At 36.1% G+C, this 72,089-nt stretch overlaps 1 protein-coding gene across 2 annotated transcripts; it reads right to left on the reverse strand.

Moving 5' to 3' along the window:
• Positions 1–22,843: 22,843 nt before the first annotated feature.
• Positions 22,844–44,735, reverse strand: ZC3H15 (zinc finger CCCH-type containing 15). Of its 2 annotated transcripts, none has more exons than XM_057746234.1 (10): positions 44,523–44,735; positions 35,787–35,888; positions 31,430–31,541; positions 30,625–30,777; positions 30,077–30,168; positions 28,604–28,786; positions 26,571–26,657; positions 26,308–26,409; positions 25,449–25,572; positions 22,844–23,661 (listed from the first exon to the last, which is right to left on the reverse strand). In XM_057746234.1, exons 1-10 carry the CDS (start codon positions 44,595–44,597, stop codon positions 23,471–23,473), a joined length of 1,221 nt encoding a protein of 406 aa, XP_057602217.1. In that variant the 5' UTR covers positions 44,598–44,735; the 3' UTR covers positions 22,844–23,470. The 2 variants fall into 2 exon arrangements, with proteins under 2 accessions (XP_057602217.1, XP_057602216.1); XM_057746233.1 differs by having other exon boundaries at positions 26,571–26,717.
• Positions 44,736–72,089: the final 27,354 nt, after the last annotated feature.

Raw genomic sequence — 72,089 nt, forward strand, 5'->3', positions numbered from 1 at the left:
ATAAATAAATCTTAAAAAAAATATTTTGGCTGCGCTGGGTTTTAGTTGAGGCATGCAGGCTTCTTAGCTGCATCATGTGGACTTCTTAGCTGCAGCATGTTGACTCTTAGTTGCAGCATGCATCTGGGATCTAGTTCCCTGACCAAGGATCAAACCTGGGCCCCCTGCATTGGAAGCACAGAGTCTTACCCACTGGACAACCAGGGAAATTCCAAATTTTTTACATTTTGTATGGCAAATTCATATTCCTTTGCCCTTAAAGCCATATGAAAGTATTTCAAATGCAAAACTATTTAACTGTCTAGAAAGTTGAAATTAAACAGCAGGAATACTGGCATGCTTTTTAAGCTTGTCTCCTTTAAAAAAAAACCTTTGATGTTTCAATAAGTATCAATAATATACATAATTTACTACAAGTCTAACTGAAAACAGTGACTTTGCAATTATTTAACTATCTTTTCTCTCATTTAACAAAATTCATTTTTTGGAGGAAGAACAGTTTTAAAGTAGACCACATATTTATCCATATATCTAAAAACAAATGGTACAGTGCACCAGAGTCATTAAATTTGTGGAGGAGAAAATAGAGCAGGGTAATGAATTTTTCAAGCAATTTCAAAACATTTCAAACCTCCAACTGTCAAAAAGACATAGTGCAGCAACTCTGCTATGATTCTCTGAAAAGCAGACAATGTGTTTTTAATACCTGCTTGGAAGAGTAACATATATGTATCCAGTTAAAAATTCAGGTTCTTTGCCAATATTGTGAAATGAATTCAGGCAGTATGGGAATCTGAAATATGCAGTTTATTACTCATCAATGCAACCAATTTTTCCAGGTTGGCACTGGGCCTTTCAAATGTCAAACTGATCATTTTTAATATGATCACCATGAGAAGCTTGTTCCTGATGGTAAAGCACATTCAGTAACAAAGTCACTAAATGAGTGGCTAGAGTTTCTCTAGACAATACGCTGTCTGACATTACTAATGGTTTCATCTTTGTTTTTTTGAAAATGGACTGCAATATTCATGTCATCAAAAAAATTCAATGACCTGTTTTTGGCAATATGTTTAGTAAACAGCCTGTGCAGATACTGAGCATCCCAGAATGATTACACACCTAAATAATTATGTGGATGATATGTTCAGAGGTTGAGGCAAAATAAACTGTTATCTTCTTATGTTCCCTGAATTTCCAGAGTTTGTCTTACAGTTGAGATCTTGAACAGGTTATTACCACTTCAAATGTTTTCCCCATTTTTAGGGTGCTGTTAATTTGTCTTCATCATCAATATATGGGCAAGTAAATGAACCAAGAAAACAAAAGTGGTCAAATGTGTCCAAATACTTCTTGAATCAAAAGATCCAATTTAAAGCAATAGCTTTTAATTTAAACATATGGAAATAAAAACAAAACAAAGATATATTTGTATCTTCTCTAAGGTCATCCACTAAATATTCTAGCTTCTATAAAGTCCTATAGTTATTGTGGATTTTACATAAAAAGCCTTGAGAAAAAGAGAGCAGTAATTTGGGGCAATCTTCTTTGTTTCATAGAATCACTTTAAATACAGATGCATCTCTTCAACAGTGAATTCAAAGAACTACGTAAAAGATCATTTTCTCAGACACTTAATAGACTCCTGAGGTTCTTTCCTTTGAAGTTCTTGACATTTATTTATTATTACACCTGAGTTGTTTTCATGAGATTTCAATACTTTATACTATATTCACATATAGAGAATTTCTACTCCATTAAAAAAGAATCTTAAGGGAAAATCAGATTTTTTTTGAATATGAACATTCTTAATATTAGCAAAACTATTTCTATCACATAGATTTTTATGAGTAATACTGACTAAACACATAAGCTACCCAGGTAAACAGGAAATGTGGTGAAGAATTAACTAGGGGTTTGGTACTTCATGAACAGCCTCATTCTCACCAGATTTTGTAGAGAAAATTAATCAGGCTTCATTCAAATATTTCCTGTATCAAAGAAGTAGTGCAAATCTAAATTTAGATTTTACTTCAACTCCTGGCCAAGGTGACACAATAAATCAGATTTATCTCCTGCTTGAAACAATTAAAAAATCAGATGTAATACATAAACAATGGTTTTCAAGTTATAAATATCAGACAATAGGCAATGATTTCTAAGAGATGGGAAACAAAAGTGACCCCCATGGTTTCTCCAAGCTTTACTGCCTGGAGTTTCTAGCCACAGGATAGGAAGGGGGAACCCAGGAGGAGATGGAGTCTGGAGAAGCCAAGGTAGCTAATATTTGCAAGGCAAAGTGACAGAGATGAGAGCCACACACAAAGAGAACTCTGGAGACACACAAAGGGTCCCTCTTGTGTCTTCAACTGAGTACTACCGACTAGCCCATGCATGTTAGGAAACTACCTAAGGCTGGAGAAGAAAATCACTTGACAGTTTTATTAGAGAGAATAATGCCTGAAGCTCACACAGCCCAGAATAATTCCTATTCTCACCTATCAGAGAGAAAAATCTCATGATTCATGGGACATCTAGCACGGTACTCAGAAAGGTTTTGCCTCACTTGTGAGGAAAATTAGACCTGGGCTAAATGTTCCCAAGTAACTTAACTGCATACAAAATAAAGCTTAAGAATATTTACAATGGGGGAAAAAGATGGCGGTGGAGTAGACAGACATGGAATGCATCTCTCTCCACAGATGCATCAGGAATACATCAAAAGATGCAATAATTCCCACAGAAAACCAGCTGAACACTAGCAGAAGACCCTGGACACCAGAAAGGACTGCAAAGATTCCAACATAACTGGGTAGCATAGTGGGGAAAAAAAAAAAGGAGAAAGAGGAGGAGAAGAAAGAAAAGGGATGGGTCTTACACTCTAAGGCAGGGGGAGCTGAAACAGAGGAGATATTGCTGAATTTGGGGAAACCTCCCTTATCTGATGGGGAAACCCCCTCTCCAATGGGGAATTTGATTGGGTCAGAAGGGAGGCATTTGGGACTGTCCAAAGAGGGTGAAGTGGCAGATCTGTGGCAGATGGGAAAGAGAGATTGAGAAACACCGAGGGTCTGTACCATGGCTCCGCATGCCCCGTACCACGGCTCTGCATTCACAGCTGTACAGGGGGTCTGGGAGCTGGAAGGTGGGAACCGGAGAACTGGTTCAGGGTGAGAAACATCATTGGCTGTGGGGAGACAGACTGAGGGGACAGGAGGCAAGAAATCCACAGCGGAGAATGCCTACCAGGGAAAGCTGGGTAGCCATGGTGGCGGGGCGCTACTGCTGACTCACAAGCAGCAGGGAGGAGCCACTGTTGTAGCCTCTCTTTCAGTGCCTGCGCTAAACAAAGGGAGGCCCCCTCTGGGCCTGGCTGTTGCAGTCGACAAGGGATAGAAAAAGCTCCCTCACGGAGCTGGCCTTGTGTGCCTGCGGCCAAGAGCCAGAAGAAGTCCGCAGAGTGGCCCAGCTCTGGAGACATTCTGCTTACACCTGAGCCTGCTGGCTTCCCTCTGCAATAGGTGCCACCGCCATTGCCAGGGCTCCTGCAACCCAGGCAGGGCGCTACTGCTGACTCACACATAGGGAAAGGAGCCACTATTATACCCTCTCTCTCCCCACACACTGGCATCTACAGACCAACAATAAAGGAAGTTCTGCGGGTCGCAGAGTAATACAAAAAGCCCCCGAGGGCTGCCCATCAGTCTTGTGCTGGGCACCAGGAAAGAACCACACTAAGGCCAGATTTCCTATACCCACGGCCACCAACATCCCTGTGCATTTGGTGTCAACCCCGGGGTTCCCAGGATTCAAGCAAGACGCTACGGTTGAGTCACACACAGGGAGAGGAGCCACTATCAAAGCCTCTCTCTCCCCACACACCTACATCTGCAGATGAACACTAAAGGAAACCCTCACTGAGGCAGACCCAAAGAGCTCCAAGGCAGCCTCAGGACCAGACTGTGGCAGTTGGCCCATATGCAGAAGCAGGGACAAAACCAAAGCTGAACACCAGGGACAGGGGGACTAAGGAAGAGGTTCTAAAATGTTTCCATCAGATATACACACTGCAGACTAAATCCCTGTGACTAGCTAGGTAGATGCTATGTCTTTGGAATATCTGAGTAAACAATGAATGTTCCCAAAAATGAAAAAGGTCTAACTCTGGCAGCTGTGGACTGTGGGAGCAAGCACACACAGGAATTGGGCCAGATCAGAGCCTAAGTGGACCCCATAGGACCCAGAGCAGATCCAGAGGCAGAAGAGTGCCTCTTGGGGAGGCGAAGGTGGCCTAAGGCCCAAGGTGTGTACAAGGACACTTACAGCTAAGACCCCCAAGGAAACAATTATTATTAATTCTATTGATCTGAACCATTTTGTGGTCAGTTCTAGCATTTTTTTTTTTCTAATTACGATCTTAGTCCTAAGGGATCTTCAAGTTTCATAACATATGTTTTATTCTATTCTTTACTTCCATGTTTTTTAGCCTTTTTATATATTTCTATTTCTAGCTAGCTTTTTTGTAGTGCTGTTTATCTCCCCTATGTTTTCTTCATCTTTAATACATTTCAATTTTTTTCTTTTTAAATTTCTAATCATACAACGCTCTTCTGTTGCTCTGTGTTCTATTCCTTTTTATGTTACTTTATCTTATTTTACTTTTAATCAATATTATTGGTCTGCTCTGTTTCCTTGCTTTATTCTTCAGATGACACACTACTTTGGTTTTTATTAGGTTTTGCCTCTATCTTAGTCCTAATTAAAATTGTTTGATTTCGTTTTGGGGATCTTCAGTCTGTCTGGTTATTCTCTTGATCTTTGTTATATTTCGTCCTCATTTTTGCAATTTTCCTGGTTTTGTGGTTTGGTTTTTTGTTTTTTGGTTTTTTCGGTTTTTAATTTTTGTTGGTTTTCTCTTTGATCGTCCGATTGCCTTCTGGGGTTCTTCTGTCAAGTTGTTCTAGTGCTTTATGTTCCATTGGGTTCGGTTTTTGTGTTTCTTGTGCATGTAGGTGTTTCCCTGATTTAGTATTTGATTGACTTAACCTTTTGTCATTAGTCTGGGGATTGGATAGTCTTTTTTAAATCCCCTTTATTGCTGGGACAAGTGACCACTGGAGTCTGGATTCCTCGACCAGAAGTCAACGGAGGCTCTAGGGAGGGAGCACTGAGTCCAGAACACTAGACCACTAGAGAGTCCTCAGCCACAGGGAAGATTAGCCACAGAGAATTCTCATGGAGGCCTCTATCAGTCTAAGAACCGGCTTTGCCTGACTGTCTGCAACTGCCAGTGCTGGATACATCACACCAGCCCACAAACAAGACAGGAACACAAACCCAACCATCAGCACACAGACTACCTAAAGGCATATTAAGTTCACAGATACCCTAAAACATACCACCTGACATGGCCCTGCTCATCAGAGGGGAAAGACACAGAGCCACACACCGGAAAGCAGACATCAGATCCCCCAACCAGGAAGCCTACTCAAGACACTGCACCAACCCCACGACAGGAGGCAGAGAGCAGAAACAAGAGGCATTACTACTAGGCAGCATAGGGAAAGGAGACAGTGAATCCTAGAAATTAGACAAAATAAGAAAACCAAGAAACACCTTGAAGGCAAAGGAGCAAGATAAAAACCCAAAAGACCAAATAAATGAAGAGGAAACAGGCAAATTGCCTGAAAAAGAATTCAGAGTAATGATAGTAAAGATGATCCAAAATCTCAATAACAAAATACAGAAAATTAAAGAAACAGTTAAGAAGGACTCAGAAGAACTAAAGAGCAAACAAACAGTAATGGACAACAAAATAACTGAAATTAAAAATATTCTAGATGGTATAAACAGCAAAAACACGGAGGCAAAAGAACGAATAAGTGAGTTGGAAGATAGAATGGGGGAAATAACTGCCACAGAGCAAGAAAGAGAAAAAAGAATAAAAAGAAGAGTAGACAGTCTCAGAGACCTTGGTGACAACATTAAGCACACCAACATTTGAATCACAGGCATCCCAGAAGAAGAAGTAAAAAAGAAAGGGTCTGAGAAAATATTTGAAGAGATTATAGTGGAAAATTTCCCCAACATGGGAAAGGAAATAATTAATCAAGTCCAAGAAGCACAGAGTCCCATACAGAATAAACCCAAGGAGAAACATACCGAGGCACATATTAATCAAACTAACAAAAATTAAACACAAAGAAAAAATATTAAAAGCAGCAAGAGAAAAGCAACAAATAACATATAAGGGAAAACTCATAAGGATAACAGCTGATCTTTCTGCAGAAACTCTGCAGGCTAGAAAGGAGTGGCAAGATATACTTAAAGTCTTGAAAGAGAAAAACCTACATCCAAGAATACTCTACCCAACAAGAATCTCATTCAGATTTGACGGAGAAATCAAAAAACTTTACAGACAAGCAAAAGTTAAGAGAATTCAGCACCACAAAACCAGCCTTACAACAACTGCTAAAGGAACTTTTCCAGGCAGGAAACACAAGAGAAGGAAAAGACCTACAAAAACAAACCCAAAACAATTAAGAAAATGGTAATAGGAACATACATGTCAATAGTTATCTTAAATGTAAATGGATTAAATGCTCCAACCAAAAGACACAGACTGGCTGAATGGATACAAAAACAAGACCCTTATACATGTTGTCTGCAAGAAACCCACTTTAGACCTAGGGACACATGTAGACTGAAAGTAAAGGGATGGAAAAAGATATTCCATGCAAATGGAAGTCAAAAGAAAGCTGGAATAGCAATACTCATATCAGACAAATTAGACTTTAAAGACCATTACAAGAGACAAGGAAGGACACTACATAATGATCAAGGGATCCATTCAAGAAGAACATTTAACAATTGTAAATATCTATGCACACAACACAGGAGCAACTCAATATATAAGGCAAATGTAACAGCCATAAAAGAGGAAATCAACAGTAACATAATAATAGTAGGAGACTTTAACACCCCACTTACAGCAATGGACAGATCATCCAAACAGAAAATAAAGAAGGACAAACAAGCTTTAAATAACACATTAGACCATCTCGACTTAATTGATATATAGGACATTCCATCCAAAAACTACAGAATATACTTTCTTCTCAAGTGCACACGAAACACTCTCCAGGATAGATCACATCTTGGGTCACAGATCAAGCCTTGGTAAATTCAAGAAAATTGAAATCGTAGCAAGCATCTTCTCTGACCACAAGGCCATGAGACTAGATATCAATTACAGGGGAAAAAAAAATGTAAAAACACAAACACACAGAGGCTAAACAATACGTTATTAAACAATTGAGAGATCACTGCAGAAATCAAAGAGGAAATCAAAAAACACCTAGAAACAAATGACAAAGAAAACACAATGACCCAAAACCTATGGGATGCAGCAAAAGCAGTTCTAAGAGGAAACTTTATAGCAATGCAGTCCTACCTCAAGAAACAAGAAAAATCTCAAATAAACAACCTAACATTATACCTAAAACAATTAGAGAAAGAAGAACCAAAAAACCCCACAGCAAGCAGAAGGAAAGAAATCATAAAGATCAGATCAGAAATAAATAAAAAAGAAATGAAGGAAACAATAGCAAAGATAATTGAAACTAAAAGCTGGTTCTTTGAGAAGATAAACAAAATTGATAAACCATTAGCCAGACTCATGAGGGAAAAAAAGGAAGATGCATATCAACAGAATTAGAAATGAAAAAGAAGTAACAATGGACACCACAGAAATACAAAAGATCATGAGAGCTACTATATGCCAAGAAACAGGATAACCTGGAATAAATGGATAAATTCTTAGAAAAGTATAACCTTGCAAGTCTGAACCAGGAAGAAACAGAAAATATGAACAGACCAATCACAAGTACAGAAATTGAGACTGTGATTAAAAATCTCCCAACAAACAAAAACCCAGGGCCAGATGGCTTTACAGGTGAATTCTATCAAACATTTAGAGAAGAGCTAACATCTATCCTTCTCAAACTCTTCCAAGATATAGCAAAAGGAGGAACACTCCCAAACTCATTCTATGAGGACACCATCACTCTGATACCAAAACCAGGCAAAGATGTCACAAAAAAAGAAAATAACAGGCCAATATCATGGATGAATAAAGATGCAAAAATCCTCAACAACATACTAGCTAACAGAATCCAACAGCACATTAAAAAGATCATACACCATGATTGAGTGGGGTTTATCCCTGGGATGCAAGGATTCTTCAATATATGCAAATGAACCAATGCGATACACCATATTGACAAAGTGAAGGATAAAAACCATACGATCATCTCAATAGATGCAGAAGAAGCTTTTGACAAAATTCAACATCCATTTATGATAAAAACTCTCCAGAAAGTGGGCGTAGAAGAAAATTGCCTCAACATAATAAAAGCCATATACGAGAAACCAAGAGCCAACATCATTCTAAATGGTGAAAAACTGAAAGCATTCCCTCTAAGAACAGGAACAAGACAAGGGTGTCCACTATCACCATTATTATTCAACATAGTTTTGGAACTTTTAGCAATAACAATCAGAGAAGAAAATGAAATAAAAGGAATCCAAATTGGAAAAGAAGTAAAATTGTCGCTCTTGATGACATGATATTATACATAGAAAACCCTAAAGACTCTACCAGAAAGCTACTAGCACTAATCATTGAATTTAGTAAAGTAGCAGGATACAAAATTAATGCACAGAAATCTCTTGCATTCCTATACACTAACAATGAAAGAGCAGAAAGACAAATTAAGGAAACTCTCCCATTTACCATTGCAACCAAAAGAATAAAATACCTAGGAATAAACCTGCCTAAGGAGGCAAAAGACCTGTATGCAGAAAACTATAAGACACTGATGAAAGAAATCAAAGATGACACAAACAGATGGAGGGACATAAATGTTCTTGGATTGGAAGAATCAACATTGTGAAAATGACTGTACTACCCAAAGCAATTTACAGGTTCAATGCAGTCCCTATCAAATTACCAATGGCATTTTTCACAGAACTAGAAGAAGAAATTTTGCAATTCGTATGGAAACACAAAGGACCCAGAATAGCCAAAGCAATCTTGAGAAGGAAAGATGGAGTTGGTGGAATTAGGCTTCCTGACTTCAAACTATACTACAAAGCTACAGTGATCAAAACAGTATGGTATTGGCACAAAAATAGAAATACAGATCAATGGAACAGAATAGAGAGCACAGAGATAAATGCACACACATATGGGCACCTTGTCTTTGACAAAGGAGGCCAGAATATACAATGGAAAAAAGACAGCCTCTTCAATAAGTGGTGCTGGGAACATTGGACAGCTACATGCAAAAGAATGAAATTAGAACATTTCCTAACACCATACACAAAAATAAACTCAAAATGGATTAAAGACCTAAATATAAGGCCAGACACTATAAAACTCTTAGGGGAAAACATAGGCAGAACACTCTGACATAAATCAAAGCAAGATCCTTTTTGACCCACCTCCTAGAATCATGGAAATAAAATCAAGAATAAACAAATGGGACCTCATGAAACTTAAAAGCTTTCGCACAGCGAGAAACCATAAACAAGACAAGAAGACAACCCTCAGAATGGGAGAAAATATTTGCCAATGAACCAATGGACAAAGGATTAATCTCTAAAATACACAAGCAGCTCATGCAGCTTAATACCAAAAAAACAATCCAATGCAAAAATGGGTGGAAGATCTAATTAGACATTTTTCCAAAGAAGACATGCAGATGGCTAACAAACACATGAAAAGATGCTCAACATCACTAATCATTAGAGAAATGGAAGTTAAAGCCACAACGAGGTATTACCTCACACTGCTCAGAATGGCCATCATCAAAACATCTAGAAACAATAAATGCTGGAGAAGGTGTGGAGAAAAGCGAATCCTCCTGCACTGATGGTGGGAATGTAAATTGGTACAGCCACTATGGAAAACAGTATGGAGGTTTCTTAAAAAACTAAAAATCGAACTACCATATGACCCAGCAATCCCAGTACTGGGGAAACACCCAGAGAAAACCATAATCCAAAAAGAAACATGTACCATAATGTTCACTGCAGCACTATTTACAATAGCCAGGACATGGAAGCAACCTAAATGCCCATCAACAGATGAATGGATAAAGATCTGGCACATATATACAATGGAATATTACTCAGCCATAAGAAGGAATAAAATTGAGTTATTTGTAGTGAGCTGGATGAACCTAGAGACTGTCATACAGAGTAAAGGAAGCCAGAAAGAGAAAAACAAATAGTGTATGCTACCTCATATATATGTAATCTAAAAAAATGGTACTGATGAACCCAGTGACAGGGCAAGAATAAAGATGCAGATGTAGAGAATGGATTTGAGGACACTGGGTGGGAGGGTGGGGGGGCAAAGGGGAAGCTGGGATGAAGTGAGAGAGTAGCACTGACATATACACACTACCAATTGTAAAATAAACAGCTAGTGGGAAGCTGCTGCATAACACAGGGAGATCAACTCGATGATGAGTGATGACACAGAAGGCTGGGATAGGGAGGGAGGGAGTCGTGGATGGGAGGGTATATGGGGATATATGTATAAATACAGATGATTCACTTTGTTGTACAGCAAAAACTGGCACAACAGTGTAAAGCAATTACATTCCAATAAAGAGCTTAAAAAAAATAGGTGATGCCAAAAGGACTAGAGTGTTCACACCTTAACTATTCAGTTACTTTCCCAAATTATCGCTACTAAAATTAAATGTTTTCTTGATATTTTTCTGGCCATTTTTCCTATTTGGGAAATATTTTGATCCTTTCTATATGCCAGTTTTGATGATGTACATTTTTTTTTTTGTAGAGCTCTTTAAATTTTATATTATTTTATATCATTTTCTTCTGGTGCCTGTTCCACGTTCTTCTGAATGTTATACATTTTCAAAAAAAAAAAAAAGAATATGTATCGCAATACAAAAATATCCAGCACTCCACATTAGTAAAGTTCAAAATATCTATTATCCAACCAAAAATTATCAGCCAAAAGAAGCATGAAAATACAATCCATAATGAGGAAAAAGCTCAACCGAAACTGATGCAGATTATGGCTAATAAGTGAAAGGAAATAAAGTGAAATCATACAACATATTCAACCTCCCTAAAAGGTAGTAAATACTAAAAAGGAACACAAAGAAGAAATGGAATAAATAGAAAACAACAGCAAGATGGTAGACCTGAAACCACTCATGTGAATCCCATTACATGTAAATGGTCTAAGCACTCCAATTAAAAGGCAGAGAGATTATTAGATTGTATAAAAAAGCAAGACCCAACTATATGCTGCCTAAAAGAAACCCTTTAAACATAAAGGCACAAATAGTTTAAATGTAAAAGGTGAAAAATATATGTCATGCTAGCAATTATCAAAAGGATACAGAAGGACTGGAAAATACTATTTATCAACATGACCTAATAAACATGTATAGAACATACAAACTAACAGCAGAAATGTACACAGGGCATTAACCAAGATGAACTATACTCTAAGCCAGAGGTCCCCACCCCCTGGGCCATGGACCAGTACTGGTCTTCGGCCTGTTAGAAACTGGGTTGCAGAGCAGGAGTTGAGCAGGCAGGCAAGCAAGTGAAGCTTCATCTGCTGCTCCCTATTGCTCCCCATCACTCACATTACCGCCTGAAGCATCCACCCCAGAACTTGCATTACCACCTGAACCACCCCCCACCATTGCATTACTGCCTGAACCATCCCCCCCACTCCGCCCCCCACCCCCCAATCTGTGGAAAAATTGTCTTCCATGAAACTGGTCCCTGGTGCCAAAAAGGTTGGGGACCACTGCTCTAAACCATAAAACAAGTCTTTCAATAATTTAAAAAGAATCCAAGTCATAGAAGTTATGTTCTCTGACCACATACAATTAGGAATCAATAACAGAAAAATCCTGGAAATTTTCCAAATATTTGTGAAATAACAGTTCAGTTCTAAAAACCCACTGGTCAAAGGGATATTATAAAGTACTTTGATCTGAAAAAAATTAAAATTTATAGGATATAACATATAAAAACATGAGATGTAGCTAAACCAGTAATTAGACAAAAGTTTATAGCACTCAATGCCTAGATTTAAAAAGTATAAAATCTGGGAGTTTGCTGGTGGCCTAGTGGTTAGGATTCCACTGCCGTGGCCCAGGTTCATCAGGGAACTGAAATCTCACAAGCTGTGTGGTACAGCCAAAAAAAAAAAAAAAGTATCAAATAAATAACCTGTTGCCATGGTAAGAAACTAAAAGATTGCAAATTAAACCCTAAGATCAATGAAACACAAAACAGAAGAATTACAGAGAAAAATCAATGAGATCAAAAGCTGGTTCTCTGAGACAATCAGACGTTGATAAGCCTCTAGCAAGGCTTACCAGGAAAAAGAGAAGACACAAAATATTAATATCAGGAACGACAGAGTTAACACTGCTTCATATTCTACAGTAGCATACTAAAAGGATAATAAAGGAAAATTATGAAAAAACTTTATGTTAATACATTCAAAACATGAAATGGACAAATCCTTTGAAGTACATAAACTAACAAAGCTCATACAAGAAGAAATAATCTGAACAGCCCTATATCTATTAAATATATTGAATTTGTAATGAAAAATCTTCCCACAAAGGTAACTACAGGTCCAGATGGCTTCCCTGGTGAATTCTACCAAATATTTCAGCAAGATATAATATTGTACACAACACCTTCCAGAAAATTGAAGAGAAGGAAATACTTCCCAACTCATTCTATGAGGACATATTACCCTGATCCAAAACTCAGACATTATAAGAAAACTAAAGACCAATTCATCAATTATGAACATAGACATAAGTACTTTAAATAAAATTTTATCAAAATTCATAATCAAGTAGGGTTTTTCCTAGGAGTTCAAAGCTGGTTTCACCATATCAACACATTAAAAAAATTAAAAGCCATATGGTCACTTCAATAGATATAGAAAAACACTTGACACAGTCCAACATCCAATGTTGATTAAAACAAAACAAACAACACCCCCACCCCTACCCCCTGGCAACTAGGAATAGAAGGGAACTAGCTCAATCTTACGTATTATATGAAAAACCTATAGCTAACATCATTACTTAATAGTTAAAGACTGAATGCTTTTATCTAATACCATGAAAAGTCAAGAATGTTTGCTCTTACCATTTCTATTTAATACCTTAAATAAAGGTCCTAGTCAATGCAGTGTTTGATTTAAATTTTCTTTTTTCTTTTTTTTTGGTACAGAAAACAGATGGTAAGTCAGGCTTTATGAGGTCATCTGGTCTTTATGGCCACTACTTAACCTGCCATTGTAGCATGAAAGCAGGCAAGATAATTCATAAACGAATGTGTATGAATAAAACTTTATTTACAAAAACAGGTTTGTTAACTCACCCACTAATGCAAAAAAAGAAAAAAAAAAGAAAAGAAAAAAAAAAGAAAACGAAAAAAAGAAAAGAAAAAAGAAAATGTATCCAGATTGGAAAAGGACAAAACTATCTTTAGTCACAGACAGTTATTAAATGATCGACTATGCAGAAGACTATGAAATCTTACAAAAAAGCTAGCTGAATAAGTGAGTTCAGCAAGCTTGTAAAGTAAAATAAAAAATGCAAAAATCAATTGCATTTCTATATACTAGTGATAAACAATTGTAAATTGAAATTTTAAAAAACACCATTTACAACAGCATCAAAAAATAAGAAATACTTAAAGATAAATATGACTAAAGATGTCTAAGACCTGTATATTGAAAACTATAAACCTGCTGAAACTCAAAAAGACCTAAATAAATGAAGAGACATACCATATTCCTGGATCAGAAGGCTTAATACTGATATATACATTCTTTGCAAATATGACCTACAGATTTTTTCTGGCCACACTGTGCAGCTTGTGGGATCTCAGTTCTCAGGGACTGAACCTGGGCCACAGCAGTGAAAGTCTGGAATCCTAACCACTAGGCCACCAGGGAACTCCCTGATCTACAGATTTAACGCAAGCCCAATCAAAATTCCAGCATTATTTTGGGCAAAATTGATACTCATTCTAAAATGTACATGAAAGTGCAAAGAATCTAGAATAGCCAAAGCAACTTTGTAAATGATTAACAAAGTTGGAGAATTTATTCTACCTAATTTCAAGCTCTATTAGTATAAAGCTACAGTCATCAACAAAGTATGGTAATGATATCAAGACAGACAAAGAGATAATGAATCAGAAGAGGGTATTTTTTTTTTTAAAGTTGAATTGATTGCCGGTCAGTTGATTTTCAACAAAGGTGCAAAGGCAATTCAGTGTAGGATAATCCTTCCAATAAGTGGTGCTAGAACGATTACACTGTAAACCATGTGCAAAAAAAAAAAAAAGAACTTTTATCCATACTTTGGACTATATAAAAACATTAACCCAAAATGAATGAGACAAATTAAAACTGATCACATCTAGTGTTAGTAAGAATGTGGAACAAGCAGAACTCATAAACTGCTGGTGGGAATGTAAAATGATGCAATTACTTTGGAAAACATTGTGAAAATTTCCTAAGAAGTTAAACATATGAACCAAACATTCTAGTTTTGTGTATTTACCCAAAATAAATGAATCACATGTTCATACAAAGACTTGGATGTGAAAGTTCACAGTAACTTTGCTTTCTTTTGGCCTCACCACGTGGCATGTGGGATCTTAGTTCCCTGAGCAGGGATTGAACCTGTGCCCTCTGCATTGGAAAGCAGAGTCTTAGGATCTTAGTTCCCTGAGCAGGGATTGAACCTGTGCCCTCTGCATTGGAAAGCAGAGTCTTAACCATTGGACCACAGGGGAAGTCCTGTAGCTGTTTTTTTTTTTTTATAATAGTCCCAAACTGGAAGTAACCTCAAAGTCCATCAACAGGTGAATGGATAAACTATGTTACAGTCATACAAAGGACTGCCACTTAACAACAGAAAAGAATGCATGACTGATACCTGCAACATGGATAAATCTCCAAATAATTATGCTGCATGAAAGCAAAGGGAAAAAACAAAGTACATAGAGTACATATTGTATATTGTATGATTCCATTTACATAAAATCCTAAAAAATGTAAACTAATCTATAGTGATGAGATAGTCTTTGCTTGGGGAGGGAAGGATTACAATGAGGCATGAGGAAACTTTTGGTGGAGATGAATATGCATATTACATCTTGATTGTGATTATGGTTTCACAGGTATATACATTTGTCAAACATCAAATTGTACACTTTAAATATGTGCAATTTATTGTATTAATACCTCCTCAATAAAGCTGTTTAAAAAGTTCAGTAATGATTCATGAAAAGCCATTTCGTTTCAACAGAGGAATTAATTCAGACATTTCTATCAATTTACCTCTGAAATTTGGCTTATTTTACACCCTTAAATATTAACTCACTAAATAAGCTCATGTTTTGAAAAATAAAATAGTTCATTTAAAACTCTGGCAAAACTCTCCACATGAAAGCCATTGCACAACAAACTAATTCTTCTATTGTCCAAAATATTGCTCTATTTCTCACAGAAGGGCTCATTCTCAGTTCTACAGGCAGTATGATGACTCATTTACGTATGCATGTAAATAAGATGTAAAAATGTTAAGTTTAGGAATAAACCTGTTAGCAGCCTGAGTTTGTTTTACACAAAACCTCTGACATCCTACAGGCTGACTTTAACTTTTTCCTATGCTTTTACTGTTTGCTTCTGCACAAGTTCTGAAAGTCAATTTTACATTTGGTTTTCTGATCTTCAACTAAAAAGGAAGACAAGATGAAAAAGACGAACAGGCTTTTGAAAACTGTTAGCAGCATGCAATTCTGTTGAGGAAGAACAAGCAATGATTCCTCACATTATGCACTTACAAATTTTATTAACCATCCCCCCTCCCCAAAATCTACTTACTTTCATTTGACTTCAAATAAACTGGTAGAGTTCTAGGCAACATATAAAGCTCTTACTAAATCTGAATAGGTGTTATTTCTAACAGAAAATTATGCAAAGGTACATAAAATAGAGTTAATGAAGCTTAAGATGACTGGCTTTATTGTACTAATTATACCTCAACTTAAAAATGCTAACTGGCCAAATCCAATCAGGAAAACCTAAAATTCCAATTTTGCTACTTCTACTCCCAGAATGGCATTTGGTGGGGGGAAGGGGCAAGGGTGGTGGTGGTATTTACCATTGTTTCTATCTCCTTCTCATACTAACTAGTTTCTTTTCATTAAAATTTCCAGAAATGATCTGGAAATCATCTTTTGGAGATTTAAATACTCAGCAAACATTTAAAAAATACTGATTTGAAGAAAAGGTAGATGTTTCTCTGAACATAATAAAAAAAGATATATGTATATATGTACATACACACACACACACACACACGAGGGTGAGTCAAAAATTATCCACACTGGTTATTATTAAAACTTCTGTTGGCTGCAGTGTCTTATCAGCACTTTCCATTCAAGGCTCCTGTCTTCCCCATCACTGCTGTGCAAGGGTGAACATGTTACATCAGTTCATTTGTAACTGTGGTGTGGGCAAAAATAGATGACCCACTTGTTATTTGCATGAAAGAGCAGCATGCAGTGATTCGTTTTTTGTGGTCTGAGGGTGTGCAGACATGTCTGCACACCTCTGTCCACACGCTGCAGAAACTTCATTTTGAGGTGTTGAAGCATCCTCCCTATTAGTCCTGATCTTGCTCCATTGGACTTGCACCTGTTTGGTCCTCTGAAAGCAGCCCTACGAGGATGAAGATTCACTTCTCATGAAGAAGTGAAGACAGCAGTGCATTTGTGGCTTGCAGCTCAGCCTAAAACATTTTTTAATGAGGGAATATAAAAGCTTGTTGACAGGTGGACAAAGTGTATTGAAAAGCAAGGAGATTATGTCAAAAAATGATGTATTTATCTTTTCTAAAAGTTAATTAAAATAAATTCTACAGCTGGAGCACAGTTAATTTTTGACTCACCCTCGTGTATGTGTCTATAGTGCACTTTCATAGCAGTCAGTTTTCCATGAAAAATTTCAGAGTATGTGCTAAAAACTACAAAACATTTCAGTATAGCACTCTATCCTGAAATTAATTTCTTTGAAAATTCAGTCATTTCCAAACAGCAAAGTACTATCCAGTATTCTCTTTTCAACAAATGTTCATCTTATTTCATCTTGTATTTCTCTGAATAGTTGTGCCTACATAATCAAACTGTGTGTGGTGGGTAGTGGTGGTAGGGGGACAAAGACGTTTTTGAACAAGGTATACTTGGTTCTTTCAATGTTGAGAATTTTCCTTATCATAGGCTATGCCTCAGAAGAGATAGCTGATTGAAATTAATTGCTAGGGCTTCCTAGGTGGCACAGTGATTAAGAATCCGCCTGCCAATGCAGGGGACACAGGTTCGATCCCTGCCCCAGGAAGATGCCACATGCCGTGAAGCAGCTAGGCCCATGCGCCACAACTACTGACCCTGTGTTCTAGAGCCCATGAGCCACAATTATTGAGCCCATGTGCTGCAATTACTGAAGCCCACACACCTAAAGCCCATGCTCCGCAACAAAAGAAGCCACCGCAATGAGAAGCCCGCGCACCGCAACGAAGAGTAGTTCCCATTTGACACAACTAGAGAAAGCCCATGTGCAGCAACAAAGACCCAATGCACCCAATAAATAAATACATAAATAAATTATAAAAAAAAAAGGAAATTGCCAAATGTCTCTAGTGACACTTCTAAAACTTGAAAATGGAGGACAGGGAAATGTGCCTTCTTTTTAAAGTGTTAATGGTTTGCATTAATGCATGTAATTTAAAACAAATTAGATGTAATTCAACATGTTCACTCTTATTAATCACCTAAAACTTCATTATTCATATGCAGTTTCAGAACTCTTCTTCAAAAGAGACTTCTTCCTTTCTTCCTTTTATATGTACATTACACTTACATGTAAAGAGTGAAAAGTATGTTTCTGTTCTTGCCAAGATGAAATCTTTTTATTTTGTGCAAAGGAATTATTAAGATAATTGATCCTAAATCATTTCACTTGTCCTTGCATTCCTATATTTTTAAAGAGCATTATTCTTGTACAGCAGCATGCTGTATATGGATATAGATGTCTATGATTAGCATGTTATAGGACCTCTGTTCCTGTGAACATCTTCCCAGCCTTCTAAACATTGTCTGATAGACAACTCACCTGTGCTGACACTTCTGTCACTTCTAATAATAATTCTGTTTCTCTTAAAAATAAGGGTATCAACTTTCATCCTTCATACAAGTTTTCATTTTTATAGATACCATCAATCAGAAACCACTTGTATGATAAACCTACAAATTAAGTAATCTTTTTAGTTACTTCCAATGTTGAAGGATCAATAATTTAAAAGAATTCTTTACTGCCAAAAATCTTTCTGGGAAGAACAGGAGTGAGGTGGGTGTCAAAGGATGAAAGGGGTCTCCTGTATACAAGCCATTCCAAACATCTAATGGTTCTTGAAGGCTACATATTAGCTGAGAATTTACCCTTCTTACTAGAAGACTGCTCTGGAAAAAAAAAAAAAACAATCAAGTAATTTTAAAGCTGCAGATTAGCTCAAACTAAATGTAATTCTTTTTAGTCCTACTTTTAAATTGAAGATAAACAGGCTAAAGCTATTAGTGATCCCCCCTCCCCCCCCAGGGCTGAAAGATAGGTCTGGAGTATAAAAGAAGTTAAATATTTACTTTTCCTTTTATGATGGATAATCAGTGCAAGAGGTATAGGAATAGCATATTAGAAGAATATGGTCCATGGAGTGAACCACCAATGTGGTTAATCAACTTGTATACAGCTGAATGAGTGACAACTGGTTTAGTTATAAATATCTCCACAAATTAACTGGCTTCTCAATCACATGTTAATTTGAAAAGTTATCAAAAGGATTTAGTTACTAAAGTTTTTCCTTTTATTATCTATTCAATACTGAGTAAAAATTCAAGGATGAACATTCCTACTAAGGCAGTGTATTCTACTTCATGGACACTGAACTTTCCTAATTTTAAATGAAATATACACAATATATGCAATAATGCACAATCATGAAGTGATCCACACAACTACTGTATTATTATACACTATATTTCTATTTTGAGAAGTTTCAGTTACTCAAATACTTTCAATTATACATTCTTTGATACATTTCTATACACGCTGTAAAGTTGTAAACAAAATTACTCAAAGTAAATAACTACCAATTAAATATGGTAACATCGTCACAAAATTCTTAAAACATGTACAGTGGTAAAAGTAGTACTGATGATCTTTGTCACTGAAATACACAGTTTAAAGGATCCATAAGTAAAAACAGACACAGGCGCACATGCAGAACGAAACTGATATATACGGTCCTTTGAACACACTGGTATACCTCTCTTCTTAAGATTAACTGCCAAAAAAGTGGTTAGGTATTCATGGTCTTCTGAATTACAGCATAAAGCTAACTAGACAGGGCTAATGAAACTAAGTCCTAGTGCTTAAGTCTGTAAGGACCAGTTAATTTTACATACATCTGTTTCAAAACCAGATCAGCTACCACAGAAATATATGTCTCTGGGGACCAAGCATAAAAAACCACCTGTGCCTGAAAAATGTCCATCATGTTACCTTCACAAAGGACATTTTAAAATATTTAAAAAAAACCCAAAAAACCAAAACCAATGAAATTTAAATACAAAATGGCTGAAAAGTTTGCATATAGTCTGATAGAAAAGCCACTCCTATTAACAGTTAGGTATTTGCTATTTCATATTTCATAGCCTTACACAGCTGTGACATCCCCCTCCTAAAATGTATACTCAAATCAGGCACAGACCAAGTCTTAACCTAAGTCACAAAGTTCATGCTATCTACAGTGCCTAATAGAAGTGTCCTATTTGTGAAAAGGCACAAAAATAGCTGTTAATTGAATGAATAAAAGCTAATTCTTTCTTCTTTGCCTGTCAACAGAAAGCAATGAACAGTAGAAGGGTAAACACACAACATTAAAATGGGGGCGGGGGGGTGAAGTATTTGGAAATGCATTTTGTACTGTCATTCAGGTTTATTTCTGAAGATGTTATGAAATTCTGTGGATGTTGCTAAATTTTAGTTTAAAGTTAAAATGCTGTGGACTTCTAATTTCTGTCTTTGTAGTTTTTATTAATCAAGAAACAAGGTATTATCTTTATTAAGAAAACACTGCTATTACCAATGGGATATACACCTGAAAAAAGACAAAAACTCAAAACACAAGATTTTGGTAGTCCACCTACCTATCATATGGTATTCCTTGTGATACATTCATTGCAACATGTATATGAGTTCATACAGTAGGAACAACGTGTTCAGTACCTGAAAGCTTTAACATAATAGTATATGTATCAGAACTACAGACCTGAACTTAATATATATAATATATAAAGGAGTAGTCTGCAGTAGTCTGTGATCCTGAAAGTTCCTTATACAAAGTTCACTACCCAGAATATGGATAGAACTCATACAATAATACTATTAATTATCTGTATTAAACTTATGTCACAAACTCCCTCTGTGCACTTTGTTAAAACCTGAGGATGGATGCAATGCTTTCTTAATGAGCTGCTACACCTAAATGTGTGATCCTGAAGCTTCATTTTTATCACATTCTAAATCACTTAACGGTTAGAATGGACTAATTCAAATATTAAAAATATATGGTACAACAATTACACAATTTTGTATCAGTCCATCCATGGTGGGCCTACAGTATTATGTAAATCATTTGTGCAAAAAATAAGTTAAAATTCATAATTTAACTATTTTGCATTAGAAAGATTTTAGCAAACCTGGGATCATTATAGGTTGTAACCATTACAGAGTATAGGATAAAAACAGTGTAGGCTGATGTAATCTCCTAGATGTTAAGAAGAAAATAAAAAGTTCTAATGTTTAGGAAAATGATCTCATTTACAAACTGTAAGGAAATAAGTGCAAAGCCATATTTCTCCTCCTGCAGAAGGCAACAGCGTGCAATATTACATCTAAAAAACCAAACATTAAAAAAACAGCATTAATTTAAAAATAACACTTGGAAAAATGGCACTGATAGACTTGCTTGATGCAGGGATGCCACAGATCTTCAATTTGTTAAAAGTGCAATATCTGCATTTTATCGTACTTCACTAAGCAAGTCTATCAGCCCCATTTCTCCAACAGCATTTGCTCGCTTTGTGTGTCTGTGTCACACTTTGGTAATTCTTTCAACATTGCAAACTTTTTCATTATTACAATATTTGTTTCAGTGATCTGTGATAAGCAATCTTTGATATTAATACAATGACTTTCTAAAAGCTGCGATGTTAGCATTTTTTAGCTATATCTTTAAATTAAGGAATGTATATTGTTTTTTAGACATAATGCTATTGCACACTTAACAGACTTCAGTAGTGTAAATATAACTTCTATGCACCAGGAAGCCAAAAAAATTCGTGTACTTGCTTTATTGCAATATTTCCCTGTACTGCAGTGGTCTGAACCAAACCCTCAATATCTCTGAGGTATGCCTGTATATGTTACTTTAGAAGCAAATTTAATTTTGCATTTTGATTTTTTCAGATTGAAATGTTTTGCATTCTCTGAGCATATATTGTTTCTCTAATGGAAGACACTTACAGGCAAGACAGATGAAGGCTGTCCTAAATTTAAAGAATTGTGGGTACTGAAAAGTACCTCCACAATGTAGCATTTTCCTTTTAACTCACTGATTAAAGAAAACTTGGTTTTCAAAATCACACGCTTGCTGTAAAGTAGTAATACTTTAAAATGAAAATGTTTCACTATTAAATAAAGCATAAGTAACATTTAAAACTTTTTAATAGAAAGAATGAAACAAATCTTTCATAGAAAGTATTTAAGCACACTCTTCCACTGTAGATGGGAAATTTGGCTCATGACATTCTACATTTTTAAAATGTCAATTATGGTACTAGTAGTGAATACCCTGGAACTCAGTTTCTTTACCAACTTTGATGTTATCAATTAACAAGATCTACAATCATATTTTCTTAGCTTTTACAATTCAGAAGCACTTTAACTTCTCTATGGAGACGAAGAAACTAAGGTTCAGAGATTTAAAAATCATATAATTTATCTGAGGCAGAAGTTAATTAGGGCCCAGATCAACTGACCTTTTAGTACTATTATCTTAGTTGCCTTAAAATCCATTTACATTTGCAAATAACAAAAGAAACACTGTATTAATATTTGAAAATATACTTACATAAAAATGATAGAAAGGTATAACTAGTATTAAATATGTTACTGGCAAGTTATGTGCATTTTAAATGCATTACCCTAATAATTCAGGGTATCTCAACATCAAAGGCCCCCCATTTTCTGGTGGATTTGTTTACCCTCTCTCAGAGTAAACTTTATCATGTACTATTATAATACCATGGATCTCCACAATGATGCTTAAGTAGTATTTGATTCAACTGTAGGTGATATTTAATTAGGTTGATGAGCTATCAATTCAGTAATTACCCTTTCATATAACATCACCTATGGTCTCTTTTTGAGGCTAAGTACTTGGTGTTACTAAACTCATAGTAGTGCTATCAGCACTCTACACAGTCCTGTAATCAGTATTAAGAGAACCCTTTAAGTTGTCTGTGCCTTCTGTGATAGTTAACAGATATTTAGTTAAAATTCTCAAGCTAGAAATAAGAAAACTTTCATAGAAAAAAAACCTTAAAAAAAAAAAAAAAGCCCGTACTTGGATTTTAATTTATCATGGTCTTTATTTACAACTTTATTGGCAAAAAAGAAAAGGGAATAGTTCAAAACAGTTTAACACAGGGCACTGCAGCTGAACCTGTCAGATTAATGAAGTTTCATTTTAAATGTCCATCTAATTGTCCCAAGATATACAATACTGAATCTGCATATGCAGTTTCTTTTATGAAGTACAGGCTCATATCTTAGGCAGTCTTTTAAACATATAAATACAAAGGAAATAAAATCACTCATTAAAAACTGCATTAAATGAGGGGTAGTTTAAATTTATGTTGTCCTTGTAATAACACATGCCCAATGAAAATCAAAAGCTGGAAAAGCAGTTACACTTCCTATTTGAGTGGACAGTTACAACAATCATTTTCTGCAATGACCATTATATTTTTAATTTATCATGAACTACTCTGAACTTACTATGAGATGTAGCCAAAGTCAGAAGACAAGACGTAGGAAGAATATTCCTTTTTTGGAGGAGAGTAAGCTCTCCAGAATCAGCATGGGAAACAAACATCCTGTTGAAGAATTCTAGGTGGAAAAAAGTTAATGTAGTCAATTTTCAACTCATGCTGAGCTGGCTTAATTTTTTCATTGACTTGTTTGGTGTCATTCTTCTAGATCAAGTGTGTTTAATTCTTCTTCTAGTTCATCCAAATCTTCCCCAGTAAAAAGATTTTCATCAACAGGAACAGCATCGATGGCTCCATTTTCCTGTCCCTCCCCTTCGTTGTCCTCTTCCAAATCACTTCTTTCACCATTTTCAGCCCTACCTCCGGAAGCTTCACTTAATTTGTTTTCTAAAAATAAAAATTGAAATCAATAAGGCCTAGAAAAAGAAAACACTAGTCCATTAGCAACAGACAGTCACACTGATATATTTCCTTTCCTTTTTCCATGAAAGCCTTCCCTAAAATTACTCTAATAAGAACTGATATTTCTTTTTCTGAGCTTATTTGTATCAATTACCTACACCTATAAAACATGTCTTTCATAGACATTTGACTGCTTAATGGTTCATACATTTGAGGACAAGATTTATCTTATATCAGTTTGTGTTCTCTACAAGACCCAACAATTACATTTTTAAAGTCAACTTCCACATATTTTGTTTGAATAAATGATCATGAATCAAAAAGTTGTTCATGATATAAGCAGCTAGTTAGCTTTTGGTTTTACAAATAGTAATTAAGTCACACTAGTTGCAATGCTGTAAATGAGTGTGAATGCAGGAACATTTCATCTTGTCATCAAATTGTGAAAAAAAAAAACAAAAACAAAAACAAAACCCCAAACCCTGGGGCTATGCAGCTACTTTTCCTTTCAGGTTATAGTTATATGACTGAGAAAACAAAAATGCTGCCTCTTTTGTTCAATGACACCAATACTGAACACACAGAATTTTTAATAGCCTAATTTGAAGTTATTTCAAACATCTCTGATGATAATTCTTGGGAATTATAACCTCTGAGGTACTTGCAATGGTGCCCATTATCAACAAAACCCTACTTCTCAAAGAAGCAAAACAGTCTACAGGTTGTCATTAAGACAACAGTCTCACAGCATTCTCAAATCTCAGGAGAACAGGCCAGTTTTTCAAGTTATAACTTGTATTCCTTTACTGTAAAGATAAGGTTTAGCTTTTTTTCTCTCAACTTTTGCCTTGATAAGTAGTCTACCTTTTTCTCTCACAGCAACGTGCCACTTTTACTTTTTTCTTCAAATCCTCACTCAAGGCACAATTACATATAAATTGTATCAGCAATCCTTATTTCCAAATACACCTAGCTAGCCTGCCCTCCATTCTTACTCTTAACTGAACTCATTACTCATACTTCCAGATCTTGCTTCTATACCTAATATTGTTTCATCTTTAATTTTTCATTTTTTCCCAGATCCTGTTTCTCTGGCCAACAGATATATTTTTAGATTTCCCATATCCTAAAAGGCCCTTCTCGTGACCATGTCTCCCCATCGAAGTTCTTAAGAGTGAGTGCTCTGTACTTATTTTTTCTCCTCATTCCTACATTGCAGTGCCAATGAAAACTGTGTACCCTATTCCTTCACTAATCACAATTAAATAAATATTTCTACTTCTCATCCTACTTAATCTTCCTGAAACTCTTTAATTTTTATCTGTCCTTGTCAGTCTTTCCCAAGCTCTTTCTCTTTTGACTACTCTAAAACATTGATGTTTTCTGCAGTCTGCTCTAGGCTGTTCTCATCCTATATATTGTGTCTGGGTGAGTTCATTCACTCTTAGCTACCAATGCAGATGACTTTCAAACCTTTTCCTCCTGGTAATGTCTACACAGTATCCTAGACAATGCCACTTTTGATAATCAAAATATCTCATACTCATGAGGTCCTGAACTGAACTCATTAGCTACACTCCAAACTCATTTTTGTCGCCTTCTAATTTCAGTTAATGGCTTCAATATCCAACCAGCCACCCATTTCCACAGCCTACACTATTTACCCCTCTTATATACAGCCACATCACATCATCTAAGTTTGCCAAGCCTGGCCTAACCCCCTTTAGACAGCTTCCTAGTTGTTAGAATCACACAAAAGTTAGCATACTTACCATCCTTTTCTGAAGTATATGTGCTGAATCTTTCAAGACTGGCTACAGTAATACCTGTCTCATCTACATCTCGTGGGACGTACAGGCTTAAATCTATGTCATTTACGCTCACTGAATCATCAACCTTTAAAAACACATGGAAAAGAAAGTGTTACTAATAAGAATAGTTTTCATAAATTACTTGCCCTTTACCTCTGACATTTATCTTAATGAAACAAAATTATTAATAATGCCAAGTGAAAACAAATGACTACTGCCAAAATTCACTTTTTCTAAACTTCTTGAAAAAATAGCAATGCCATACTTGAAGCTTCTTCCTCTGACATATTTTTACATATAGAGTATATTTTAATCTTTCAACTCAAAGGCAGAAGTCAGAATTTTATAACCATATGAAAAATGAAAAGCTATTTGCTAATACTAAGTCTCTCTATCACCAAATAATTCTGCTGCTGTCTCCAGCTCCCTTCTTTGTACCTTTTAGTGTCTCTGTCTCATGACTTTTTTTTAGTATAAAATATTAAACAAAAACCTTTTTTCTTTTAGGGGGAGTATAAAACATTTTACAGCTAATATACATAAGCATTTAACTATATATTAGGCATTGTTCTATAAAGAACTATAAATAAATATAAACTTTTTAACTCATTTATATTCACAACACTGTGAGGTAGGGGTTATCATTATGTCTGTATTACACATGAGGGTGGTGGCCTAGAGTGTAGCTAATTTCCCAAGTTAGGGTCAGGATTTGAACCAAGGCCCCAAAGTTGGTACTCTTAACTATACTGCTCTATGTCACTCTCTATTGTTTCTCTCAATCAACATGAGAAAATGAAGCGACAAAGCTTCCTCTTACCTCATCACCACCTGTCCCCTGGGTGTAACGGGTATCATCTGCTTCCTCATCATCATCATCAACAAGTTCAGGACGAAATTCAAACACCTCACGACCACTGATCTATTCAAATACACACGTATATCAACTCAGGACAAAATTCAAACATTTCTTGGTCACTGATTTTAGACATACACATAATTAAATAAGGACAAAATCTTGCATAATACAGAAATTATAAAATGAAAGATTAGAGAATCTATTTGGGTGAGTTTGAGACATACCACTAATGCTTTCCCTGCTTTGAAGTCTGCTTTCCTTCTTTCTATATCTTGTTCAAGTTTATCAATCTTTTCTTGTCTTTTTCTTTTCTTCCATGCAAGAAAAGATTCTAGAGTGATTTTGGTAACATTTGGACCTAGGGCAGAACGCTGCAAAGATAAAAAGGTTAATTTTCTCCCCCTAAAGTCATCTATGATAGTATCTAACAGTTTTCTCTTAGTTCAATTAAGTCCTTGCCTATAACTGTTAAGAAGACATTAAATTCAGAACAAACTGATTTATTTTCACTTTACATGGCAATACACAAAATGAGTGTCCACAGATACAAACATTTCTAAACATTATAAGATACAGTACCCTCAGCTAGATGTCTTTTCAAAATTGAAGGTGAGTAAAACTTGTCACGAGAAAGTTTTAACATAAGTCAATTGCTAAAAACAATAAATACAAAAAGCACTGTGATGATATCCAAGTTTCATTTGTGATCCTCAAGAGATAAGAAAAAAACTAAGCAAAAGGCACCATCTGCTCTCCTCAGGGCCAATAATCAAGTAATAAATACACAGAAAAATAATACTTGCTGAACATCTGCCAGGTATTCAATGCTAAATACTTTATACACATATGCTAACACATCCATCTCCACAATTAAGTAAACGGAGGGTGGTGGAAAATTTACCAAAGGTTATTAGCTAATATGTGGTAGAACTGGGATACAAACAGTAATCCCAAATATATCTGATTCCGAAGTCTACATTTTCTATCACAGTATATTGCCTCCTACGTGAGACACCAAATATGTCCTTTTAAGAACAAATGCATACAATCCCAACATTAGACATATATACAACATACTTAGATTACCCAAGACAAGACAAAATGGATACAGTCTGAAGTGTGCAACCCTAAATCTTGAACTTCCAATAATTTCAACTTTTTTCATGTCAATGCCAGGAGCCTTATCTGCTAACTCAGTAACCCCATCTGCTAGCTCAAAGAATAAAACTCTTGTGCTGAACCACAAATGAGCAGATGAAGAGTCTTTGTCTTTGCGTCTAGAAATGATGATAAAATATATAGTTGAAAAAATAAACATACCAAGAAAAATATCTAAAAGGTCAAGTTCAATCATTCTGAATATTGACTAAGCATTTTCATAAATTGATATACCAGTGTATCAATCTTATGGAAACAATTTATTTGATAAGCCAGTGGCTAGTACTTAAAAAATTGTTTTATAATCCTAAAATTAGTGTCATACTGAGGTGGATAGAACTACAATCTGTCATACAGAGTGAAGTAAGTCAGAAAGAGAAGGACAAATATTGTATGCTAACTCACATATACGGAATCTAAAAATGGTACTGATGAACTCAGTGACAAGAACAAGGACGCAGATACAGAGAATGGACTGGAGAACTTGAGGTATGGGAGGGGGCGGGGGGTGAAGGGGAAACTGAGACGAAGCGAGAGAGTAGCACAGACATATATATACTACCAACTGTAAAACAGATAGTCAGTGGGAAGTTGTTGTATAACAAAGGGAGTCCAACTCGAGGATGGAAGATGCCTTAGAGGACTGGGGCGGGGAGGGTGGGGGGGGACTCGAGGGGGGGAGTCAAGGAAGGGAGGGAATACGGGGATATGTGTATAAAAACAGATGACTGAACCTGGTGTACCCCCCCCCCCCCAAAAAAAAAAAAAAAAAAAAAAAAGAATTCTCAGAAGAAACCACCAAAATCATTTGATGAACTGGAGACTTAGGTTTACCTAAATAAAGATAATTTGTTTAAAAAATAAATAAATAAATAAATAAATAAATAAATAAATAAAATTAGTGTCATAATTGGCTAATGATTATGGCTAGGTTTATATTTTAAACATATAATAATAATCAAATAAAAAGGCAGCGGTGAGGAAAATTCATAATATTTTTTCCCTTTCATAACAACATGCTATTGCCCCCAAGTGGTAAATAGTAGAATTTCACAAATACTGCTTTAGTGTTTTATAGTAGGAAAAAGATACTAGTTACCTCTTTTTCAATTAGATCTTCTAAGGAAATTTCATCTTCTTTCTCTTCTTTCTTTTTATCTTTTTTCAAGACAAACCCAGGAGGAAGTGCATGACGATACATGCAAATATCACCCCCTCCAGGGCATACCCAAAACCAGCCATATTTGTTGTTTTCAATAGCTTCAAGGAAATGCTTGCACACCTACAGAGACAGTATCATTCACAATCAGTGGCTCAGTGTGGTCTATTTCCAAAGTAAATGCTGAGGAATATGGAACAAGTACATTCAACTCATCTTTTTTAGGCTAACCACTTACATAAGGAGCACCTTGTGTGCAGAAATGTAAATATAAATTAATCTTAAAAATATGTAATACAATGGTAAATTCCTTTAGAGAGGATCTGCATAAAATTTCTATTTTTGACCCTGTTCTAAACTGAATTATATATAAAGGATTTGCTGCCATCTAGCCTTTGTAAATGTAATCCAAAAGTCTGGTTTTTAAATATGAAAAAATAAAAATGGTTACAAAAAAATAAAACCAGTAGCTTTGCTTTGGTTTGATCTTTCCTAAAAACTAATCACATTCAGTAAAGATACAAACACTATTTGAATTACCTGAAATTATAGGCAATTTCTTACATCTAAGAAGGGAGCAAGGCACAAAAGAAACACAAAGAATAGTGACCCTTTAAAACATGAATGGGTGCAAGATGCAACTGTACTGAAGCCTTAGGTAACATGCTTTACAAATAAGAAGGAAAAATTAACTAATAAGCAACATTCTTTTCCTGAAAGAATACAACACAGGTAAGTAAAAACAATATTTAGCATCTTTCTAACACAGCAACGTTTTTCATGGTAACTACTACAGAATAAATATGTGGACATGAATGGAGGGTCTGAGAAATAAAAAGGCACCAATTATTAAAAGCATATTTCCTGGGATACCAGAACCATTATCTACTAAAAACTCATTTTGTAATTCATATGTAACAGTATCTTCACCCTCATGATTTATTAATGTCTCCCTACCATTAAAACAGAATAAGTAAATGAAAGTACCTGCAAAAATAATGCATATTTATTCAGAATAAATCAAGCAAGCCTATCTTGGAAAAAAAAAAAGAACAGAATAAGTTATGAATTAAGTGGGTTAGTTTAATAGTTCTCCATTTGTTTTGCACCAAAAAATAAAGAATTCTTATCTGAAAATGAGGGTTCATCCACATTTGAGAAAGTAAAACCCCCTTAGGAAATGGCATTTGAAGGACTTAAGTCACATGGTTTTCAAGTCATTTTTGAACAAGAATCTAATTTTGTATAACTTACACCTGTAAATTTGAATAACAAAGCTTGATTCACTTTATCTTTATTTAAAGATTTAATAAATTAAAAAATAATCCAGTAGATAACAGCAGCAAATACCTTGCCACATAATTCTCCCTAATGATAAATACCACAGCAACTCAATTCAAGAAAAGGACATACTATTTGAGTTTTGGGTTTTTTCTTTTCCGCCTCACCGTGCTTCTTGTTCACTACTTCTTCCAGTTTTTTCTCATCCCAATTATCCATAGTATCTAAATAAAAAGAGATATGGAGACTAAATACTGTAATTTTATCTATTGTCCCCAAAACACACTGTGTATATCCTTACACAGGAAAGCTGTATTATAATACTCATGACCTAACATATTTCCTTTAAAATACCAAAGGTAGGAATAAACACTGTTGTGAGATTATTCACCAAAATCTAAGTAGTTTAGGCAAATGAGAAGGTAGTACTGGAAGAAAGGGTAAGAGACAAATACAAAATAAGCCACTTGTTTTTAGACATCTTCATTTACTTATTAATCAAAAGGCGTAATATGGTAAATTCAGATTTTATGAACAACAATAACAAACAACTATTCTTTAGGACAAACACAGTTCTACTAAGACTGAAATAGTCTGCAAGCTACTAAATATCTTCGTGACAACAAACCGAAAGTAATATACACTGACTTTTAAGAAAACATCTTAAAAGAAAAAAGTACCTTTTTCAAGCTCTTCATCTCTTGCATCAATGTAAACACTTCGCTTTTCACATTTTCTTTCCAGAGTTAAGTCATGAGAGAACTTACACTTATCTCCTTTAGTACACTGCCCTTGCTTGAAGAATGCACATACCACGGATTTGGGATCTGCACCTATGTCAAGTAGCATATGGTATTTGTATTATAATCTGCCAGATAACAAAGTATAGCTTTTATCTGAGATATAATTACTTTTGGTTAACTTGCTGTCTTCTATCACTGGTGTGAGAGGAAAATACCATATAGAAGTGAATAATAAGACACTTTTTCTAAGTTCTTTCAATAGCATTTCATATCTATTTTTATTTCCTTTATTCTTACCAAAAAAGAGAGCGGGTGTGGGAAACCAAGCAAACACACAGGTTATTCTACAGTCACTTGTCTAGTTGGGAGTCAATGAGGCAGGAGGCAAAAGAGAAATATAAATGCAGGTATACTGTTAAGAGTTTGCGATTTACAGTTTTTACAATCATAGGTTTGCTTTGCCCACTACCAAAGACTGGACATTATAAATCAACTAGTAGACTGCCAAAATCCTTAATTTTCCCTTAAGTGGGGGGCTAATGGCTGGACTTACAGTTGTACAACATAGCTATGCACATATATAAAGGAACAGATAATTCTGACAAAGGGAGTATAATTTTGAACAAAGGGAGTGTCATTTTCATAGCATATACAATTGGCTTATAATCTGAAGAAAACAGATTAAGAGTTTCATAATACAAATTACATTTGATAAAAATTACACTTCTGAAATTTAGTTTACCTTTACTTATTTTTTGAGCAGCAACTACAGGTTTGAACAACTCATTTAGCTCTTGCAATTCTTTCTTCTTGTCATCTTTCTTCAACTTCTTTTCAGCTTCACTCTGTGCTACCTATAATATTCCCAGGTATAATATGTAAATTTGATTTCATATAATGCAATTGTTTTTACTATACAGTAATATATAATATCACTAACATAACAAAGACAATTGCATATTACATGTACATAGTTCTTACTTCTTAACAGTGTTACAATGGCTTTCCAGTATATATTAAATGGTGTGGTTAAACTATTAAATGAAATTGCTAAATTTTGTAGCAGCTGACTTTTATAAAAATCTATAAATGGTACCATGCCAAGTTATAAGCATATTCAAAAGCTTACAGCAACAGCATTTATTAAGCATATGCTACATGCCCAGCATTTTTAGCAAATGGTTCTCACCTGGGAATTCCTTCTTGTGACAACAACCCACTCCCCAGAAACAAGTAGATGCATTTTGAAGATCAGAGATACAAACATCCTGAAATGAGCAGTCCCACACAATAAAGAATTGTACCCACCAAAATACCTATAAGTACCCTTGTGGAAAGCACTGGGCTAGGTGAATGTGGGAGATCAAACAAAACAAAACAAACATGACATATGACACAGCTCCAGGCACACAATTTACATACCTAATATGATTAGAGGATTCATCCAAACATTTATATGTCAGGTCCTATGTTAGATGACAGGGAATACAAAGATGAAAAGACAAAGATGCTTATTTAAAGAAGCTCAGAATCTAGTGGGAAGACAGACATGTCAACAACTATAATATAACACATGGTGCTCGGGGAACAAAGAATGCCTATATGCCTAAGAAAATTAGACTGAGCTAATACTTTACAGATGAATTCTTTTCATGGGAAAGAAATGCAGAGAGTGCCAACCAATGCAAAGATATGAATAAGGTATGAGACACATCAATGAGAAATTTGGACTATATCAATAGGTGATAGGATAAGACTCAAGAGTTTAAAATAAGCTAGTGACACAATCAGATTGTATTCTTTAAAGATCACAATGACAACTTTGTGAAGGGTGGTCTAGAAGGAGTCCACAAATGAAGGCAACAAAAATTAGGAGGCTAATGAAATTGCTGTAAGCAAGAAAGCACAAGAGCTTAAAATAGGCACTAGCAGCAAGGATGGAGGAAAGGGGAAAGAGAGCTCTTACGGAGGTAGAACTGTTAGGACTAAGTGACTGGATATGAAGTATAAGGAGAGGGAGGAGTCTAGGATTATCATTTGCATGGTTAGTGTTGTTAAACAAGACAGGGAATACAGGAGGAAGAGGTTTCAGGGCAGGAGGTGGAGACAGCTCAGTTTTAGACATACTGAGTATGAGATGCTTACAGGGTATCTAGGTGGAGCTATTTATAAGGCAGCTGGACATGCATCTTGATTCCATGAGAGAAGGTCTGTTTTGAGATAAAGATTTTAGAAATAGTTGCTTACAGGTAAGTAAACTCTGGGTGTGTATAAGATTATGCAAGGACAGCATAAAAAAGTGATAAAAGCAGAGAAGAGCTCCCTGAAGAATACTAATATTAAACAAGGCAACAGAACCTAAAAAGCCTGTTAAAGGAACTAAGAAACATCAAAGAAATAGGTAGAAATCCAGGACAAAAAAGTATTAAAGGAAGAGGAAATTTTAGGGAAGGACTGGCCAGATACTGTAATAGGGTTAAGTTAAAGGCACTCAGTCTTGACTTTGACCATGCGGTTGGATGTGTTTAAACAGAAAAATGGGAAAAGTTTTCTAAAAAGAAAAAATTTAAGTCACTTTATTTTTAAAAAAAGTATTCTTTGCTCATTAGGCCCATCTGAGACATTTGTGGGGCCCAGAGCAAGAGTTCAATGGATGCCTACAAACCACTTCTGTAAATATTTTTAAGTCAGAAATCAAACTAATGGTAAAGTATGGTTTATACCCCTACTTGACAAAATACCTTGTGACCTGGAAGGACAGTTTCAAATTTAAAACGCTTAGGTTCCATGGAGTTCCACACTGGAGCATGGCAGTAAAGTGAGAGGTAATCCCTGGCTCCTCCTTTTCCCACCCTGAGTTTCATCCCACCACCTTTGTGCAGGGAAATAGAAGGTGCAGAGGAGGACATGGTATGGCTCAAGGCTCTGTCCATACTCCTAGCACATTTCCTCCCTTTGACTACTTCAGGCATATTGGCAGTTAGATGGATTTAGGGTAAATGACCTTTACTGGCCCTGAGCTGGTGTGGGAGAGTTATGTCTGGAGAAGACACAGAGTAGGGTCATCCTCTGCAGCACAGGGCTGAGGGTGAGGCATTTCTTGCCTGGCTCTAACAGCAAGACTGCTGCTCATTTCCAATGTTAAGTATGGTGGTTAGATACCTCAAGGTCACAGATAAAAGGCCAGGTACCCAAGAAATTATCAAAAATACATTACGGAATGTACTATCAAGCCTAGCAACTATAACACATTTTATGGCTTTCTCAGGTTTATGAAATTTGAAATTACCAGTTAATACACTTCCCACTGGAAGAAACAAATAGGGGGACATGTTTTAAATGAATTCTTATATTATGCCACCAGATTTACACTATCTTCTCATTTAACTACCACAGAAACCTACAAGGGTAACTGCCTTTTCACTATACTACAAATTAAAGGCCAGTGTCACTAAATAATTTAAGATCATGTAACAAATAAGATAGGCGGATGCATACTCAAGTTGATCTGATTCCAAGGCCTGAGCATACATTTTTACGAGACTAGGCTATTAAGTCAGCAGTGTGGAAGATCAAGCTTTTGACTCTAGAGTCAAACTGTGTAAGAGAAAGAAAGAAGAGTGTTGGAGGCACTAATTTATAGATAGCATCAGTGATAGATGTTAACCATCTCACAAATATATACTGATATTTTCAGATGGAAAAAAAAAGTGTATCCAAAAGTTAAGGAAAAGGAGATAGGGTGGTGAAAAAAGTACTTTTTAAAATAAAGGCCAGTATCTATAAAATCCTAAACTCAATAAAGTGAGTAAAGATCTACATAAAATGAAGAACTGAGAATACAGAGATTTGAAGAAAATGGAGCTAAACTTTTCTGAATGAGTTGCGAAATGATAAAATAATTTCAAAATTCATATGGAAAAATAAATGCCTAAGAACAGCCAAGAAAAACAGAAAAGGAGTAACATCTGGTGGGAAAGGACTTACCTTAACAGCTAACAGAATATGCTACTAGTTCACTACAATCAAAATCAATGTGATAATGGTTCAGGGAAAAGACAATAAACAGAGCAGAAAAGAGAATCCAGAAATAGATCTGAACATGTATGCGACTTTAATATATGTCAATAGGGGTATTTCAATTCACTGAGATAAACGATGCTGGCTGGTATAAGGGGCTATTTATTTGAAAAGAAATGAACTTAGTATCATACAAAATTAATTTATATGATAAATTATAGACTGTGCAAATAAAACAATTAGAAAAAAAATCGAGAAAAAAAACACAGACTCTAGCAGCAGGGGAGACCTTTTAACCATATAAAAGAAAAGCTAGACATACCTGACAATACAAAAACTAAAAACTGTTGTACAGAAAAATATAACACAAACATCATGAATTATCTATAATGTAGACAGAAGGTGTCTCTCATAAATTGACAAAAAACACAACCAAAAAAGCAAAGGATTCAAATAGGCAAGTCAGAGAAGTACAAACCAAAATAGCCAACAAGCTTATGAAAGCGTACTCAAACTCACTAGGAGTAAGGGAGAGAAAGTAAAAATGAGGTATCACTTTATACTTAATCAGATAGGGAAAAATTAAAAAGAGCTTTAGTGCCCTGTAACTCACGTACGACAAATGAAAACGTGAAGTATTACAATCTCTATGGAAAATGATCAGGCAAATTTATTAAAACTAGAAATCCATTTCCCGTTACTTAGAAACATGTCACCAGATAATTTATGCTATAGAAATAAAAGCACAAATGCATGTAAAAACACATGTACAAGAATATTTCTTATACAATTGTTCTTAATGTCAGAAAGCTGGAAACAAAGTGATTACTTATAGTGAAATGGGTGGATAGTGTATATCCATTTCATAGAATAGTATGCAGCCATTAGGATAAATTAGAGCTATATCAAAACGGTTTGGAGGAACATCTAAAAGGTATTGCTGAGTAACAAAGGCAAGATGCAGGAAAGTTTATAGAGTAGGATTCCATTTTGAAACAACTACAATATCAAACATTTTTAACTGCAACAACTCTGTATTACATCCATATGAGGAAAATGCAGAAATTTAAGTTATTTACCTGACGTGGATTTTGTTGCCCAAATTTAACTTGATGAGTGACAGCCTTGATAAACTTCTGCTGCTTTGCTCCTTTCTTATTCTTTAGACCAAAAGTTTTGTCCTACATGAGAAAAAGTATTGAAATATCTTAGCAATTTATATTAATTTCTTATCTATTTTTTCACTCATCTAAAAATCATTCTTTCACTTACTTATTGGTAAGAAAATTATTCTTTCTTTATGCTATACACAGACATGCGAAATACTAAAACACTAAGTCAAGGAAACATATGACCTCAAAACACCACCCAGGATTCTTCAGGATTCAATACATACTTAAAACTAAGGTCACTTAACTTGTTAGCCTATGATGTTTTTTCTGAATTGTGTTTCAGAATATCAGTATCAAAGTATGTGCAGAGTTGTTACAATAGGATAATTAGTTCAACGGTCAAATAAGTTTAGGAAAATACTTATTTAACAGGCTTTTTAATTCTTAAGCATGAGATATGAGAGCCTTTTACCAGAAGGGATAAAATAAGCAGCAATTCCAAATCTTATTTTACCTCAGAAAGCATTTTGCTCAGAGCATCCTGAAGGATTATGCACTATTGAACACATTTTGGGGAATATTGCTTAAGAAGATACATTAAGTTCAGGATCGGTTTTTTGGGTAATATAGCTATCCTCTCAAAACAAATTTAAAGAACTCAAACTACTAAAATGTATACATTACTAGCTGTTGCTAAAATGGAAATATTAAAATTGAAGCATTCCTAACTAAAAAGCAACACAATTTAAATTTGGAGTATTAAATAGTAATTTGGGAAAGTTATTAATACAATAGCAGTTATCACTTATGGAATGCTCATCATGTGCAAGGCACTAATGGTGGTCTTTAACTATATACTCATATTTAGTAAGTATGCAGTACAAAAACATTTAGAAACCACTGCACAACTGTGTGTGTATTTGGCGGATGCAGTGAGTTTGAATAGGGTTCCCAAATTCATGTCTATCCAGACCTCGGAATGTGACTATTTGGAAATAGGTCTTTGCAGCTGTAATAAATTAAGATGAAACCATACTGGATTACAGTAGGCCCTAAACCCAATGACTTGTAACTCTCTAAGAGGAAAGGACACACAGATATGGAGAGAAAGCAATCTGAAGAAAGAGGCACAGAGATTAGAGTGATACAGCTAAGAGCCAAGGAATGCCAAGGACTGCCAGAAGTTACCAGAAACCTGGAAAAGGCAAAGAAAGAGTCTTCCCTAGAGGCTTCAGAGGGAGTACTGCCTTACCTGCACCTGATTTCAGATTTCTAGCCTCCACATTTGTGAGAGAATAAATTTCTGTTGTTTCAAGTCACCTGGGTTGTGGTAATTTGTTATGGCAGCCCTAAGAAATTAACACAGGAAGGCTGACTGAGTGAGCTTCACTATAAGGTGAATAAAGTGTCAGGAAACCACCAAATACTGGTATCTGAAGTCTTTTTTCCTATCTTTTCTGTTTCTCTGGAGAAGGATCTTCTAGCTAGGAGAGCAATAAGCCTGGCTAAAGGACTGGAGAAGACAGCAGGTGGGAGAAGGTGTCTCTTAATTTACTACACAGACTCCTCAGTGGCCCCTTCCAGGCTTACACTTTAATCACACCTCCCACATCCTTTGTGATTAGTTACAGAAGCAGAGAGCTTCTTGATTTATCCCCTCCACCCTGTTTCTCACAAGGGTAATAGATAAGAACTATCAGCTACCTCTATACTTTTAACCAACACCCCTCCCCCACCCCATTTTCAGTCACTTGCCTTCTGCATTACTTTGTACTTCTCAACCCTGAGCTTTTGCAGAGCAAATCCACTTGCTTCTAAATGCCACACTCCTAGGTGGGCACTCAGGCCCAACTGTTCTGCTCTACTAAGCCAGTTAACCAACTCATTCATCCACTATTAATCTTCATATGCTGGGGTTCAAAATTATAGATGTCTCCTAATTTCAAGATGCAGTTTGTATTTTTCTCATACTCTTGTTTATAAGTGAATTTCAAAAAGGAAGAAGAAGCAAAAAAAGGTCTTAAATTTTGAAAGTCACCTGGGATCCTCTGAGAGGCATTAATCTCAAATACATTAAGTGGCTACTTTAAAGCCTTTATTTTGGATATTATTTCTAAAGGAAGGGACAGGGTAATGGGAAGAAAGTTATTATAGGTAGAGAATACTTACATACCTATGCGGACAAGCTGGAAATGTAAAAAACTAATAAAACATATCTTTCAATGTTCTTAAGATCACAAAGTTCAAGAGGGTTTTAGCTCTGAAAGATTATTTCTAATTGGGGAATAGCTCTTTATTCATCACACCTACATCCATCCATACACCAAAACTTTTCAGTTTCCCCTACTTAAATGCCTATGTTTTAATATCACATCATATTACAAAATTCTACATGAATTTCCTACAGCTTATGTGTATTAAAAAAAAGGTAGTAGGAGGTACATACTGTAGAAATTGATATTCTCTGCTTTGGGTTTTTTTTTTTTTTCTTAAAGCTTGCTTTCCTTGTTTTTATAGAGAAGAGAGTTTAACAAGCAATCCAATTAGGAGAAAAGATGGTCAAGGATAAAGTGACCTATGGAGAGATGATCACATGCAGCAACCAAGTGTGAAATGCCATACTTTCCTTTACAAAAAGTGAGGTCTCATGAGAGGATGGGAAACCCTAAGTAAAAGTATCATTAGGATTGAAGTGCAACACCATGTACATATGCCTTGCCAGAGGAGAGCATATCTGGGGTTCAACTCATGCCCCACATATAACCATACAGGAGAAGCAAACCACGAATAAACAAGGCCAATAGCAACGTATATACTGATATATGAAGATTTAGGAAAGAAAAAATCCTCTAAGGTGACTTGGCCAGCTAGAAAAGAAAGTACTCATGACAACAGCTTCTGGAAGAGGTGTGTAAGCTCCATATTCCAGAAGAAAAACAGTTTTTCAGGTTTAATCACACTGCTTTAGCACATAATTAACCAGTCTAAAGAGATAATGAGTTGTGTTTTTGAAAGCCTCTAATTAGGTTAGAACTTGGAAATTTTTTTCCAGAGATAAGTAATACATATATCTAGCATTCACTAAATAAGCTCCTGAATATATACTTTACTGAATTCTCTTAACAATCATATGATATACTATCATCTCATTCTGTAAATGGAGACACTGAAACTCAGAAATGTTCAACAATTCTTTTGAAACACTGCTAATAACGGGCAGGCTGTACAGTGTAACGATTTAAAAGTATAAGCTCTGGAGTCAGACTGCCCAAATTCTAATCTCAAACAGAACTGGGCAAATTACCTTGTCAGTTTTCTTATTTGTAAAGTTAGTCTCACTCTAACCTCTTAAGATTGTTGTGAAAGTCAAAAGACTTACTGCAAAGAGGTGGAGCACAGCGGTTAACAGCAAGGACTCTGGAGCCAGAATCCTGACTCTGCCACTTGCCGCCTTAACAGCCTTGGGCAAGTTATTTAACCTGTTTCTCTTTCCTCAATTGCAAAAAGGGTAATAATACTCATCTCAGTGAGAGAATTAAAGGAGCTGTGTAAATTTATTACTTGTAGATGGCTTGTTTCTTTTCCTTCCTTTCCCCAAAACACTGAGAACTGTGTCTGGGGGCCTTCCCTGGTGGAGCAGTGGTTAAGAATCTGCCTGCCAATGCAGAGGACACAGGTTCAACCCTTAGGCCGAGAATATCCCACATGCCACAGAGCAACTAAGCCTGTGTGCCACAACTACTGAGCCTGTGCTCTAGAGCTCACAAGCCACAACTACTGAAGCCCACACACCTAGAGACTGTGCTCTGCAACAAGAGAAGCCACCTCAATGAGAAGCACGTGCATCGCAACAAAGGGCAGCCCCCACTCACCACAACTAGAGAAATCCCGTGCACAGCAACGAAGACCCAACGCAGCCAATAAATAAATAAATTTATGAAAGAAAAAAAAAAAAAAGAACTGTGTCTGGCCCAAATATATATGACTCCAAGCAAAGCCCTTGTTCTTTCCACCATGAAAAACTACTTCCCAGAGAAACCAGTTAGGTTATTGGGGAGTTGGTACACAAAAAGTTTTCTGAATATTACATTGTGGACCTGATATACCAACAGTACCTCCTGAAACTAGGATAGTATGCAATTCAGAGTGCCTCCAAAAGGCTTCCTTTCCCTTTTTCTTGAGTTTAGGACAGACTCTTACCTAAAGATAAACCTGGATTTAAGGGTCAGGGGAAATGAGATAGGAGGACTGGAGGTTACATCCCCAAATCATGGTTAAAATAAAACTAGGGAAATAGTGGTCCTCATTAGATTAATAAGGTCCCAAAGGTTACCTGATAAGGAGCAGTGTGTTTCAGACTTCAGAAACTAAATATAAAGGAGTTTAGAGAACAGGCAGTAATTCTAAGAAAAGGATGACTTCCAGAGATTCCAAAAGCCTTAACACTCAGTGACCTCCAGACTTCACTTAAAACTGACACTTTCTCCCCCTTCCCACCCTTAAGTAATCCTGCTTCTTTTCTGGGCCAGCCTCCACTCCTTAAGTAAGATGTCTGAATAAAGGAAGGGTGTGGGAGTGCAGGTCAGTAATGAATAGTGCTCCAAGATAACTGGAGTCCTCCTTTTGGGACACTACTGTAAACAAAGGCCAGCACTGTTTTACCTCATTAGTTTCCTCCCCAAATGCACTCTAGTATATTTCTGTTGTCTATGGGGACAATGGATATTCTGCAGCTGGTTAATCCAGCTTTAAGTAATCAACAGTTGAACTTGGCTGAAGTTTTTCACTGGCAACGAGATTCATTTCTTTCTCCATCCTTTACACACCTGGATCCTATCCCTTAGGTCTGTTACTACTTCCTTGCTGCTACAAGGCCTTAGCTGGACATCCTTTATTTGCTTGCCCTGAACCCAGACTATCCTCCTCTTTCCACCACCAAACCTTCCATTTCCCAAAACTGACTTCAGGTTATTAAATTTTAGCCAAAGAAAGCAAACAGTATATACCATTTGAGACAACAGTGTGAATGTTTAACAGAACCATAACCCTTTTGGATATACTCATTTCAAAAAGAAAATACTTATAAATGCAAATGAACTCATAAAGTTTTGGGGAGTTTAAACAGGGAAAGAAAAAACGCAGGCACTATAAGGAAATTATTTCAAGTGACAGAAAGTAAGCACTGTATAAACAGTGCAGGTCAGTCTGATTATTTTCCCTAACTAGTTCTTTTTATATTAATAAATTAACAACTGCCATTAATTGAACATATACCATATGTCAGGTACTTTACATGTCATCTCACTTAACTCACAGCTCTGTAACACAGGAATTAGCCCCATCTTGCTAATGAGAAACTGTGGTTCAGACAGGTCATGTAACTTGCCTAAAACTACAGTATTTTAAATTTTAATGTGAAATATGGGACTTAAATGCAGGTCTATATGGCCCCAAGCTGGTGCTTCTTTCATTAAATTATGCCACTTCTCACGCCTCTTTTTACTTCTTTTACTTAAAGTTCTCAAAAGCTACATGTTGCTGTTCTTCTACAGTGAGTGCCTATGGTGGCTGCAGTGGAAGCAACAGAGGTACAAGAAGAGGGGACAGGCAGGTAGTGCAATCACCTATTTTAAGATTTCTTCAAAAGTACTACTTAAAAGTATATGTTCTACTTAACTATCCATTTTTGATGAACTTAGAATTTCAGGTCATATTCCTATAAAACCTTCCAAAATTAATCAGACTCTTAAATAAGCATTAGCCTTTTACATGTCAAAATCTAAACTATAAAGAAGTATTTTTTCCACAAAAATTATGGTCATAGAGATCAACAGCCAGTATGAACCGGGTTTCAATCACATTCATTGTGATTGTTGCAAAATATATTTTATGTCACTAAAAACAGAACTACCATATGACTCAAAAATTTCACTCCTGGATATATATCCAAAAAACCCTCCCAAACACTAATTCGAAAAGATGCATGCACCACAATGTTCATAGCAGCGTTGTTTACAATTGCCAAGATATGGAAGCAATCTAAAGTGTCCATTAACAAATGAATGGATAAGGAAGATGTGGTACATATATACAATGGAATGCTACTATTCAACCATACAAAAAAAAATGAAATTCTGCCATTTGCAGCAACATGGGTAGACTTGGAGGGCATTATACTAAGTGAAATGAGTCACAGAAAAACAAATACTGTATGGTGTCACTTACATGTGGACTCAAAAATACAACAAACTAGTGAATTAACAAAAACCAGTGAATAGCAGTGAAGGGGGGGGGATATAGGGGTGGAGAAGTGGGAGGTACAAACTACTGGGTGTAAGAAAGGCTCAAGGATGTACTACTGTACAACACGGGGAATAGTCAACATTTTTTAATAACTATCAATGGAAAGTAACCTTAAAAGTATATAAAAGTTTTAAAAATTAAAAAATGCAAAGAATTTTTAAAAATATATATTTTACTTCATCTTAACTTTTAAAGGCTTTGATAATAAAAATCCTTTCTAGTATCCAAAATTGTGCAAATTACACAAAAATTGATAAAGTGCTGTTCTGGATGAAATCTAACTGAAAAGCTGGGAGCTAAGCCTGCTCTAACTCTCCTCAACCCCTTGCAATAGCAACTGAGACATGCTGGCGTTTTAGGTAAGTTAAAAAAAACTCACCTATGATATTTAACAAAATAGAAAATACTGTTTCCTAATCAGGCTGAATAACACAATATTCTCTATAAAGCCAGTTTCACAAAAAATGATATAACTTAACCTACAATTTACAATATTGTCGTTCCTCTTTGGTGATAGCAAAATCTATGCAGCACACTGCCATTTAAAAAAAATTTACTACCTTAAGAAAAAAAAAACCAAACTGCTCACCATATATGTTAAACGTGGGGGGAAATGGCTTAATTTCACCTATTAGAATACTTTTTGGCTAAAGAATACAGCTGCCTATTTTGCATTTTTCTTTGGCAGTCTTCATTAATTCAAGTCCTCGTCTCTCTACCTTAAAAATAACCTTGTTACAAGATCAATGAATCCATAATATAACTATCATTTTTAGTTGATGGGATACTATAAGTAACTTTCACGTACAATTCCTTAAAACAAAAATAAATATTTAAAAATAAAAATTGTATATAGTTAAAACTCGATAATGCATAAAGTATACTTAAATTGTCATGTAATACTTAATTTCATGTCTATATGGGAGTTTTACTTTGCATCATGGTCTAACACGTTAATTCAACCTCAGTAAAGGAAGCTAACAAGTAAAATGTCATCCCGAAAATGCCCTAGGTTTACATAGCGCCGAATGCCATCACATCACCATTCCCAGAAATCTACCTAAGTGCCAGGAGTCCAGATTGTTCCAAAAGGTATAGCAGACACAGGTGTGAAGATGGCAATCATTATTTTCAAATCTCTGGTTATGCTACCTCATGACAATTCTAAATAGCACAAATTTGCGATAACACAACAGGTTCTGCTTCAGAGTTGGAACTTGGCCAAGGCTACTAGAAAATAAGCATGTTACTTAAAACCAATCAGCAGACTAAAAATTTTGTGAAATCTGACAAAGTTCTGATTAGGTTTATACAACGAAACCCTGAGGGCTTTCAATGCTATTTTTCAACGCTGTGAATACTAAATATTAAAAATAACAATCATTTATAAACAAACATCTCATTTCAAAACTCCCAACATGCATTTTGGTGGTGTTCTGATAAAAAGTTAGCTATTCCACAAAAGGGTCTCCATTAATTATTCAGATATACCTTATGCAGGAAAATGGTAATGGCTTTTTCAATTACTTCTAACGCACACGAGGAACTGTTTAATTATGAGGATTAATGGCAGGAATTGAGGGAAGAAATATCTTGTTGGGGGCTATAGGATACGTTTACCGAATCTCAAATACGTTTCACTCTCTTAAGGAAACTCACTGATACCATCCTTGGACTACAAATATAAAACATTTGAGAACATCAAAAGCGTTCCTCTCTCATTAAAAGGCTTATAGCCTCAGGTATACATATATATACACAACAAACTCAAACACGGCACTCTACACAGCTAGTGACGTGAAACCTAATCCCTCTTAAAACGTCTTTCAACTTAATTTAACTCAGAATATATGTGACAAGCGCCATGTACAACACGGTGGGCTGCGGCATGAAAGAAACCTCTCTTTACGTACCTTGAAACATTTTAGAAATGGATCGAGAAGGCCTCGAAGAAGTAACTTGTTGCGCTGAAAGAAGTAACCACTATTCCCAAGTAATGGGTATAAGAAACAAGGAACACAAAGGCTCGTAATGAGTCGGCCTTCCAGAAAGAACCTAGTCCGAGGCAGTTCAGCCTATTTTTTTTAAAAACACAAGCCTAGAAACGTCTCTAATTTTGGTAACCAGCGAAGGACACAACTCTGTGCGGGCACTGGCGTGGGGGTGGGAGTCGTGTGGGCGGAGAAGCAAAGGCTGGGTGTGGGGGCGCCGGCGGCGTCACTATAGCGATGAAAGGCAGCGAGCGTCATCAGGGGGCTGGAGAAGGGGCTGCGGACACACAGAGCCAGAGGGAGGGGCACGTGGCCCCGGAAGACGCGAGCAGGAGCCGGGGAGCGGGTAACCGGGAGGCTGCTTTCCTGAGGACTCGCTGCATGAGTGGGGGAGGGGGTGGGTACTCACTTCTATAATCTTCTCCTTCTTTTTCTGCTCCGCCTTTTTGCTGCCCCCGGCCTGAGCCTGTTTCTTGGGGGGCATTGCGGAGATAGGTGGCACCGGCCAGACTTAAGCGCAGCTGGACTCCCTCAGGGACTCTGGCCCCGCGGTAGGAGGAGGAGGAAGACGCGCGCCGCCGTCGCCGCCGCACCGCACGGAAAGCTAGTCGCTCACTCGCCGCCGAAACGCGGCCTTTGCGACAGGTCGGTGCTGCAGAGCATTGTGGGTAGCGAGGAGCGGAGCCCGGAAGCAGAGTTGCGCGTGCGCCTCTGCAGCGGTCTAGCCAGGAGGGGGCGGGGACGGGACGTGGGAAAATGAGCGCCCGTCACACGTGATGTTGCTTAATCCCGGCCCTTTCTTGGTTGCGGTAGGCCTGGTAACTATTGGGGCGAGCGGGTTGGAACCCACTGCGTTTGTGTTGTCCCTGCGCATTCTGTTTCGCTGAGGATGTGCGACTCATGCCCATCTTCGCCTCGAGTGGAGGCTTTTCCTGCTGGCTGGATTAGTGGTCGCCATCCTGGGTGACCACTGAGCAGCCGCAGCTTTGCAAGGCCGCTTGGAAGGTCAGGGTACCCAGTTACCTTCAGGGTACTCGCCGGCTGGCGGGTGCGGCGAGCTTCAGGTTATTGTGAAGGTTTACGAAGAAATGGAAAAAGTGTCCTTTTATTTGAAGAGTGCCTGGCATGAACTTCTTTGGTGTATTAAGGTTATCACGTTAATTTCAGGTTTTAGGAAAGTGCTTAGGTGACTCCTAAAAACCTCTTTGTAATGTGAAGTTTACCAAATCTAGTTTGAGGGTGGAGAGCACATGTCAACAAGTTTCATTAAATACTTGGTAATCCAGAAACTAGTTGGCACTTAACACATTATTTCATTTGGTTATCACAGAGACATTGAGATAGAAGTTGTTACTGTTAGAATTTTAAGGTGAAGCACAGAAAAGAAGAAACATGTTCAAGGTTATGTTAAAGGCTGAGCCAGGAATTTCAACTTTGGCAGTCTAACTTCAACGTCTAAACACGTATCACTGATGCTGTAAAAGTAGGTCCAGTTTGAAAAGGCACTCGATGAATGATTGGGGCCCATTAATATTTGTACAAACCAAAATAGTATCTTTTAAAAATGTGCAGTGCTTGACTATTACTTTTGTTTCGTGAGGACTTTTTAAACTGTTCCTGTTAGGAAGCACTGGGGACCCAAGAGTCATCTTTCTACATAAAAGTTTAGAATTTTTCATTAATTTGCATAAATGGAAAACTACAAGTCCTCTAAATTAGTGTAGTTGATTATTTGCTTCCTAACTTTCTACAGAAGATAATGCCAAAGAATCCCTTGTGTGTGTGTGTGTGTGTGTGTGTGTGTGTGAGAGATAAATTTTACTTCATCTGGGGATCCTTTCTGAGGTTAATGGATAGGCTCTCCTGTCTTTTACCTATTTATTTACTTTCTTGTTTATCTTTTTTTTTTTTTTATAAATTTTATTTATTTATTTATTTTATTGGCTGTGTTGGGTCTTCGTTGCTGCACACGGGCTTTCTCTAGTTGCAGCGAGTGGGGGCTGCTCTTCCTTGTGGTGCACGGGCTTCTCATTGAGGTGGCCTCTCTTGTTACAGAGCACGGGCTCCAGGCTCATGGGCTTCAGTAGTTGCGGCACATGGGCTCAATAGTTGTGGCTCACGGGCTCTAGAGCGCAGGCTCAATAGTTGTGGCGCACAGGCTTAGTTGCTCCGTGGCATGTGGTATCTTCCTGGGGCAGGGATCGAACCCGTGTCCCCTGCATTGGCAGGCGGATTCTTACCCACTGCGCCACCTAGGAAGTCCTTGTTTATCTTTTTTTATTTTTGTAGTTGTTCCTGTTAGAGGATGGAAGTTACCCACCTGCTTCTCTATTCAGTATTATAATCTTTCTGATTCTCCTTTAAGACTTCCTGTGGGGGGTGGAATGTATTTGCCTTAAGTTTCTCGTTTTAGTGCTCCCAAGGATAGCTTTGAGCCCTTCGTTTTTTGAAGAATTTTATCAGTAATCATTCTTATAAAATGGATGAATTGTAAGTAACAAATATGGGGGACATTATAAAAAATCTAGAAACTAAATTATAGTAGTGGCCCCAGGTTCATAGGTCTTAACTTCTTCTACCCGTGACCGTTGCTTTTGTTTCTGCCCTGAAATTGTGATCCAGGTAGAGAAGAAAGATCCTGCCTTGCGTTGAGTGCAAAGCATACATTTTAAAATATAGTATCTCCTCTGATAGCCCTCGTCCTTCATAGTCATTTCTTCGTAGATTAAAAATAACTCTAACTCATTGAATTCACTGTTTTCTGAAATAATTGCTTGTTTGTGGTATCCAATAGCAAATGAAAGTGGGATTAGGAAGTCAGTACCTTCTACTCTACTTTATAATTCAAACTAAACTTCCACAAAACAAAGTTTAAAGGTGTAGTCCAGGGGTTACAAATTCAAATGCCCCAGAAAGCAGAGATATAAACATGGGTGTGGCTGAATGAAATACACTAGGGAATAGTGGACCAGGGTTAAACCTGAGGTAAATGCCTGCCATAAAAGAGCTCAAAAAAAAAAAAAAAAAAAAAGTCATTCCTGGCTGATTGATTTGGTAGGCAGGCTGTGGGTTTACTGCCCTGGATGTAGTCAGTTCGCATAAGTTTATGTCTTTAGAAGACATCAGAGTATATTTCTTGGACCTGAGTCTTTAGGAGGTAGGAGATTTGGTACTCAAGTAGAAATTATTTTTTTGCTACCCAGCAGTCAAAGGTGCTTCCTGACTACAGTTAACAATGATGTAATATTATAAATCAGCTATACTTCATTTTTAAAAAATGTGTAATAAATTTTAGAATAATTTAAAAACTCAATAGTGTATCATATACTTGAAAGTTGTTGAGAGTAGATCTTAAAAATTCTCTCACTCTCTCACACACACACATACATGCACAGTAACTATGTGTGGTGATCGGTGTGTTAACAGACTTGATTGTGGTAATCATTTCACAATGTATACACATGTCAAATCACCATATTATACACCTTAAGCTTACACAATGTTGTATGTTAATTATATCTCAATAAAGCTTGGGGGGAGTGGGAAGAAAAAAGAATAGAGATACAAGATCCAAAATGAAACCAAAGGTCTTTCCTCTGTGTGTGTGTGCATGTGTGTTTGTGTTTGTGTTTGGTGTCAGAGAGAGAGAGATTGATTACCCATTAAGTTAAAATTCCACTTTAGAAACGAAAGGGGCAAGTTTCTCCCTTTCCCTTATCCCACAGGACCAGATTCTAGTTACATAATTTAGGGTTGGGCAGGCAGATTCTTCCTGCCACCTCCTCCCCCCCACCCCCCACCCCCATGCCTAGGCTTTTAATCCCAAAGGAATGAGACAAGGCTCAGGAAGAGTTCAGGAATCTTCAGGGCATTAGAAGAATAAATTTTATTACAAATCCATTGGTGGTAGGTCAGTGGCAGTATCTGCTCTATAATTACATTCTTTGCTATTATCTCGTTTTTTTAGTTTTGCTAGGCTGATTCTCCAGGCTTCCCAAGATTCTGGATATCCACAGTTTACCAGATTGCTTAGATTCTGTGGGCCACATTTCCAATAATTTTTTTTTTTCTTTACTTGGGCTTGATTTTAGTTGTTTCCACCTAAAGACTCTGTTATGGGATGAATTGTACCTCCCCCTCCACCCCTTCCAAATTCATATGTTGAAGCACTGATCTCTAGTACCTCAGAATGTGACTGTATTTGCAGATAAGGCCTTTGAAGAGGTGACTGAGTTAAAATGAGGCTCTAAGTTTGGGCTCTAATACAGTCTAACTGGTGTCCTAAGAAGAGGAAATTTGGACACACAGAGACATTAGACATGCATGTGCACAAAGAAAACACCACATGAAGACACAGCAAGAAAGTAGCCATCTGCAAGCCAAGGTGAGAGGCCTCAGAAGAAACCAAACCTCTGACATTTTGATCTTGGACTTCTAGCCTCCAAAACTGTAAGAATATAAATTTCTGTTCTTTAAGCCACCAAATCTGTGATATTTTGTTATCACAGCATACTGATACAGCCCCTGACTGATAAAGGACCAAACTTTGCTGTGGGTATTGCTATTACGGTGAGCAGAGGCAAGACTACTAGTTTATTTAAAGAAATTCATGTTATTAAGATAAGCCTAATTTGACTGGGTATGTAAGTTGCTGATCTATTTTATGGATTGAGGCAGTACATATTAGGAAGTATTTTGATTTAAATATTGAGTGCTTCAAAATGCTTCTGACATGGCAGTTTCCTTTAAGACATTTTTTCCCTCTCCAAAATGATAAACTATTACAAAAGATTTGCCATTGTTTCAGTAGCACACATAAAATCTCTTTTAACTTGTCAGTTTGAATTTCAATTCTATAAGCCTTCAGCCTACACTGACATAAAATTTTCTTAAATGGGTGACTTACATGGATGACTTATCTGTTTCTATTTGAAATATTTTTTGGTGTCATTATGATAATAGTTATGGCATTTGTCAAGAAATCAAGATGTACAATTTCCAAATTTTTTTTGCTTCATTGAAGCTAAACTCATTTCCATGATTCCCATCAATCATGTCATTTCCCTAGTAATAGCTTTCTGATGGTTTCCCATGTCCTTTTGAATTTAATACAAGGGATTCCACACTTTTCTCAGCCCAATAATGCCTGCTTTTTATCTTCTATTATTTCAGTTTATACTCCCCATTTTAGGTCACCTTTCCCTATCTCTCATCTCCACACCCCACCTATTATTCTCTACTGCCTTAGAGCTTTTCATAAATACAGCAGTCCCCCTTATCCATGGGAATGTGTATATTCTAATACCCCCAGTATATGCCTGAAACTGCACCAAACCCAGTATATACTATACAGAGCTAACTGGCAGGTAGCATATATAGTATGGGTACTCTGGACAAAGAGATGATTCATGTTCTGGGCGGGATGTAGTGGGATAGTACAAGATTGCATCATGCTACTCAGAATAGCTACTCAGAATGCCACACAATTTAAAACTTACAAATAGGGACTTCCCTGGTGGCGCAGTGGTTAAGAATCCACTTGCCAATGCAGGGGACATGGGTTCGATCCCTGGCCTGGGAAGATCCCACATGCTGCAGAACAACTATGACCGTGCACCACAACTGCTGACCTGTGTGCCACAACTAAGACCGTGCGCCTGGAGCCCGTGGTCCACAACAAGAGAAGCCACCACAATGAGAAGCCTGCACACCGCAGCGAAGAGTAGAGAAAGCCCACGTGTAGCAACGAAGACCCAATGCAGCCAATAAATAAATAAGTGAATAAATAAATTTATTAAAAAAAATAAAACTTACAAAAATAGTTTATTTCTGGAATTTCCCTTTTAAAATTTTTGGACCAAAGTTGACCACAGGTAACTAAAACCATGGAAAGCAAAACTATGGATAAATGGGGACTACTATAGTTTTATGTACATAACCCCAAACAAAAACTACCATCAACCTTACATCTATCATAAATAGAAACTTGGGTGAGTCATTTTTGATTCCTTCTTCAACCTCCAAATCCAGTCAAGTCCTATTGATTCTACCTCTTAAATATCTTTCAAATTATGCCCTTCCTACCTCACTACTTTATTTTAAGGCCATATCTCTTGCTTGGGCTATTGCAAGAAATTCTTTTTCTCAATTTCAAAATTTCTCCTTCACATTTGTTCTTAAAACAATTAGTAGGCTGCTAGCATTTTTATTAGCAGGTCGTAAAACAAATGAACAAAGAAGAAACAAGTGGTAATGGATGGATAAAATATTTCATGTGACTAAAAGTGTTTTGTATACATTCCGAGTAATGTGGAGCTATTTATGTAAAATATAGCCTTGTTTTTTGTTAGAAACATTATATCTAGGTTTTTGGTGAAATAAAATGTATTTTTTTTGGTTATTACCCAAATAACACCACAACTTTCAGAATAGCTGATTTAATTAATCGAACACCATGTCACCTTCATAACTGGATTTAGTGCCTGTTACCCCAGAATCAAAATCTTTTAAGTGGTAAGTTTGTCCCTAGAAAGAACTGTCAAGTTAAATGCTTAATTTTTCTGTTACGAAAGCTAATTTTTTACTTCTTTTCTATCGTATAATGTTTAAAAGATCAGATTTTAGAGTCAGAAATGTGTAGGTTAAATCTCATCCCTTCCACTTCCATAGGGGACTTTAGGCAAATTGCTGAACACCGCTAAGCTTCAGTTTCTTTATATATACAAGAGAAATGATCATACTGTCCGTAGCTCGCAGGACTATTGGAAGGATGAAATGACATAATGCATGTGAATCATTCAGAGTGCCTGACACATAGTAAGCACATAATTAGTTTTTATTACTGTAACTCCAGGTCATAGAGTAAAAAAGTAAAGAATTCATCGTTGACTTCGTTTCTGGGGGAACACATGCCGAGAAATGTTAAGGTTGCAAAATTGGGAGATTGGGAGCTTAGAGGGTAGCTTAGTGTGGGAGCTTAGGGGGCAGAAGTCAGAAAATAGGAAAGGACTTCCAGGTGTCAAGCATGGGCAAATGATCACTGGTGGTGCTGCATAGGGTACATGGGCAATGCATGGAGTGCTTGGGCAGGGCAAGGAATAATGTATCCAGTTCGGGCTCTGTTGAATTTAGGGTACCAGTGGGACATCCATGTGGAGAAATCCAATGGAATATGGATATTTGACTTGGAAACTCAGGAGAGACTTTGGAACGTATGGATGTCAATGGGAATGGAAAACTGTGGGGAATTGTATCAAGCAAAAAAAGAGTAGGAATATGGGGGAAACAACATTTAAAAGGCAAATATAGAAGAAGCAGCTCAGGAAGCAAAGTGAGAAGAGGCAACTATGATAGGGATGTTTAGGGAGAAGAACCTTTCAAGTCGGAGCCTGTCAACAGTGTAGTTTTGACTCTGGAGTTGGCTTAAAAAATGTGGCTACTCATTCAGAATTAGGGTGAATCATACTGGATGTCCAATTTAAGACATAGAAGTTTGAAATTAGTAGAGATTTCAAACTATCTTCGCCTATATGTCTTTTCTTGCATATATGGATACTGCCATCTGCTAATAACCTGCATTTTTGTGAGTTTGTTTCTTTATGTATTTTTTTGTAGTTAGGATACTATGTTTAGGGTGTGGTTGCCCTTGTTCCGTGATTAGGGTATATTCTTCTCCCAGATTTCCACATGACTGGCTTGTTTTCATCCCAGAGGTCTCAGCTCAAATGCCTTTTCCTCTAAATGGCCAAGCCTGACCATTATATCTAAAGGGCCTCCGTCCCCCACTCCCAGTGTATCTCATCAATCTCTTCATTTCTTTAATAGCATTTATCACAATCTGTAATTACTTTGTGATTTTATTTCTTTATTTCTTAATTGGGTGTCTCTTGCCCCAGCATGTAAGCTTCATGGGAGTAGAGACCCTGGCTCTTGTGTGTACTGCTCCATTGATGGTGCCTAATACAACCCAGCTCTTGGAACTCAATTAAGTGTGTTAAAAAGTAAGTGATGGGAGGGAAAACCATCACTCACTTTAACAAAACAAGATGTAGGAAAAGATTTAATTTTTCCTATTGCTCTTCCTTATGGAAAATAAAAGCATTTCATTTTTTTGTTGTTGTTTGTTTTTTCTTTTTTGTAAAAAAAAAAGTGAGTGATGGCCAGGAACTAAGGTGAGAGCTGAGACTTCTTTCTCATTTGCTCTGCAAGAGCATATTTAGCTTTGTTATTTATCTCATTGGTTGAAGCTGAGCTTAATACAAGCTTCTGTACCACAATGTTATGAGCCCTCGGATCCAGCCACACTGGGGAATTCTCTAGTAAAAATGGGGATGTGCTGTATGTCACTAAATGCCAAGATTCCACAAGAACAGGAAAAAATTAATAGATGAGGCTTCTGAGGATAAACATCTTTAATTGGATGTACAGACATTTGCAGGCTTCCCTTCTTCCAGTTTTCCCGATGACACCTCTGCTGCTTATTATGGAATGTGTGTTGGGGGTTGTGGTGAATGGGGAACGGGCAATGTGGAGAAGGATAGAAACACTGGTAAAATACTTGTGCTCTGGGCTTTAAATGATATTTTTCCTTCTTCGATGATGCAGGTTTGCAACATAAAATCATAAAAGATTCCAAAAATTCTGCAAGAGACTGGTAAGCCTCTTCCTGTAGTAGGTTATTCTGGAATTCCTGGAAGGGACAAGTAGTGTCACTAGTAATCACTAGTCACTAAACGCCAAGATTCTGCAAGAACAGGAAAAAAATTAATAAATATTAATAGTTCCTTGCATTAAAAGTGGGAAACATACTCTGATAAATTTATTTATTCATGTTATGATGAGGACATAAAGAACATTTGAGCTGCAACAGTTCTAAAAATATCCACAACATGTAGGTGACGAAGATATGCCATCAGTGTATGCAAGATGATGTGAAATCATAGTAAATGAAAATGACTTCTCACCTAGGGAAGTCAGAGAGAGAAGCTTGGAGGAGATGCAGTTTGAATTCGGAATATAGGAATTTACCAAGCAGAGTGGAGATAGTGGGTATTCCAGGCAGAGAAAAGAGCATGTGCAAATACATGAATGTATGAAATTACATGGCATTTTGGAGGAGTGACAATGATTTGGGGAAGATGTGTTGAGATGGTGACAAGAGGTGAAGCTAAAAACATTAGGATCAGATTTTAAAGGGCCTTATATATCATTTTAAATGACTTGGGCTTTAAACTGAAGTTATTAGTGAGCTATTCAAGGTTTTTATAGAGATATATGATCTCAGATATATATTTTAGCTAAGATAAATCTGACAAAAGATAAATTAGAAAAAGAGACTAGACAGAGATCAATTATTAGGCTAGTGCAGTAGTCTTAGAAATGATGACAACCTGTACAAAGATAGTGATGATGGAGAGAGGAAATAAATTGAGAGTTATTTAGGGGGCATAAACAATAAAGATAAATCTGTATCAAAGATACATAAGAGATGAGGAGAGGTAGGAATTGAGGATGATTTCATGTTTTCTATCTTGGGTAACTGGGTTGAAAGATACAGAGGAAAGAACCAAACTGGGAGCAAAGAAAGAGGAAGACAAATATTGGTTTTAGCTAGGCTAAGCTGGCTTTCTAGGTGATGTGTGATAGGCCATTGAAAATACAAATACGGGTTTTGGAAGAGAGATGAGGACTAGAATAATGAATCTCAAATAATGATTTGAGATTCAATATAGATGAATATATTCAACAATATAGATGGCACTTTGGAACCATGGGAGTAGTTGAGGTCACCCAGGGTGAGTGAATGAAGTGAGATGGTAAAAGGACTGGTAAGATCTCTAAGTAACAATTCAAGAAATGAAATGTAGTAGTCTATAGTAATAGAGAAATATGACCACAAATTGATATTCTTCAAGAGGTAGAACCTAATTCCTCTCTTTGTCAATGTTGGGATGGACTTATTGGCTTCCTTCCAACAGTGTACAGTTTCAGAGATGAGGGCATAAAAGGTACTGCAGCGTGTCTGTCTGTCTGTCTTGGCTTGATCTGGGGGACGATGTCTGTTATGCTGTGAAGACACTCAGGCAGCCTGTGGAGAGACTCATATAGTGAGGAACTGAGGCTTCTCACAAACAGCCAATGAGGAACTGAGACAGGGGTAAAAAGTTAGGAACTGGGACCTTCTGCCAACAGCCATGTGAGTGAACCTTCTTGGAAGTGGATCCTCTCACCCCATTTGAGCCTTTAGATAATTGCAGCCAAGTCAATGCCTTGACTGCAACCTCATCAGAGATCCTGAGCCAGAATGTCCTGGTCTCCCCACCCCAAGCTGCTCCTGAAATCCTGACCGTCAGGTACTTTGAGATAAGTTTGTTGTTTTGGTGCACTAAGTTTTAGAGTACTTTTTTACGTAGTAATACATAACCAATACAAAGATGTTGAAGGAAAAAAGACAAGAAGTTATCAGAGAGGTAGAAGGGAAACAAGGAGAAAGAGTAGTGTTGAAAAAGCCAAGAGAGGAACATTTTTAGGAGGAGGAGTTGTGTCAGATGCTATAGGGTAAGCTCTTTTGACCCTGTATTTACGCATCTTGTTTATCATTTCCCTTATTTTGCCTTCGTGTGCCTTGAGTCTTTGCTTTTCTCCACATGCTTTTTTTGTTTTTTCCCTTGAAGAGATCCTATTCTCTCTCATGGCTTTATATAATAACTGCATGTAGGTCAAAAATCATTACATGCAGAATCCTAGGTTTGGTTTCTGGAAGTAGCAGCTTGAACTAAATCAGTGCCATGTGCCAGAGAATCTTAATGTGCTCAAACTTTATGATCTAGTTCAAATGGCAGTTACTCAGTAAAGCCTGCTCAAATACAGTTATTTTCTTATAGTACCATATGATTTTTTTCTTAAGTCTCCACTATAGATAATGTATACTAACTGTTTACCTCATTGTCCCCCTCACCAGACTGATTTTCTCACGTGTAGGGCCCATGTGATAGTCACATCTGCTTCTCCTTGGTATAGTAACTGACACAAAGACATCCAGTTATTTGTTCACTGAATGAATAAATGAATGTTGAGCAAAGCTGACCATCTGTATTAGTTCTCAGTGGCAGCACAATGAATTACGCCAGAATTCAGTGGCTTAGCCCAAAAACATCATCTCACGCTTTCTGTTTGTGAGAAATCTGAGCTTGGCTTACTGGGTCCTCAAGTGGCTGTCAAGGGGTAGCCAGGGCTGTGATCTTACCTGAAGGCTCGACTAGGGAAGGAGCTACTGCCTTCTCACTCAAGTGGTTGGTAACCTTGTGAGCTGTTCGACTGAGTGCCTGAGTTTCTCACGGACTGTGGGCTGGAGACTTCCCCCAGATCTTACAGGGTGGGCCTCTGCATTGGACAGTCACAATATGAAAGCCGGCTGCTAGCAGAGTGAGCAAGTGAGAGAGGAAGAAAGGGCAAGCCAGTTGGACGCCAAAATCTTGTGGTAACCTAACCTTGGAAGTGACAGTCTGCCATTTTTGCTGCATTCTATTTGTAAAGCCAACCACGAAGTCCAGGCCACAGTCAGGACCTGTGGTGGATTACACAAAGGTTAGGGGTCCTGAGATCGTCAAGAGTCATCTTAGAAAGCACCTACCACACAATCTGTGTTGATTCATTTAACAGCAATAATTTCACAGACAAATATGTGGACTGACTCATATTCCCCTCTACTTAATGAGCATGTACTTTTGATTTTACACATTAACCAAGGTTAATAATGCTAAGATTTTAGTGCTATCCTTTGACTTGTGCCTGGTATCCTTTATAACACAGTTGCCAGATACTGCAGTGGTAGTACAGTAATGGAGAAAGAAGAAAGAGACACTAGCAAAGAGGTAGGACTGAAATTTTATAACTTGTCAGGTTTTTTTTTTTTAGCATCCTCTTATTTTTTAAGAAATAAAAACAAAGCCCCAAACAAAAAGGTGTCTAAAACCAAAGTGCTTAGAATACTACCTAGTACAATATTACAGTAAATGTTATGGTTGTTATTATTTCTATTTTTCTATTTTTCCAGTGATTTCTCCTGATTCTACTCTTATCGTATTAGTACCACGAATTTTGGACTTGTCCTTTACTCCACTTTTGCCACATTTCCCCAAAGCTAAGGCATTATCAACATATTTATTTTTCCAATGCCTTTTAAATTATCTTTCCTTTTTTCTATTGTAATTTTTACTACCCTAGATTCAAGTTCTTATTACATTATTTTTGAATGATTGCACATGCCTTTCTACTGGTTTTCTTCTTCTAATCTTTTCTACACAAACTTGATCTTTGCATCCTGCTTAGTCTGGAGGTCTGTTTCTAGGTTAGAACTGTACATAAAGTTGCAGCTCCTTGGTACTGAGTTGCCCATGTCTGTCAGGAGACAAGTGGGAGATGTGCCAATTCCTTAGTTCCCAGTACTTCAATGCTGTGGAGCAGAGGTTCTCAAATCAAGGGACATAAATACTGGGGTGGGGGAGGGAGCCTCTAATCCTTTCCAGGGGGTCCATGGGGTCAAAATTATTTTCATAATTCAGCTGAGACTTTATTTGCCTTTTACGTGTGTTGACATTTGCACTGATGGTGCATAGCAAGGCAGTGGCACCCAACAGTATTAGCAGTCATTGAATTCTTTGTTGTCAATTACAGAAAAAAAGCAAGTTTCACTGAAGGATGTTCTTGATAAAGTAGTGTAAACTATTAATTTTATTAAAATTTGACCCTTAAATACATCTTTGTAGCATTCTGTGTGACAAAAATCAGAATTATTTGTAAAACTCTTCTGATGCATACTGAAACACCATGGCTGTCTCAGAGAAGAGCACTTGTGCAGTTGCTTGGGTTGGAAGCTGAATCAATTGCTTTTCTTATGGAACAGAATTTTTACTTGAAAGAGTGACTGATAAACCGTGGTTATTTAGACTTGGGTATTTTGCAAATATTTTCTTGAAAAACAACTGGGTGAGACTGTCACTTCAAGGAAAATTAATATTATTTGTTGCCAGTGGTAAAATTCAGTCTTTCAAGCACAAGTTAGAATTTTGAAAAACTTGTGTTTGTCATTATGGCCTTGACAGCTTCATACTTTCTAAAGATTTTTCTGATGACATGGGTGGTGATATTCACACATGTGCTTTAAAAAATAATAATTTTATAATAAACATTTGGAAAATCTATATAACTCATTGAACTGATATTTTTCAAAAGACCAGTGCATGAGTTAACAGAATTATATGTGGATAAAAGATCCATTCAAAGTGCAAGATGGGTCATTTTATGTAACAGAGTATGAAAATTTATTGATAGAGTTTCAGATTCCTGATCTCAAAAGGAATTTGTATTACCTGATGGAAAGTAGATACTGCTTGCAAAGAGCTTGTTTTCTTAGCTTTTGTTTGGTGGAGAGACCCCAGACTCTGAAGAATATTTAAGGCAAAGAAGACAGTTAAATTCTTTGAGGGAAGTGAACAAGGAAAGAGGGATTCCCCAAGACTGGGACTGGAGGTTTATGAACTTCAAAAATAGTGGTGATCCACAATCTGTTCCCTGGTAGTACCTTCAAGAACTGGCAAGACATCTGAGGAGATTTGCTGTGTGGTGCTCCTAGAGAGACCGGGCAGAGAAATGGGACTCCCAGCTTTGACGGAGACTCCCCGTGCTCAAGTTTGACATGGAATGAGCAGAGCCGTCTGCTTTGAGGAATCAAGTGGCCTTGAAAAATACGATATCAAAGGGGAATATGATAAAGCTGAGAGGACACTTGTGAACTCTAAAGGACCTGGGTTGAATTTCTTGCTGGTCTGTGGAATGGGAAGTCAGGTTGGAATTAATTTGATTTTAAGGAAACAATGGAGTTTGACATTTCCTGCACATCTGTTTGTAGTTGAAAATACAATATATACCTACTGTATCAGTTAGAATTCTGCAAAGAACGTATGTGTGTCTGTGTGTGTGTATGTGTGGGTACATGCGCAAGTATGTGTATTTATTTATCGTAAGGAATTAGCTCACGTGATTTTGGGAGCTAGCATGCCTGAGATTTGTAGGGCAGGCCCGCAGGCTGGAAACTCAGGCAAAAGTCAGTATTGCAATCTTGTTACCGTCTTGAGGCATTGGCATTCCTTCTCATCTGGGAAACTTTAGTATTGCTCCATAAATCTGTTATCTTTACAACTACCTGTGTGATTGCTTTTGTCATCATAGATAAAATAAAAAGATAGCAAAATGTCCATAAGGAAAGAAGTAGAGAGAATAAAAATATCAAGTACTTTTTTAGTGCCAATTACAGTTCTAGTGTAAATTAAAATAATTTAAAAACAGGTTAGTTCTGAGAAATAAGCATCTACAAACACACTTTTTTCTTCTCTGATTTTGTAGAAATCTGTGTGGCTGTTTCATGTGCAATATATCTGATTTATTCCCATTCCTCTGTTCCTCTAATAGTTTTAGAAAATACTAATAATAGTTGGTATTTGAAAAGCCTTCCATCAAACAGAAAAAATAATTCTTATATATGAGAAGATACACAATTATGTTTGGAATGAAGCTGGAAGTAAAAATCATATGATATAATTGGTATTACAAAGGGACCTAAATAGATTGTTTATGGTGCTTGCTTTCTATGGCCCTCCCAAGGTCCTTTTGATCTTCATAATAAGGCAAAAATAAAAGTTTAATCAATAGAAATGAGCTTGGTTTCAAGATAAGAGTTAACCTTGAATTTGAATGATTGTATTGATTTGGCTTTATGAGCCTGAGGCAGGATTAAATTTAAGGATTGGGTGTACTTTAGTTTAAAATGAGTGTTTCTTAAGTTGTTGGTGAATAGACTGCAATTGCCAATAAACTTGGCTGAGACAGGCTCAAACAATAGCTAAATTCATACAGAGATAATAACTGAGATAAATATAGAGTCACAAAATGTTCATTTTGAAAAAAAACTTTCTACACTATAATTATCAAAATAAATATCACTAGTAATGAGAGGTGAAGCTAACCAAAACACCTCAAGGGTACTCATGACCTTCAGTGTGGAAAACTGGAGCATAGTTTTAATCCTTTTTTTTTTTTTCCTTAGGAACTATATCCTTCTTTTCAGCTCTTCTCATTTTCTACTTCTTTTACAATCTACAACAGCAACTTCACCTATAGGGAAGTGTCATTTTAAGCAATTTTAAAAATACTTGTCAAAGAAGTTATGGCTCTGAAATCTTAATTAATGACAATTATCTAGTCACTGTGGGAACTGGAGGGGAAGGAAACAGTTGCAATCTCATGTCTATTCCTCCCTCTCCCTCCCCTTCCCCCATTGGTTCAACCAACTAAAACAGCTTATTGCTTTAGCAGAGGGATGGGGAGGTTACTATTAGTGATAACACAAGTTTGTCTTATATGTTTCATTTAAGCTAAATTAGTGTATTTTATTTTGTTTTGTTGTCTTTTAGAGATTAAGGATGCCAGGCTGAATAAGGCATGGCCCCTTTTCTTAATAATGGGGGTATAGACATGAAGTAGTTACTATACAACATGGTAGATTCTGTAACAGAAGTCTGCAAAGTGTTCTGAAACCATGTGCCAAGAACATGAACTTTATCTTAGGGTGACAAGAAATGTAATAGGATGTAAAAGTAGGTCTTATCATATTTTGGAAATGTGTTGACATAGTAAAAATTAATTTGAGAAAAAAAGGCCTCTTCCAATAATCAGAAGTGAAAATACAAGGATAGTGAGAAAACATACCCCATTGGCCTAATACCAGCAAACATTAGGGAGAAATAACAAGGGGACAGGTAGCTCCCTGTATTATTATACTATGCAAATAAGAGGAGGCATGTGTCTAATGCAATCCCTGGGGGAGTTAGTCAAGAGAGGAAACAAACAGAGGAGTTTTTGTTTTTTTTTGTATAAATATGTATATCCAAGCCTGAGCACCTGAGAACTTTTTGTGTACTACAAACCCACAGTAGCCTCTCTCACTGACTCTGATGAAATCAGTGTAGATAATAAATCACAAAATGGCCACATAATCCTGCCACACTTGTTCTCCCAGTTGGACTCACTGAATAGAAGAAACTTTTGACTGGCAAAAAAAGCAAAAGCTACCCAGGATGTCAACAGAAGGTAATGGGAAAGATTCTCAGGGGAAGTGACCTTTTCCAGGCATGAAAGTAATAGAAAATTTATTTCAGGAAAAGCAAAATTTATGTGCAAAGGCTCAAGAGCATAGAAAAATTATGGTGAGTTTGATGAATAGTAGGTTGATTGAGGGAGCTAATGACAGCCGCCACCTTTAGAATCACTGGTAAGGCCACAGGGCACACACAGCTCTTTGAGTGCCACTATTCTTTGAGCTAATCTTCAACTTGAGGAACTTGGGTCAAGACTATGATATAAATTCCGGGAATTCGAAGCAGCAGAGTGAAATGTCTCTGATACTAGATGAACTTCTAGATGGTTAGGAGTTCTGTTTAGAGGTCCCAGCTTAGGTTAGGATTGGTTTTACTTCTCCATGTACCTGAATTTCCCTTTACTAGCACCCATTTGTCTCTTTACCATTAGAGGTCTACTGACCTTAAGTGCCAAAAGAGCACTAAATGATGAAGAAAAAGGAATGCATCACTGCTTTAAATTTAAAAGAGCTCTGGGCTGGAGCGACTATGATTTATATAGCAGCACAGCTCTAATGAGAGGTTTATATTAGCCTTTACATTATTTCCTTGTATTTATTTCTGTTTCCATTGTGCTTACTATGATAAAGTGCCTGCTACAATGAAGTTACAGTAAAGTGTATACTATAATAAAATTACAGTTTTCATCGCTGATTTTGACTTCTTATGATGAATATGTCAGGTGAGAAAAGGACGAAAAACATGCACTATAGTAATATAACACAAGCAAGTAAAGTAAAAAACTCAAAGGCATGGTGTATCAGTTTTCTGTTGCTACATAGCAAATTATCACAAACTTTGTAGTTTAAAACAACACACAGTTATATCTTATAGTTTCCATAGGTCAGGAGTCTGGGCACAGCTTAGCTGGGTCCTCTGTCTCACAGTCTCAATAAAGCTGTCAGACAGAGCTGCAGCTCATCTGAGGCTTGGGTTCTCTTTCAAGCTTGCCAAGGTTGCTGGCAGAATTCGGTTTCTGCCACGTGACTCTTTCTGCAACATGGCAGTTTGCTTCTAGCCCAACAGGATGGTGTTTGCTGCTGCTTTGAGCCTCTTTTAAGGGCTCATCTCATTAGGGGAGGCCCCCATCCAGCACAATCTCCCTTTTGATTAACTCAAAATCAACTAATTAGGCACCTTCATTACATCTGAAAAATTCCTTCACCTTTGCCATATAGTATAACCTAATCAAAGGAATGATATCCCACCATATTTGCAGGCCCTGCCTACACTCAAAGAGAGGGGATTATACAAGGATGTAGATCATTGGGAATCATCTTAAAATTCTGCCTACCACATATATCAATCTTAAATTACAGATATATTTCCTATTTTCACAAATAAGCTGAGAAATTCTGTAATACCTATATAATATCTAAGGCTTAGATGCTATGAGAAATTATCTAGTAGAAATATAAGGAATATAATGCAAGCCACAAACGTGAGCCATATACATAACTAAAATTTTTAGTAGCAACATAAGAAAAAGTAAATAGAAACAAGTAAAATTAATTTTAACATGTTTTACCTAATCAGTATATCCAGAATATTATCATTTCAACATGTAATCAGTATAGAACATTATGGGTGAGATATCATACATTCTAAAAACATTGTCTTTGAACACCACATCTCAGTTTGGGTTAGCAACATGTCAAGTGCTCAATGACTACAAGTGGCTAGTGGCTGCTATATCAGAAGCAAACTGCTGTTACTTGCCTTTTCAACAATATCCACCAGGTGTCACAATGAGTTTACAATTCTAAGCCAGCGACACCAGCAGATTTCTTCTCTAGGTAACAATTGTTAGGATTCTGTTTGTATTCACATATTTTTGACTTTCCATGTATTCAAAATTTTCCTTGAATTTTTTGCTTAGATAATTAAGAAATCCAGCAACGTGGATTTTACCACTTAAACAAATGAGACAGAATTCAAAATGATGTGTATATCAGACCCATCATTCCTTAATTTTCTGTAGTCTCATCCTTAGATGGTCTGCCTGGTGAGAGGGTAAATAATTAATAATTACATGCATGTGCAGTACTCAACAACATAACAATTATTTCAAAGTTAGATCATTTAAAATATCTGGGCAGTTTTCACAACTTCAGACAATTAAATGGTGTTCATTTTACCTTCTCAAATTGTTTAATAGAACACATTAAAAATAGAAAACCAAAGTTTTTTTAGGTGACAAAATATTCTTTAATTTTTATACCATTACTGCAATTTACTAATTGTCAATGACAATTTCTACTTCTCACATACACAGTAAACCTCAATGGGATTGTGATGTTTGAGCGTATTAACACTTACTACTTTGAAAAGCAGAATCATTTAAAAATGTTCATTTACTTATTTTCAGGTTGTTTTAGGATTCCTTTTAAAATGAGGGATAAACTGCTTTTGTTTTAATATTCTGTGGTTTTAAGTTTCACAGTCTTGTACTTTTAAGTATTTCCTACTTAAAACTAAATATATATATTTAGAGATTGAGGCATCTCAAATACCTTCTCCTTAACTTTTAGAAAATCATTAATCTATAAAATATTTTAAAAAATACGAACAGATGTCATATAGAAGTACTCATGGGTAGTGAGAAGATTAAAATGTGAGTTTTTATCACTAACTTCCATAAAGTGAGTATAGTTTACATGTACTCTAGTTTTATACCAATAATTAAGCCTTCTCTTTGTCCTATTAGTCCCAACTATGTGATGTCCATAAAATAAAAATAAACTTGATTCTAATGAGAAACAATAATTATTTATCTCTTGAGGATTCACATCGTCCACTAGCTTCAGAGGAAATGAATCATCTTTGGCATCTTATTAACTAATATATTAAGGAGAGAAATGACCAGTGTTATAGCCATAACTATATGAGAAGATGGAAGTACACAAGTAATATTTTTTTTAAAAACCGTAAAGCTGAAAGTTAGGATAATGTATATACTACTTTTGTGTGTGCATGTGTGTGTGTGTGTGTGTGTGTGTGTGTGTGTGTGTGTGCCTCCTGTTGGGATAAACCTCTTTTAACACATCTAGGAAAATTTAACCACATATATAAATATTTTAGAAGCCAGATTTTTAATGAAATAAATAATCAAATATGTGCAAACATTTTTTGCTGCTCAACTCTTCATAAATTTTCTTATTTCCATCTTGAAGAAATATTAATGTAAGTCCTAATTTGTTTGTTCTTTTTAAAGCATAATGTTCACATATTCCAGGAGATGGCAGCCAACACCTTTTGTAAAATAAATGAATTATGTTGATACTTTATTATGGTAATTTTAATGTGATTTCTTGATTTTAATAACATCAGCATTGAAACAATCACTGAAAGAAGAAAACTGTTGAAATTCTAAATATGGGTATCTCATTGTGTAAGTATGCTTTAAAGAGATTCCTCAGAGTATTTTATAAGGCAAACAATACATTTCTCCCTTCTCTTCCCCACTGCCCTCAGACCATTGGTTTCTGCCACAACATTGACCTAGAATTACCTATAGAGCAGTTGGATTAAAGAATAAATTGTAATATTAATGAATATTTCAGAGGCGTTAAAATTAAACACATAAAATACTGATAATATCATTTAGAAAGTATGTCAGAACTGATAACTCAGGGTTTCTTTGTTTTTCGTTTTTTTTTTTTTTGAATACCATACTTTTTTGGTTAAATTCATAAATCATAATTCACAAAGCAAGAAAGGAAGATCAAAACAGTGATTTTGCTTTTGCATTTGTTTTAAGGGACCACTTTAACCTATGAATACATTGCTTTGTATAATATTAAAGATGTGTTGTTCTGGGAACCTACAGGGTAAGGAAAGGAATTACTTTGTCCCCTGTCCACACATTTAGTGTTCCAGCTTTTATGGTTACTATCTGGGGAACGAGTCCACAAATCACATAGCTCTGATAGTCAACAGAGCTTGCGTTTACAAGTCCCACAAGACTACAGCAAACAAAAAAGTAGTTTTAATTTTTATTTATTTATTTATTTTGTGACTGCTCTGCATGGCATGTGGGATCCTAGTTCCCTGACCAGGGATTGAACCCACACCCCCTGGATTGTAAGTGCAGAGCCTTAACCACTGGACCATCAGCGAAGTCCCCAAAAAGCAGTTTTTAAATGGATGCAGAAACACCTCCTTCCAACCCTGACTACACACATGGGCTCAGCCCTGGGGGAGCACACCAAAATGCCTATCTCCCAGTTTCTCCCTGGAAGGAGTTTAACCACATACTTCCCCAGGTGCTGCTTGAGGGGCTGGCTTCTACTTGGCCTGCATCTAGGTGCTGACTGCCATCCTCCCCTTTGGGATACTGCTGGGTCCTAACTCACCTGTAACTACTAGGAACCATTAAGATAAAAGATGGCAACTTGGGCAATTACATAGGTTTGTGAGGCAAACAGGAGCTCAGACCAGGCCAATTGATGAGATTCAACTCCTATAGAAGTCTGTCAAGGCTGGGAGAGGTGGCTGTTTTATCTGATGTGCAGAAAACAACACAGAGAGTCAAGGAAAATGAAGAAACAAAGGAATATGTTTCAAACAAAAGAAGAAAAATATCTTGAAAGCAGTCTCAATAAAATGGAGAGAAATGATTTATCCAGTGGTTCAAATAATGGTCATAAAGATGCTCACTGAAGTAAGGACAGCAGTGCATGAACGAAGCAAGAATTTCAACAAAAAGAAATACGAAAAAGTATCAGACAAAATAAATTACATAGACAAATTTATTAATTTAAAGTACCAAACACTAATCATAAAGCTGAAGAATGCAGTAACTGAACTGAAAAATTCAGTAGAGGAGTTCAAAAAAGGCTAGATAAGGTAGAAGAAAGGATCAGCAATGTTGAAGATAGGGCAGTGGAATTCATTCTATCAGAAGAACAAAAAAGAAAAAAAGAATAAAAAAGAGTGAAGATAGCTTATGAAACTTATGGGACACCAATATATACCTCATAGGGGCTCAAGAAGGAAAACCGAAAAAGGTGTAGAAAGCTTATTCAAAGAAATAATGGCTGAAAATTTCTGTAATTTGGGGAAATAAATAGATGTCCCTATCCAGGGAGCCCAGAAATTTCCAAAGAAGATAAATCTAAAGAGACCCACACTGAGATACATTATAATTGAAAGCAGCAAAAGAAAAGCAACTTGTTACATACAAAGAACCCCCATAAGATGTCAGCAGATTTTTTAGCAGAAACCTTATAGGCCAGATGGGAATGGGATAATGTAGTCGGAGTACTGAAATAAAAAAAACAAACAAACTGCTGACCAAGGATTCTTTACCTGGCAAAGTTGTCCTTTAGAACTGAAGGAGGGATAAAGAGTTTTCAGACAAACAAAAGCTGAATAAGTTCACTAGATTAGCCTTACAAGAAATGTTATAGAGAGTTCTTCAAGCTGAAATGAAAGGACACTAATTTAGTAACATGAAAGCATATAAAATTATAAAACTCATTAGTAAAGGTAAATATATAGTTCAATTCAAAATACTCTAATATTGTAGTAGTGATGGGTAAATCACTCATGAATCAGGTATAAAGGTTAAAAAACAAAAGTATTAAAAATTACACAATAATTTGTTAATGGATATATAAGATGAGAAGATATAAGTTTTAACATCAAAAAACATAAAATGGGGCAGGAGTATAACATGTAGAGCTTTGGTATCTGTTTGAAGTTAAGTTGTTACCTTAAAATAAATTGCTAAAATATACCACACATCTGATAAGAAATTAATATCTAAAATGTATAAAGAACTTATACAATTCAACAGTAAAAAAATGAATAACCCAATTAGAAAATGGGCAAAGAACCCAAATAGATGGATACTTTTCCAAAGAAGACATACAAATGGCCAACTGATTTGAAAAGGTTCTCAACATCACTAATCATCAGGAAAGTACCAATTAAACCACAATGAAATATGCCTCACATCTGTTAGAATGGCTATCATCAAAAAGAACACAGATAACAGATTCTGGCAAGGATGTAGGAAAAAGGGAACACTTATACACTACTGGTGGAACTGTAAACTGGTACCGCCACTATGGAAAACAGTGTGGAGTTTCCTTAAAAAATAAAAAATAGAACTACCATATGACCCAGCAATATGACTTCTGGGTATATATCCAAAGTAAGCAAAATTACTATGTTGAAAAGATATCTGAACTCCCACATTTATTGCAGCATTATTTTCAATAACTAAGACATGGGAACAACCTAATTGTCCATTGATAGATGAATGGATAAAGAAGATGTGGTATAATTATATATATAAAATACATATTATATATATACATATATGTAATATGTATTATGTATATATATAAAATTCAGCTTTAATAAAGAAGGAAATCCTGTCATTGCAACAACATAGATGAACCTGGAGGGCATTATGCTAAGTGAAATAAACCAGGTGGAGTGAGACAAATACTGCATAATATCACTTATATGTGATATTATGAAAAAAAAATTGAATTTATAGAAACAGAGAGTAGAATGGTGGTTGCCAGGCAGGAAAATAGGGAGATGCTTCTAAAAAGGTACAAACTTTATAACTGAAAAATTTGCTAAGAAAGTAGAACTTAAGTGTTCTCACCAAAAAAAAAAAAATAAAGAAGGCAAGATGATAGATGTGTTAATTAACTCAACGATGGGAATCCTTTCACAATGCATACTGCAATTTTGTCAGTTATATATCAATAAAGCTTTAAGAAAATTTAGCTCATAACATCCTCCCTTTCCCTTTTTTCTCTTTTAACATTAAAGTATTTTAGTTTTATGCTTTTAAATATCATATTGTGCTCTATCAATGATTTGAGAAAGGTAACTGATAATAATCTAATTAAACTGTTTTTTAAAGTGTTCATTATCTATATTATGTTACCTGCCGTATGTTAATTCAATTCATGTAATCATTTCATTAGATCCTCATAACAACTGCAAGAGATATTTTTAACTTAATTTTACAAATGAGGAAACGAGATCAGAGACAAGTAACTTTCTTAAAGTCACACAAATAATAAGTGGTAGAGCATTATCTAAAGCCCCTGAGCCTAGCATCGGAGTTATTTTGAATATATCATTCTTTATCACAACCATCTCTGCATCTACAAGAAATAAAATTCTGTAATGGCAGATTTTCTGACAAATTCTTGCCACATTTTGCTTACAATCTCACCTCTCAAAAGGTCAAAAGACACTAAGGGGAATTGCTAGCCTGTGGTTAATTCTAAATAAGAAAGTATTGATCGATGATGTGGAACTGATGTGCAGCTTGAGAGAAAAGTCTGTGTGACACTGAACATAGTCAAGTATATACAGTGGATTTTAGGAAAGAAAATTTCAAAAACTTCAGAAAAAAAGGTAGGCATGAGACCATGGTTGGAGACTCAAGTGGAAATATGGTTCTAGATGATTGAGGAAGTTGGAAATTAAATGCAAAATGTACCATGTACCATGCATTTGAAATTAAATGCAAAATGTGCATGAATAGGGAGCTGCGATGGTAGAAACCAATGTGAACAAAATGCTGAAAGGAGACTTTAAAGACCACATACAGAAGCTGGGAAGAGAATAAATACAAAAAGAGTGGTATGGGCTAAAACAGTGGTGGTAAATAGGATAACTAAAGTTCATGAGTTAACTTTTTGAAATATGCTACAAATAATTAAAAAATGGAATTAAAAACCTATTTTGAGATAAGAAGAAAGAGTGGGAGAATGAAGTAGAGACAGGTTTGCTGTTTGGAGCAGTTGGTATAGTGTTAACAGATGATAGGAAAAAGCCCAGCTACTCAATGTGTATTTTACTCCTATTTTACCTATTAAGAGGGAATGGGCTTCAAATATGACACAATCATAATTTAGAATAATTAAAGTCCAATATCAGGTAAGAAGAGATTAAAAGTATCATCTCTTCAATGAATTAATCTCTTTGGGTTGGGTGAATTACACTTTTAAAAAAATGCATAAATAGTACCGTTAATGTATGTGATCAAAGAACGATCAGAAACTTTTTAGGAATGCTGAAAAACATGAGAAATTTAAAAAGCCTAGGTATAATCAATTTTGATTTTTAAGATAAACAACTAGAGATAAACAATTCTGATTTTCAGGAAGGGAGAAAGTGAATACTAAAAATTACAATCTGATAAATGAATTCTGAGAAAAATGTTGAAGGATGTGTTCACCAAATCATGAAGAGAAAGCATATTTGTGCCAGGATCAATTCAAGCCAAATTCGTCTTTCTTCTGCCCCTGCCACTTGCTTTTCCATGTTGAGAAAGATATTCCATGATGCAAAGTGCATAGTGAGGTGTATGAAAGAATCTTGACAACGTTGAAAATAGTCTCTCCAATACTGAAAAAATGGAAGTAACATAATAACTGCAAGGCTTTGATTATGTATAAGCATATAACAATAATCATCTTTAAGTTTAATTTGAATATACCCTGATGATCACACATTCTTTTCATGGAGTCTTTTCAGAGGAGAGCAGGTATTTAAAATAACAATCACAATGATATTTCTGTTTTTGTCTTTTGTTGATTTATTTACTCAACATATCTTTATTAAATTCACTTCTTAGGTGCCAGACTATGCTACACGCTCAGAATACAAAGATGAATAGAGCCAGAAACCTTGAAGCTTCAATATCTGATGGTGGGGATAAAAGCATAATTATGGCAATAAGTATTCTAATAATATAATTAATATACTATGTTAACAAAATACTTATATAAGTATTATAATAAAATTATAAGGGACCATGGGAGTATAGAAGAGGCAAAAATTAACTTTAACTTGATAATTTGGGAATTTTAGAAAAGAAAATTTCAAAAAGTTCAGAAAAAAGATAGTCATGAAACCATGTGGGAACATTTATATTGAGTCTCGAAGTGTAAATGGTAAAAGGAAAATTATAATTGCAGGAAAAAGGACTAAGCTATGAAAAGTCACAGCTTGAGATAGAATTGTGTCCTCAGGCACCTACAAGTGGCTTAATATTGCTGGAAAATAATGTACATGTAGAGAGGAAAGGGTGATGGGAATTGTGGTAGGAAAGTGGGTACCAACTAGTAACAAATAAATATCTGACATTAAGCATGTTAACAGGTTGCTGGGCTGGAGAAATAATGATGGAAAGATAGGATTGCTGCCTTTGAGGACAAGCTAGTAGAAAGCTCTTGCATACTAAGGATCTTATTTTGTAAGAAATAAGGAGCTACTGAAGAATATTAAGTAGAGGAAAAACACCATTTGATTTATTTTACAGAAATATCAATCTGACTGCAGAGAAGAGGTTGGATTAGAGGAGGCCAAGGGAGGTAGGGAAACATAAACTTTCGTAAGAGATGAGTTAAACTAAAGCAGTAGGAGGTGAAGCGGGAGGGATGAATTCAGTTTGGAAAATCCACTGGTTTATTAGCTAATTGGAAATGATGCATGATGGAGAGGGAAGAGTCTAAGGTAATCAGTAGATTGGATTAAGTTACTAGTTAGATGGTGATGCCACTAATCAGTTAGGGTACATAAAAGAGAATCCTGTATTTGGAATAAAATAATAAGTTTATTTTGAAAATGTTGAATTTCAGATAGTTGTGGGAAATTCAGAAAGAGCTGTTCAACACTGGAAAATACAGGTCTGCAGCTGAATATATATAGACTTGGGAATCATCATCATGTAAAGACCTAGAGGTCTTGTAGAATAGTATAAAAATCAAAGTTAGAATCAAGATAAGTGTATCCATCTATTTGGTGATAATATTCTAAAGTCTAATATAAATATTTAAAATATGTATTTTGTATCTTGGATCTGTGTCTCTTTTTCTTTAATATGGAGCTACCTATTTTAAACAGTAAGAGAGTCAATTTGAAAAAGTATCCAAATGTAAATAATATAATCTTGTTTTAAGACATTTTTTATAACTGTAAATTGAAAAATGAACTCTAAAACAAAAAATTTGTGGATAAAAGTTATCATATAACTTTTTTTTCTTAATTTGATTAAAGGGCGTGTAAGTGTAGCTTCTGAAGTCTTAATATTTAAGCAGTATGTAAAAATATATATATATTGTAAAAATATTTCCAAGATCAGTACGTCAAAAAATTTTTTACATAATATATTTAGAATTGTATATAACAAATAAACTCATGTTGTTAAATAGTATAACTGATAGATATTTACATTTATTTCCTTTTTAAAGATTCCTGCTTCTTTATAGGCTGGCTTAAATAAATGCCTTTTCTTCAGTTTCCATACCACCCTGAGTATAATTTTATCATAGCACTATTACCTGGAAATGTTCTCTTTACATGTCTATCACCAAACATCCCCCTCTGACCCAACCACCACCCTGGACTATGAGATATTCTAGAACACTAGCTTTCAAATCTTTTTGCTTTCAGCCATAGTAAGGAATACATTTTATGTGAGTTATGCATAAAACTGAAATTAAATTTCATGAAATTATTTATATTTACTATGGGAACTGTACTCTGCTCTTTTCCATTCCACTTTTTAAAAACAGTGGTGCAACTCAATATATTCATTGAACAAATCTCTAACTGGTCTCAAGCTGTGGTTTGAAAAACATTACTCTAAGACATGTCTTCCTGATGCTCATATGTCTGGTGTTTAGCATAGGATCTGGCACTACTGATTCAATGTAGACCCACGGAATTATTTTAGATTGTACCACTATGTAAATTCTAATATGTGGAAAAAAACAAACAAACTACTTCCGCTGTGCTCAGCATAGGATTTTCTAAATTCACACTTTAAGAGGTAGCATATGCCACAAGCCATGAATTGTGTTAAAAATAAAAAGCTGTAAAGCCTTATTGCATTGCATTTTTGTGATTCCGCTAATACCAGTGTGACCTATCCACGTGCATCCAGGGGTAACATACTGACAAATTCTCAATTAATACAAGCACTTCTGAGCTTCTAGCAGGCAGCTCTAGTGTATTAAAAGCTTTATCTCTTTCAACATGAAAAGAGCATAGAAGCTAAATGATTGGTGTATATAAAGGAGTTCAAATTTTTATTTAATATTGCTTAAATGTAAGAAAAGTTGTACATTTAAAATGACTAGCCAGAGATAAAATAATAAATCAAGAGAAATTATCCTTTTTCGATATGAATAACAGTCAAAAAAACTGATGAAATATTGAATAAATATAAAAAATATTTGTATTTATAGTCATAGTATTTTTATGAACCTGAGTATACATAGGTAAATGAATAATACAAGAATCTATTATGGAGTTCATAATTCAGACATTTACATTAATATATTTTTTCAAGCAGCCTCCCTCACTCTTTTCTCACTTTCACAGCTAAATTTCTAAATTTCAACCTGCTTTAGTTATTTGTCCCAGTTATACCACTGAATATGCTTTTGCTTCAATTACCAATGATCACATCATTACCCATTTCAAAGGACACTTTAGGACCTTATCTTTCTTGCCAAATTTGTTCAGTCTGATATTTTGATCAGTCTTGAAATTTTCTTCTTCCTTGGCTTCTTTGACATCATTCTTTTCTAGTTTTCCTTCTACACTTTATTGGCTGCTCCTCAATTTTCTTTCCAGGTTCTCCTCACTCGCAACTTCAATGTTTGTATCTACTCTAATTTAAATAGTCTTCATGGGAAATCTCATCCAGCTTCAAATATTTCTGGAACTCATACAACTGCTAAATCTATGTCATCAGTCCCAACAACTTTTCTGAAATGTATTGTACACTCATA

The sequence above is a fragment of the Hippopotamus amphibius genome, chromosome 8 (assembly GCF_030028045.1).
Source record: "Hippopotamus amphibius kiboko isolate mHipAmp2 chromosome 8, mHipAmp2.hap2, whole genome shotgun sequence".
Classification (NCBI taxonomy): Eukaryota; Metazoa; Chordata; class Mammalia; order Artiodactyla; family Hippopotamidae; genus Hippopotamus; species Hippopotamus amphibius.

Bases quoted from the DNA above. Each gene is read 5' to 3' on its own strand.
- ZC3H15 (XM_057746233.1), bottom strand. From the start codon at position 44,597: ATGCCCCCCAAGAAACAGGCTCAGGCCGGGGGCAGCAAAAAGGCGGAG. The intron at 31,542-35,786 runs GTAAATAACTTA...GGAATATTATAG, and splicing joins GGCAACAAAATCCACGTCAG to GTAGCACAGAGTGAAGCTGA. The intron at 28,787-30,076 runs GTATGTCCTTTT...CTGTCTCTGTAG, and splicing joins AAAAACCCAAAACTCAAATA to GTGTGCAAGCATTTCCTTGA.